General features: G+C 40.6%; 2 protein-coding genes across 4 annotated transcripts in view; both read right to left on the bottom strand.

Annotated features, from left to right (window-relative positions):
• Window positions 1–23,795: 23,795 nt before the first annotated feature.
• Window positions 23,796–30,004, bottom strand: tent5c (terminal nucleotidyltransferase 5C). Of its 2 annotated transcripts, none has more exons than XM_079254377.1 (2): window positions 29,894–30,004; window positions 23,796–28,647 (listed from the first exon to the last, which is right to left on the bottom strand). In XM_079254377.1, the coding sequence occupies exon 2, from the start codon at window positions 28,623–28,625 to the stop codon at window positions 27,480–27,482; it is 1,146 nt and encodes a 381-aa protein (XP_079110503.1). In that variant the 5' UTR covers window positions 28,626–28,647; window positions 29,894–30,004; the 3' UTR covers window positions 23,796–27,479. The 2 variants fall into 2 exon arrangements, with proteins under 2 accessions (XP_079110503.1, XP_079110504.1); XM_079254378.1 differs by having other exon boundaries at window positions 29,899–30,003.
• Window positions 30,005–51,822: 21,818 nt separating this feature from the next.
• The window catches only part of man1a2 (mannosidase, alpha, class 1A, member 2), a 155,418-nt gene continuing 135,151 nt past the window's right edge, over window positions 51,823–72,089 (bottom strand). The window contains exons 10-14 of one of the 2 annotated variants that reach the window (XM_079254609.1): window positions 71,266–71,381; window positions 69,955–70,174; window positions 66,047–66,219; window positions 60,088–60,203; window positions 51,823–52,071 (exon numbers count right to left, since the gene is read on the bottom strand). In XM_079254609.1, coding sequence (XP_079110735.1) covers window positions 52,002–52,071; window positions 60,088–60,203; window positions 66,047–66,219; window positions 69,955–70,174; window positions 71,266–71,381 — 695 coding nt within the window. In that variant the 3' untranslated portion in view covers window positions 51,823–52,001. Of the gene's footprint in view, window positions 52,072–53,784; window positions 55,062–60,087; window positions 60,204–66,046; window positions 66,220–69,954; window positions 70,175–71,265; window positions 71,382–72,089 lie in introns of those variants that run through there. The other variant, XM_079254608.1, reaches the window with a different exon arrangement.

The following is a 72,089-nucleotide window of genomic DNA, read 5'->3' as shown; positions in this document are numbered from 1 at the left end:
ATAAATTGTTTATCCGTTCATGAAATAAAGTTCTTGAGGTCAGTGGAGCATCAGCTGAAGCACGAATTCATTGTTAGAAATGTGATTTTTTTTTCTGAATGTATATAAATGAGCCAAACTACGATTTCATTATTTTTTACACTGATTAAAATGCTTTTCCTCTGAAAATGTTGGTTTTCCTACTTCATGATCAAAAAGCACAACTGTTCTCTTTTTTTTTTTTTTTTTTTAAAGTGTTTGTGGTCAGTATATATAATGAATAGATCTGTTTTAAAATGTTTTTCTTCCAGTGAAGGAAAGCTGGTGCTACTTTCACCATCTTGTTCAACCATACATGCACAGACTGGTCCAAACTGGGTCCAAAAGTAAAAATCTAATCAAACTTTGGGCATTGTATGAGAAACATCACAGAGAATGATCTGTCCCTTTTAAAATGGAAAACAATTTAGGTTGTGTTGTTAATTAAACTGTTTTCATTGGACAACAGGACTCAGGCAGAATACAATAAACATTGAGATAAGCATAAAACAGAGCATGGGATGAGACAAGGAACCACCAGTGTGGAGAATAGAAACACAAACTGAAGTATCAATGATAATGATTGATTATAAATACCAGCATTGGTTTCAATACCATCGATATTTGGATCAATCTGCTCGCTAAGTAGGAATCCTGGGCTCAAGTTACTTTGACACGTCTCCGCTTTGTATCATAGACCACAGGTTGGAAACACTGTTTTTTGTTTTGTTAGCGTATATAGTTTTATGGTTTTATAATATACCTCTAGTGTTTCCTCAGAGGGGCCACCTGTCCTGGGGGCTGGGATTGGTTCTGACCGGGATGTCTCTGTCCTGTGGTGGGCTTCTGCTAGGCTTGTTGGGGGGTTTGTGGCAGTGGTTTGCTGCTGTGGGCACTAGCCTGTAGCAAGGCGGGCGCCCAGGGTGAGGTCAGGAGCAGCACCAGGTAGCGGCGACCTGACGTGGTTTCCTTACGTGGTTTCTATGTATTTTAGCCAATAGTTGGTTTATGTAGATATATATATATATATATATATATATATATATATATATATATATATACATACATATATATATATATATATATATATATATATATACACACACACTAGTTTTGTTCACATTATGTCTGAGTGTGTACATGGATCTGTATGTGTGGATGTGGTGGTGGCGGCGGTGTTTTTGGGGGTATGCTGCAACCATAACAAAACCTTTACCTGTTATTACCACCTAACTTGTGTGTCGTACTTTCGATTCATTAGTATATGAAGTGACCACACATTTATCAGGGCAGGTTTAAACTGAAGGACCAAATCTGTCTTCATAGGAAGAAGTTTTTCCAGATTCTAAAAAGCTTTAAAGGCAAATTTTGGTGCAGCAAACCTTCAGACGACCACCTGAAACCTTTTAGAGACTGATACTGCGTAGTGTAAGTCAAACTTGTACCTGGATTATTGTACCTTACAGACATTCAAGCTTGTTCCGACCAAGTTATTTTGTTAAAACTGCTGTTTATGCACAATTATTTCTGTACTTATTGATGTATCGCTGGTTTGTGTCCTACAGAGAGAAGATGGAGGTGAGTCCAAAGCTCTCTGGTGTGTTTTCCTTTAAGAACACAGAGGCAGAGACACGTAAAGTGGCTGAATGAGTGGGATAAACAGCAGGTGTTGCATTCAAAGTGTTTTTTTTCCACCTGTCTCACCTTCCTTTTACAGAAAAACAGACTCGTGTTCCAGGAAGTACAGAAGTGGCATTGTGCTGATTAAAAACCTCCAGCCTGTACGTCAGCCCCTTCCACCGCCAGTCTCTTCATCCTCCTGACCGCTGTGACCCTCCATCACATCTCATCTTCAGCTCTTTTAATCTCTCCATTAGTTGTGGTTGGATTAAGGTGCAGAGCAGAGGATAAAAATAGAAGGATGCTGCTGTAAATGAAGAGATGTGAAGAGTGCAGGACCAAATCCATCTTTTATGGACCGCCCCCCCATGACAGGCAGGGATTAGCTGGTTCAAAACACACCTAATCATCAAATTACACAGCTGAATAAGGAGTGTTATTGTTAAACACGCTGAAACATTAGTAACGGATGCAACACGTTGTGTTTTAATTAGATAGTGGAAAAATATTCCTGCTGCTGCAGACAACTAACTCCTGATTATATATGAACACCTGCAAAAAAAAAACAAAAAAAACCTGTAAAATATACAAATCCTTTGTGTACAATGACATTTTAAAAAGTTGCTAAAGTCTCTATAAATTATAAAATGAATGAATTAAATTATTAAAGTTTTTATGAAGAAGAGAATGACATTTACTTCTAACAGTACAATACGGTGTAAAATTAAATGAAATGAACAATACTTTATTAATCCCCAAAGGGAAAATCAATATTGTTGTAAATAATAATTAACTTGACTGATGACTGCTAAAGTTTTACTGAATAAGCACTGTGGAACTTGTTTCAGCTAACCCAGCATGCAGCTTGCATCCTACCTCTACTCTGAGCTCTCGCCATCAAGTAAAAGTCAGGCCTGTGTTGATTCTGGGGCAGTTATTCGTTTTAAGTCCGTCACCATGGTGACACAAGCTGTCTAGCTGAACTAAATGGTCCAAAAGCAGCAAGATTTTCCACTTCCTGACAAAATACCACGTTATATTTATTTTTTTGTTTTTTGTTTTTTTTTATGGAAAAGAAGAATTAAATACTAAAAATGACCATAAATTGTTTATCCGTTCATGAAATAAAGTTCTTGAGGTCAGTGGAGCATCAGCTGAAGCACGAATTCATTCTGGTTTTCTTCTGTTGCTCAGTCTCTTACTTTAGTGCCTTTATCTCCAGTTGCTAACATGTGACGCGGTACATGAAGTGAAACGAAGCTGTAACCCAGAGACTGAGGTTATGAACTGCAGTTTCTCCAGACGCTGCAGGACAATAATAAACTGTGGCATCAAAATCAGTTGCATATTTTTACATGTCAGAAAGTGCAGCTTTACTGCGACATGGTATTTAACCTTAAAGTTCTCGGCTTCTGACTCATTTTAATGTCACTCGGACACTCATTATGTCCATTCTCCAGTTGCCCTGCAGCATCACGACGCTGAGAATCCGTACTTCACAACTTTGTGTTCATCGTGTCACAGCTGTGTTTTGCTTCACGGTGTCGCATCACAAACAGGATGCGCACCGCTGACTAAGTCCACGACCGGATGCAAAGCAGCTGAAGTAGCCGTCATTAGGAGGCGCCAAAGAGCGAAATTTCACCAAAATTCTGTCGCGCAACTTTTACGAGTTTTATTCGCAAATTAACCTTCAACACACTGCCGGCATAGTTCACTGTTGGAGAACTTGCAGGGCCACATTTAGAAGATAATGATGAAGGGGGAACTGTTCGAGCTATCCTTTAACGAAGAGATCATCGCTCTGTTCGTCCGCGTGACTAATCAGTATGTCGACCGAGTAAAAGATGCAAAGTAGGACAGAGCAGGACGATCGAGTCGTGTTGCTCACTTTGAATTTCAAGGTAGAATTCACCCCTGATCTTCATCAGTAAAACGTTTCAAAGAAAATCTGTAAATAAATTTTTATTTGTTTTTTTTTTTTTTAAAGAAATATATGCAAAAGACACTATGAACATCTTTTTTTCTTCTTTACTACAACAATAAACGTGCTTTAGAAACAGGTAGGCATGATTTATTTTCTGTTTGTGAAAAAGAATACAGTTTTATAAGGGGAAATCATTTTTTATGCAGTCTGATGAAGGTTAAACTCAAAATAAATTTGTGGGGCAGAACAGAGCAGCCAGACCACCGTTCCGCTAGCTATGATGCTGGACAAAAAAAAAAAAAAAAAAATCCCTAACTGCATCAGATTCTTCAAGGCTTTTTTATTTATCGATTTATTTTCAACTAAGAGTTTCCAAACAGTTCATCCAACTTGTGGCTGATCATAAATAAAAATCACAGTTACGTTTTACTAGAAGACATCTCATTTCCTCTCACTGCTCTTCTACCTAACAGGAAGACCACATGAAGGACCAGGAAGTTGTTGTTTCCTCCCATAAAACGGTAAAATAAAGTGACTGAAGACGTTTTACTGACCCAGGCTGCCAGGAGCTTTGCATTAGGCATCAAACAGAAACCTTGTTCCCCAAACATTTGCTGCCTTTGTGTGTCATTTTTACATTCTGTTATTAACATTATATTTCCTTGTGAACATTTTCTGTGGTTTAATTCAGCTGTTTTTAGTTAAACTCTCAGTGGCACCGAAGCTGGATCAAGAATCCTGATGCCTTGATCACACGGGCCGGTCTGAGCTCCAGATGCTGACAAAAGAAATGAAAAACTTCTTAATAATTAGTAGCAGCACACAGAGAAGAAGAAGTTTATTGGAGCACACGAGGAAACTGGCGATGTGACCTTTGTGTCAAGCATGAGTTCAGTCAGTCTCGGTCAAATCCATAAAAATGTGTGTGTGTGTGTGTGTGTGTGTGTGTGTGTGTGTGTGTGTGTGTGTGTGTGTGTGTGTGCACACTAATGAGGTCTTTGCAGGGAATGCTGAGTAGTTTCCAACATCGTTACCTCTGATTGGTTCTCCTGCTTAAAAACCACGATCGGATCTGATGTCCTGTTTGAAGCTTGAAAAGATTAGATGCTCACTGCAGAACAAGCGCAGGAAGTTTCAGGAGAGGTGGGATCCTTTTTAAATACTTTCCATAAGACATGCGAGCAGGACTTTAGGTTTACAACACAAAGTATTATTTTACACGTTTCATGTTCATTTACTGGCTCATGCCTCCAAACTGACTCTGACCGAGTAGGGAAACAGAGTGTTCATTTTCTTCTTTTTCTTTTCTTTTTTTAAGAAGAATTTTAATTTATTTATTTTATTTATTTATCTATTTTTTTTTAGTGTGCTGTTGTTTTGTTAGGTCTCATTCACTTCTTACCCTCCACTGTACTGTATGGTTCCTGCATCTGCCTACCTCCCATAGGCCGGTCTAAATATTTTGGAGTTTTTCTCTTTACTTTTTTTTTTATTTTTGTGTGAATGCTTGTTGCGAAAGAAAATCTCAATAAAAACAAAAAGATCTGAATATACTGAATATAAAAACTACGATTTGGACGCTGATACTGCTGGACTTATTTTTTTCCCTTCAGTCGTTTTGTTTTATTTACCATTGCTCCATTTCCAGGGTGCAGCTTTGTTGTTCTGAACCACTGCTAGTCACACATCTAATCATTTTGTTTATTTATTTATTTATTCATGACAGAAGAAGAAGCAAAGAGGAAAAGCTACTGCTGATATGATCCATAAAGGAAAAATGCAATAAAGAAAACCTACAGTGTCGCCTCTGTGAGGCTGCAGCGTGTAAGATGCTTCTCTGACTGCTGCTGCAATACTAGAATATAGAATAAAAGTCCAGTTTTCTAATGCATGTGTGTGCATGTTTACTAGTGAAGCTGACAACAACTCACGATTCAATTCCATGATTTTTGGGATGACGATTCGATTCAGAATTGATTCTGGATTCAAACAGATTTATGATTCATAATAATTACACTTAAGTAACAAAAGGTGCTAATTTCCCAACTAACTTCCTTCTTCTACATGCTAGAAAGAACTGATAAATTATTAGAGTCGATTCAATTCAAATTGCGACATTTACAAAACTTTTTTCGCTCATCATTTTTCTTCTTTTCAATTAGGAAAAAACAGCTCAGGAAGCCAGACCATCATTCTGCTGCTATAATACCCAAGAAGACTAGTAAAAATATTAATAAAAACACAAAAAAATGACCAAAAAATATTTATAATGGATAATTTTTTATTATTGGAAAAATAAAATTATTTCTTAACAAAAATATTGATTTTAAAATTGTATTGCAACAAATCCAGATTTTATTTTTTTATTCGATTCTCCACCTCTAATGTTTACAAGTGCAACAAAAGCACGGGAATTTTATCATTACCTGGCTAACTAACACTATGAGCTTTCACTAAGCTATGCAGCTTCCACATGGTGTTTACAGGCAACAGACATATATCTATGTCATGTAAAATATCACAGCTGACAATAAGTTCTGACATACTTTTTACCTGGGTAAACCTTAGATGGCCAGTTATTTAGTGCACTTCTCGGTACTTGATCAACTCTACCATGTTCCCCGATCATAAAGCAGCATCTCTACAGCTTCAGCTCTCTGAGTGCCATATATCCAAACTGTTGGTTTATGAAGAACATGTAAAAGCCATAAATCCCCCAGATGCGACTGTGCAAGGTTAAAAACAGACAGTAATGCAGAAGAAAAGATAAAACTTGCTCAAAGCTGGTTCTTATCAATGAAATGCATGTGTTTGTGCAACTTTAATATTAACCATAAAATGCATCATTTGCTTTTAACACTGTTTAGACAAATGGTCGCGAGGAAGCTGGAGGCCATCCTAACAACCAGCAGGTGAGAAGCAGGACATCACCAGTCCATCACAAACTTTCACTCACCTAACATACATGTGTTCAGACGGGGAAGGAAGCAGGACTACTGATGGAAAACTCTTCTAATTCTGATATTATGAGCCTCTATGGAGGACAGATCATCAGTAATTTGGTTGTGGAAGTTCTTATCTCCTACTTTAAAGGTTCCTACACCAAGAAATGGGAGAAATGTTCCCAGATGGGGTTGGAGGAGAGAAAGCACATCAGGTTGTCACTCTTGGCTGAACGTTGGTTCACCTTGTCCACAGGCTGGAGCCACCTGCTCTGCTGGCTTGTAGCAAAGTGTAACTTTTGTGCCTTCTTGCTGATCTGAGTTTCTGTTGTTCATTTTCATCTCCAACAAGTACCTGAGGAGAACCCACGTATACAGGAGAGAGAACATGCAAACGCCTCACACACCACTGTTCGGATCGAGCTGCAGTGCAAGCCATCGCATTGCCACTTGGATACATAAAAGAACATAATTTGTGTCAATCTGCCAAAACAAAATGAGCTTTTAGAGGTTTTTTTCTGCTTAGGTCACCGTTTACAAAGAGACACATCAGCAAAATGTCAGCTTGCCGAAAAGGACTAAAGCATGACTCATCAAAATGTCCGCGCGCCACAAATATTGCTGATAAGACTTATTTTAAAATGTCAAAAGCAGTTGACTAAAACAATGGAAATTGGAGTCAATGATGCCGTTGGAGTGAGATGAATTATTTCTGCTGGGATTTAATCATGATGCGCTCGAACAAAATATAACTCAAACTGGCGATGCATTTAGTGTTTTAAGCTAAATGAAAGCATCATGTTGGGATCAGCAGGACGGATGCTCTGACATCTACAAAGTCCTCCGTCCATGATCTATGTGATAAATGTTGAGATATTTACAAACCACATGAAGACTCAGGCCTGTTGACGATGCTGGTCCAAATAATCTGGGTTTTAAATAGTCATAGGATTTCATGCATGAGACCTGGAACATATATGTTCCACCAATTTATCAAATTATCATCCTGATATTTCATCTCAAACTGCAGATGTTAACCTCATGGTAGCTCCAGATGAGGAAGGTATCGTCAGAAAGATAACAGGCCTCAATCTCTGGAAAACGTACTCAGTAATGTTTCAAATTCTTGCATAATTGAACAGGAAATAAGTCGTGTCGGACCCCAAAGACACCTCAGATCAACCAACACAGCTCAACTCTAAACCCTAAAACTGACTGTCTAAAAGGCAGATAATGTCTACGTTGCATCTGGAGGCAGAAAAACAAGCTCTGAGGTGTCTGATCAGTCTTATTTCACATTCCAGATATGTGACCGTGTTTCAGACAGAGCATGTGCTCGCCTGATTAAAACTGAACCTCCACTCCGACTCTGCCGGAGTGAAGGTAGTGTAATGAGGAGGGGGCAGCGCATGGTCAGAGCGCAGTGAGGGGACATGACCACCAGGGGGACTGACCTACACAATCTGCACATTCCTCTTTGACCCTTGATACAAAACAGGTTGATCTATTGTTGAACGGCGGCACATTTAGAGGCTGCAGGGGGAGCAAACAGGCGCTCACCCGGGACACTTGGGCATGTTGTATCTGACTGCTGCAAACATACAGTAACAGTATCAACAGTGCAGATAAGCTGCAGTACTGATAAAAGGGCTGTACAACAACTGTGCTATGTTGATACTAGTAGAGAGGCAAGTAAACACATTATTCCTGGTAACCAGCTCTTGTTTTTAGGAAATGTATTACTTCCTTTATACTTGGAACATAAAAATTTGTTCACTGTAGGTACATTTTATAGGAATCGACAGCAGCTGGTCCCAGAAACATAGAAGGTATAGACTCAGAAGTTCTGACTGGTAACAATCTGTGATCTCCTTATTCAGTTTTCAGAGGTTCCTACAGGACTTTATGTTCAGCATAAACTCTCCCCACAAAACACCAGTTGTTCATCCATTGTACATATATGTATATATATATATATATATATATATATATATATATATATATATATATATATATATATATATATATATATATATATATATATATATATATATATATATAAAATATATATATATATATATATATATACATATATATATATATATATATATATATATATATATATAAATGTATAAGTATGTATATATGCATATAAGTATGTGTGTGTAGGTTTGCATGTATGTACACATACATATATACATACACATATGAACAAAAACAAAGAACTTGTATTAAATCAAGTTTTTGTTGGAAAAATGGAAGGAAAAAGTGCATATTTGCTTATGAAAATGTAGGTAAAATATTGTTTCAAACTGAGAACTGAAGTCATTTTATTTAACTGTTCTAGGAACTAATAGGGCACGGGTGAGGGTGGTTGTGGGTGGGTGTAAGGGGACTGTGGATGTATGTGTGTCTGTGTGTGTGTTTTATCTATTTGATGTAAATAGTTTTGTTTTTTTATCTGAAGCACTTTGTATTGTTTTTTAAGCATGAAAATTGCTATAGAAATAAAGATTGATTTGATTTGATTTGATTTCTTGTCAAAAAAAGAAAGTTAAAATAAGTGCTCATCTTTGGAACCAAGATGACGTTTCTTCATACTTTTCCTCATAAGCCAAGTCTGCTTTTACTACACTATCCTGAAGTACATATAATAAATATAGTGTATTGACGTAAACTTCAAGTATACTGTGTCAGTTTTAGTATTAAATAACTATACTTATAACATACTTGTATAAACTACTTTTTGCTAAGGGTATTGTTCTTCTCTCTAATAAATCCCTGACGTAGAGTCACATCGCTTCATAGTCCCCCAGCAGGCCAGGAAGACGGCCTTCCTCCCTGAGTCTGGGTCTTAAAGGATTTTCCTTCCTCTTCCTCTCAACCGCCACCTTGAGCTCATTCATCATGGAGGATAAAGCTGAAGAGAAGATCTGATGCTTGGAAGTGACAATGTCCTGATTTGGTGCTGTGAGAATGAAACCAAACTGAATTTATCTTAAACTTCTTGTGTTTTCTCTGTTGACTGAATCAATATTTTCCCTCAGAACCTGGTTTCATTTCATTCTTTTCATTCTAATTCCTCTGTTTCTACTCCACTGTCCTTCAGAGACGAACACAACCTCTACATAAGATCCCTTTTTCTGTCACAAGTTGCTGAACTGGAAACGTCTGGTGGTACAAACTGTCTCCGGGTGAGGTTTTGGTTTTCGGTATGTAAATTCCTGATGGGTTTCAGCACTCGGGGGACAACTGGCTGTTATTGTGCAGGGCTTTTTCAGCAGCATCTGAGAGTGAATGGATAGAAATGATGCGGAGCCATTTACCACATCTGATCCAGCAGATTTTAGCTGCAACAGCTGTAACGCAGGAAGTCTAAACAGTTCAGTAACTCCAATGTAAATGTTGAGATACCACAAATGAATCGATTCAGCACATTCTCACTCCAGAAAAAACAACTTCAGATGCCATCTGCTGCAAAGTTGCCACATTTTCTCCTCTGATGTGTTGTCGGAAAGACCTGGCTTGTGACAAACTGTGTCGACAAGAAACCTCTTTCTCCTTCTCACCAGGTTAGAGCAAGATCTGAGCAGGACCTTCATCACATCTGAACAGAAGTTAAGTAACTATGTAACACTGACAGCTTCAGCAAGTTCCGTTGTTCTAATTTAGTCTGTTTCTAACATGGAGAAGTTGCTGAAAAACTCTCCTTTAGGAAGCTGCAGCGTGATGAATCAGCGCTATTTCCACGCTCCTGTACGCCAGTAGCACCTGGAGCAGATGAAGTCTGAACGCCGTTAAATAGCAGGTTAACAGGCACTGATGCTCAGATCAGCGATGGAGGGAGGAATTACATCCTCCTCTACATGATGGCTGATACAAACACAACAGTTTCGTTTGCTTTTTACTTTAAAAAGCAAAAAAAAAAAAGCTCTGAATAGAATTATATGTTGTACTTGGGGTGTAACTTGACTAGTTTTATTAGTGATGTATATATATATATATATATATATATATATATATATATATATATATATATATATATATATATATATATATATATATATATATATATATATATATATATACATTCATATATATATATATATATATATATATATATATATATATATATATACATTCATATATATATATATATATATATATATATATATATATATATATATATATATATATATATGAATGTATCTGTGTTTATATATGTGTATGAGTATGTATATATGCATATAAGTATGTGTATGTAAGTAGGTATGTAGGTTAGCATGTACACATACATATATACATTCATATATGTATGCATATATACATACACGTATATGTAAAAACAAAGAAATTGTATTAAATCAAGTTTTTTGCTGGAAAAAATAAAGGTAAAAGTGCGCATTTGCCTACAAAAATGCAGTTGATATGTATATATATATATATATATATATATATATATATATATATATATATATATATATATATATTCATGTAAAAAAAAAAGGCTGAAAGTGAAAGATAGACCTCCTGTAGGACTCTCCTCACACTCATCTTTCTGTCCTCATATTCATTTAAATGAAACTCCATTTCAGGAGTTTTTTCCTCCCGTGTTCAACGCTGCTTTACCAGTTTCAGGAGAAACGTAGTAAAAAAAACCAAACAAAACTGCATTTCTCTTATGAAATACTCAAAGCTCTTCAGAAGAAAGCATTAAAGTAGAATCACTCCCACATCCTAGAAAAACAAGACTTTCTTAGTTGTTACAACATATAAATCATCGTATTTCCTAAGCTAAGTGGCTACATGGGCTGGTTCCTCCTCTTTAAATGATTCCTGCAGAGGTGTGTCAGGTGGACCAGTACCTGGTACCAGAACCCCTCCAGTGTTCGGCAGCGCTGCATTTAGACAGGCTGTGTTTGTGAAAGAAAGTCCATTATGTTTAATTCATCTGCTGTTTTATGAAAATTTCCTACATGTTTGTCTTTTATGGATCATATCTAATAAAAAAAATGGTTAAAAGAAAATAAAATCAGTAATCATTTGTTGTACGTTTATTTGTATGTTCTTATTTTATCTCATTTATGTTATTCTATTTTTCTTACCTGCCTCGGATAGAAATTCGAAGTCTTTCATCTGCCTTGTTTACCTGTCCCAACTAAATATACAAATAAAATAAATAAAACAAACTTTGCTTTAATGTTGCAACTAAACAGAGCAGAAGGATGGAAAGTTCACCCCTGCAGCAAATCTACAGCTAAGACATCTTAGATGTGTTACAGGGAAACTTTTCCAGCTGTTCTCTGCAAACCAGATCAATGTAGAAGTTAAAAAAATGTCCCCAAACATCTGGAAATGCTGGTGGATCATCTCTGTAAATAGATCATAAACACTGTTATGTAATCAACCTTTCAGACTTGCTCGGCTGATGCATTCTTCATCTTCTGCTCCACACATGATCTGTTCATCTGCAAGCATCCAAGGCCGCTCAGCTGGGACGCTGATCAACAACAAACTAACCACGAACAGGAATCAGAACACTTTCAGAGCCAAAATCTTCTTATCTACACACACACACACACACACACACACACACACACACACACACTGGATATTAATATGCAGTTTCCCTTTGAAACCTTCCATTCCGCTCTGAATTCATGATTTACGGTAATAAAAGTTCCTCCTGTGAAGCTCAGGTTTTACCCTCGGAGGTGAAACATAATGTTAAACACCATGTGACCAGACAGCTGCTTACAGGTTACAACTACCTCATCTTACCTTTCTTATTTCCTTTCTAACCTCAACACAGAAGTTTCTGTCAAACAGAAGTTAGACAGAAAGCAGCTGGAGGAGGGTCAGACGTCAGAACGTAGCTGGAAGGACATCACACATCTTTTTTAAAAAAAAGGAGGAAAATAAAAGATGGATATAAGGGGAACAGCCTGTTAGAGTGCAGAAAACTCCAGAGGAAAAGTCTCGGCTAATATCGTGTGCAGACGTTTGAGGAGATGAACACAAGTGACGTGTGATGGATGCTGATTTCCTTCAGCTTTCATGGCGACAAACTCAAGCTGCACGGGCGTCGTCCTGCTGGAGACGTGCAGAATAAAACCTGCACATGATGTTTGTTGCATCACAGGCATGCAAGGAAGCTGGAGACTCTCCATCACATGTGTCCAGCTGTCTCCCTGCTCCAACACACCTGAAAGAACTGAATGAAAAGGTTGACAAGAAGCTGCTGGATCCGTTTGATTTGAGTCAGGTGTGTTGGTGCAGGGAAACAACAAATACCTGCACCTCCAGGACTGGAGTTTGACACCCCTGCTATACATGCAAGCACACCGTCATGCTGGCCGTCGGGTCTGCGAGGATGTGGGTGTGTGTTTTTCGAGACAAGCAGGTGTTTCAGTGTGTATGGGTGCGTGCGTTGAAGGGGTTTGTTGCAAGTCTTTCTGGGAAACTGACCACTGATGCATGGAAAAGTACATGAGAACGCAGTGAATTCTCTGTTATGTTTCTCTCTCTCTCTCTGTTTCAGCCACAGGTTGCTCCCCCTCCACACACACACACACACACACACACACACACACACACACACACACACACCATCACCTGTTTCTCAGGACCTCGATGTCCTCGTCTATATTTATCAATTTAAAACACTCAACTGGGGCAGAGTGGCGCAGAGGCGCTGGCTGTTTGCACAGCTTGTTTAATTCCCGACAAGGGTGGACAGTTTGCACAAGCCGCTCAACTTTCCACACTTCTTTTTCATGTTGATCTGTTTCCTTCGGAGGTCAGAGTCCACGCAGCGGCCTCGTGAAGAGGAAGTTTAATGGCCTTAATGGACCTCCAGGCTGTGATGGATAGATCTTGCATGTGGTTACAGCCTCCAATGTTTCGGGTGTGTGTGTGTGTGGGGGGGGGGGGGGGGATAAATCCACAAAAAGTGGACTGATTTTTTAAAAAAGCTATTAACAAACAGCTTTAAATCAAAAATATTTCCACTTTTATTTAACAGAAAAGGGCCTCTGCACAGTTGCAGGTAGATGATTCCGGCTGCGGAGTCATCGTGTGTCTGCAGGTGCAACAAGGAGGCCCATTTTTATTCCTCGGCCTTTAACCCAACATAAGACAGTTTCCGATCAGTGTGCTTTCGTTTTTTTTTTTAAAATTTATTATTGGTTTTATTTAATATTTTTCCTGTTTGTTTTATTGTTTTAATTCCGTATTTCTTGTATGACCTGTTGTTTTATTGTGTTATTTATTTGCATTTGAACTGTTTTTATTTTGGCCGATTGTGTACAGCACTTTGTTTCAACTCTGGTTGTTTTAAAGGGCTTTATAAATAAACTTGAGTTGAGTTGTTAGAAACTGAGTCACCTACATCAGCTGTCAGTCTTGTGAGAATATTTAGTGAAACAGTGGAAGCGCTGAGAGACAACTTGTGGTCTGTAATATATGGACGAGTTTTTATACACTTTTACAGAGTTAAATTACTATAAATGTGAGGCTTTTTAACCCTTTATGGGGCAAATAATGCTTCGTTTTCTTTCATATTCAGCATGAAACTATGTTTCTTTGTTAATGTAACAACAGAATGGAGGTCTTGGTTCATACCAGAAGGACAATTTTAGGTTAAAATGTCTAATTTCAAGGTATTTCATTGAGTGATCCTATAAAGGGTTAAATAAAAAGCGGGAGGCTGTGTGGAGGGAAGGGAACGACATAACAGAGTTAAGTGCAGCTTGTAATTAATGAGCTACAGAAACTAGTGGAGTCCTTTAAAGGATCTCTGCTCTGGAGAGTCAGCGAACATGACGTGATGTGAAGGTGATGAAGTGTGCTGGAGTCGACTGCTTCATGCAGATGGCCTGGCCAGATGTGGAAGAGCCAGAACGTGACAGCATTGTTTGTTTGAGACGCTGCTCCGGCGGTTTGTCACGCTGACAGCCGCTGTGTTAATTCTGGGTGAAAACAGCCACTTCAGATCGCAGCAGCTCGGCTTCATGTGGTCTGGTTAGCTACTAAAGGGAGCAGAGGAAAAGTCTCAAACCAGGAAGCAGCATGGTGACATTCGTCCAAAGCAAAACGTAAAGAAAAAAGCTCTGCAACTAGCTTACATTTAACATTATAGAACACTTGCTTACAGATGATAGTAACTTATTTCATGCAACAAAAAAAAAACCAAAAAGCCTTTTATGATCGATGCAGAATACAGACAATGGATGGATAGTTATGTCTGTCTCCTGCATCGGTCAGGCACGTAATTTAGTCCATTTTTTTAAGGGGCTTAGCTTTCTGTTACTTGACGCAGACCACAGGACTCAGTCTTGGTCCTCAACTGGCCTGCATGTTTTAGACGTGTTCCTACTCCAACCCACCTGATTCAGATAAACCAGATCAACCAACCGTTATCTGAAAATAAAACCCAGTTAGTTGCTTTATTTTCTGACTCTTTGTTTTCAGTTTGTGGCCTGAAAAATACCAGTTTAGCATCCTGATGTCCTGGAGATGTCTAGCTTTTATGGACTGTGTCCAGTGTTTCCCCCACAGACCGCAGGATGACAGAACCAATCGGAATCTGTGTCCACATTTTCCGTTGTGATTCACCGATTCCGAATCTGCTGCTGGTCTCCTGAGGGGTAAATCCAGACTGGGAAAACCACGTGACAGACACAGGAAACTCTCCTCCAATCGGCTGTGGTTCTCTCTGGTTAAGATTAGGGTCAAGGTCAGTGTGAGTGCTGAGAGCAACATGTGGCTCCGGCCAGCCACGCCTAACACGTCAGGAATGTCCACATTGCAAAGACTTCTTCCTCTAATAGATCAAAGCTCCAAAAAGTTCCAGTAGATGTCTTGGATGTTTGGCTTTCACTATCAAAATGGGTCTGAACGTCTGCGGTTACACAGGCGGGAGGACGAAGTGTCCAGATTACATAACAAATACACTGCTCAAAAAAATAAAGGAAACACTTAAACAACACGATGGAACTCCAAGTCAACCACGAAATGGAACTGTCCACTTAGGAAGCAACACTGACTGACGATCAATCTCACATGCTGTTGAGCAGATGGAATAGAAAAGCCTCATGGTGGCGTTTTCATCTGACGTGAGGTGTCAGGTTTGTTTTACAGCATTAACTTCCGTCTGCACAACAAATTACCAGCTCCCTCCTATCAAACACAACACCCGATCAGCTAAAACAACCATCGCCCAGAAAACAGACGCTGTCAGCGCTGCAGCTCATTACTCCTGTTTGGTTTGCATGGATGCTGATGAGGTCTCTGATGAGGAATCCACATCAGGCGTAATCAAGCCGAGTCCTAATTAATCCGTGCTGACCCCGAGGACCCCACGTGGAAACCAGGAAGGAGCAGAGCAGACGTTAAAGCATGTTCAGCTTTCACTTCCAAGCCGATGAGATCCATTCGGACCGACTCTTCCCGTGTGAGACGTGATGAGCAGCTGTTAAACATTTACAGCTGTTTCTGTCAGCGCCGCTCTGGCCTGCGCTTGCATCACAGTTTGACAAATATTGGCAAACTTTCTCCTCACCCACACATTCAAACAGCAGTGGGTGTCGTAGAGCAGAAAGAAACATCCCCTGCTAATACACGAGCAAATACGCTTCATTACTGGGCGTGATTGCAAACATGTTAGTTAGACTTTGCAGGGTGAAGCTGCCACAAAGGGCCTGTTGAAATGAATACAGGTGTCTGTAGGAAGATGCTGTTTTACTGCAGGTCCAGTTACTCCTGTGCTAGCTTGGAGGTTAGAGAATGCATCTTTTACTGTCCTGCTGGACTGTCTGGGAAGGGATTGTTTTGTCTTCGGCCTTGTGGACAAATATCTAATGGAGACTCAGATATCCTGCTAAACAACATAAATGTGTAAACATGATTTACTTCTTCCTGCTGTTTCCAAGCAGCCAGTTAGTCTGCCCATCCTTTAAAGACACTACGTTACTTTCCAAGTTAAAAACTCTTTATTCCCGATGCGCTTGATGGCACAGTTATATTTACTAAGTACATTTCAGGACGCTGAGAGACGTTGCGACTGAGTTTACGCACCGTGTCACATGCTAGCAGGTGGATTTTTGTTGTTGAGCGTGCACTGTGGCTCATTCAGCAGAGAAATGCTAAAGGATATGATCGGAGGATGGAAGGAAAGAGAAAAAGGGACAGATTAAGAGATTAAGGAAGAGTCGAGGTAAAACTTTTACCATTTGGGGAGAGCTCAGAGTACAGGTAGGATGCAAGATGGATGGTTTTTCACAAGTGCTGGTGATGCACGTAACATGGGCTGTAACTTGACTAGTTTTATCAGTGATATATTTATAAAAGGCTGAAAGTGAAAGACGGCAGACCTCCTGTTGGGCTCTTCTCACACTCATCTTTCTGTCCTCATTCATCTAAATGAATCTAAATGAATCTCCGTTTTAGGATTTTTTTTTCTCTCGTGTTCAATGCTGCTTCACCAGTTTCAGGAGAAACGGAGTAAAATAAAAGCATCTCTCTTATAAAATACTCTAAAAGTTCTTCAGAAGAAAGCATTAAAGTAGAATCGCTCCCACATCCTAGAAAAACACGACTTTCTTAGGCTACGTTCAGACTGCGGGGCTTGCTGCTCATATCGGATGTTTTTGTGAAATCCGAATTTTTTGAAAGTCCGTTCACATTTCCAATCAAATATGACTTGTATGTGTATGTAAAGTTTTTTTTTTTTTTTTTTAGCTATTTGCTACTTTTTCTGTCATTTTCAGGGTAGAAAAATACATTTTTGTTGTTGTTGTTTGTTTAGGCCTCTTGACGCTGACCTATAAGTGCTTTAAGCATAAAAAGGGCAGCTAACTCAAGGGATGAGTCAGTGCCTTTAATCTTTTGTTACTAGAAGCAATTTCTTTAGTTGTATCTGTAAAATAAAATACAAACCAAAGCACATTTTGACAGATGTAACAGTGCGTCTGCACCAACAAGGGAGCTGTTTGTAGAAAACTTGGCTTATTTCTTACAGCGTTCAAAGCGAACGACTGCCGGAAGAAAAGCAGTGTCCAGATTACAGAACAATCTGCAGCAGATAAACTGGATCTGTGAAGCATTTTCATTAGAAATGAGACACATGACCTGAGAGAAGCAACCGGACCTTCAGATGATCCATCCATGTTGGCAAAAGCCTCAGAAGAACTGATCTACATAGAAGAATGGCTGTTGAGAAGACTGGTAAGAACTGGACTGAAAACCAGTGGCAACAGGTCTGATGGAGGGATGAACCCACTCCTGAACCCAGACTTTAGGAAGCCTGGACGTTTGTTCCTGAAGACTACTCAAAGAAACTACAAACAGGGTTCAGGCTGGGCTGAAGAAAGAGGTTGGTCAGAACAAATACTGTATCTCGGCTTTTAAGCTCTTTAGAACTATGTAAACATTGTGTTTCCCTTGTTTACAGTACATCCATTGATGTTTACACATTCCAGACTTTTTCATTGGGATCTTCCCAAGTTAAAGACAAAGTAACATCAACAGAAAAAAGAAATGTTAAAATACACAGAAGTGAGATTTTTCATGCTGCTTGTTTGTTTTTGGCAAAAAATCATTTGATAAAAACACAAAACTGATTATTTTTCCGTTTAAATGAAATAGTTTATTCCTCTTCCAGTTTAATATTTACAGCTATAATGTGCTGATCATTTTGTAGTTAAAAAAATTGTAAAAATCAATAACAAGTTCCACTTGGAGGCTTGGATCCATCCTTTACTTTGTCATTTTATTGTCCAACATGGACAAACTAAAACAGCTCCCCACATATGTTCAAGCTTTGCAGCACAACTTTCAGGTAAATTCACTTTGCATATCTGTCTGGAGATGCAGAAACGCCCCTTCTGAGATAAACCAGAGGAGAAGTTCAAGGTGACGACCTCTGCAGTCAGAGGCCATGACTGCAGTTCTGCAAACTTCCCATGGCAGCGAGCTGCACAAGCTGATTTTACTAAGCAGAATATGAAGCCCAGCAGCTTCCTGACTGAAAAAGTCTTTTCTGTCTCCAAGTAAAATGAAAACGATGAGTAAAATCTCACAAACACAGACTGTCATTCCAGCTCCGTGTTTTCTCGTTGTAACGCAGAGGAAAAGCTCAGGGAAAACTCTGTTAAAGCCACTGAGGGGAAAAGAACAAACTCAGTTTCTATTAGAAAGCTGTAGCAGGTATGTGACACCCTCCTGGCCCCCTCCCCACCTCATCGTACCCTCCCTGCGCCATGGCAACGCTCCATTGTCTCTCCCTGCTGCTTACTTGTATCAGTAATTTTCCAGAAATCATGCATTGTTCAACCCGGCTGAACACTGCTGCAGGTTTTGTGTGTGTGTGTGTGTGTGTGTGTGTGTGTGTGTGTGTGTGTGTGTGTGTGTGCGCGCAGCACGTGGGGATGTGTTTGCAAACATGGTGGATTGCAAGTGGGAGGTTTGTGTGGTTTTGTTATGGCCTGAAACCCCATCAAAGAGAGCAGTTGTCACCTAATCCTGCGTTGCACCCACTAAATCCAGGAAACGGTTGCCGTGACGAGCAAAGATGACGAAGCAAGCGAGGGCTTGGTGTCGATGTGTGGACACCTCTGTTCTTTTGCTTTTTCTATTCAAAGGTTTTCTATTCTATCTCATAAAACTCCCCTCTGAAACTGACCTGTAACAATAAAAGCGTGGGAGATTTTTTGTTTCTGAAATTAACCTTCACACTAAATTTACCTCAAGTGTAAAATAAACATCGCTCATCATCAGCTATGGAAACAAGTTGTCAAAATATAAACACGTGAATATGGCCATAAAGATCACAAATATTAGAATATAGCTACGGCATACAAAACATTTCCTGTGATGACACATTGACATTTATTACGTACACCGTGAGAGTCACCAGTTCATCGCCCTGCAGCGTCCCGTCCCTCTGTTTCCAGCGACTGGATGTCAGCACATCGGCCGTTCTGAACAGCCACAGGGCTGACTGGTCAAAGAAATGCAAAGTGACATTATTAGTGGATGGAGAGGAAAAGAGAGAGAAAGTGACAGTTTTAAGGGATAAAACTCAACATCAGAGCGACTTTTACTGGCTGGAGAGAGTTCAGAGAAGAGACAGGATGCAAGACTGAATAAGCTGTTGTGAGGATGCGACAAAGTGGTCAAATCTGATGCCAAAGAATTTTATCTGATCGGCTCGTCTTCGACAAACCCAGCTGATAGATCAGGTTCAGGAAGACGACATCCTCCCTGCAGTCAGGATTAGGCTCAAAGCTTTCCTTTTTTATACAGAAGCATTCAGTTTAACAGCAGCTTGGATGACACTTTGTCCCTTTAATTACACCTCTCAGGGAGAATTCCCATGATACACTACTTCCCTCCACTTTTCTTTTCTTTTTTTTGCTCTTTATTTCCCAATAATATAATATGTATATGTATATATATATACATATGTATATAAGATTATTGTTGTCATTATTTGGCGTTTCTCTTTCATTCTAAAAGATGTACCAGGCTATTAATCAAAGAAAATATTCTGTTGTACTGCGAACAAAATAAGGTCAAATGTGTGAAAATAGCACCACGATGATGAATCACCAACACACATTTCAGCACCACCACCAGAAAAGACAAGAAAATATGTCATATCTCTCCCGAGGCGCCATCAGAACAGAGTCGAATAGAATAAAACTTATTGTCATTGTACTATAAGAGAATGAGCAGCACCTCACTTATGCTAAACAGCAGAGCATTAACACAACTTAAGTAGAATAAAAAAAAAACCCACAATATATAAAAAAAAAGCAATATAATATATAAACTAAATATATAATAAAGAATTTAAAAGTGAAACAGAGGTAGGTGATAATATCGCACACGGATGGTATATTACACAGATGAAAAGCAAAGTGTCTGGTGGTAGAAGGTGCAGAGTGAAATCCGTTGTTTGTCCAGGTTTATTTCTCATTTACCGCTTCGACGGTTCTTAGGTAGAAACCGTCTCATAGTCCGTCTGTCCTCGCTTTCTGTAGCGCCTGCAGAAGAACGATGGCTGATGATGAAGAGACACCACAGTCTGCCTCAAGATATTCACACCTCAGAGAATGAAGCTGAATTTTTGCTCCTGAGCACAAAGAAAAACTTGGAAATAAAGTACTCAGCTGTGGTAAATAGAGCATCCGTATCGTTACCCCATGTAAAGTAGCGCAGAGTTTCCTGGTCTAGCAGAGGACTTGATACTTCCTGCTGCCACTAATATGGTTTTTACTAGAACTAACCAAGCTGATAAACTAAAGACTAATTACGGCTAATCTAGTTGACTTGGTAGTGATGGTGGTGGGATGGTGTTTGACGTTACAGTTGCCGAGGAAACGTTTTGGGAACCACTAGAATAAACCATAAACTAATCATCCAGAACATAAAACACAAGTTCAACTGCATCAGAGGACTTTTAATGGGAAAAAAAACTTTACTGGAAATCAGGGTTTGTACTGAAGACTGGGAGGCTTCTGGAAAAGACTGGGTGGTTGATGGTCTGGTCTCAGACCAACAGATAAAACCCTAAACCTGGACGAATTCCTGTTGCTTTAAAGACGCATTATGTAAGTTTCCTCCTTGTTCCAGACCTGTTCGATGACACAGAGACATCTATCAGGGATGGATGCTGAATTAGTCCACAGAGGACACTAGACAGGACAAATGGTGAAAGTTCTGCAGTGTTAGGTTAATATCCACTTGACCTGTGACGTCTTCATCTCTTCTGATCTGAAGCTACTGGAGGACATTACTTCAGTTTATGAGGATAAAAATGACCAATAAAAATGGAGATTTTATTTAAAAGTCTCATTTAGATGAGGTGGGACTGGATGAAGTTGATCAGGACCACTGAGGAAGAGGAGGAGGGGTAGAAAGTGCTGCTTTATAAGTGTTTCCAGATGTCTGGAACAGCTGCAGTTTACAGTGTAGCATTTCAAAGATGACAAATAATCTTTTTTTTTTTTTTTAATATTCATTACTAAAACGTTTGAGAGACAGACGACAACTTTTCAAAGAATTTCTGACCTTTTAAACTTGTTTTATGTGAAACCATACGTGGTGAGGGCAGATAACGGCATCACATCAGTCCACAGTGAGTCAGCCTGCAGATAAGCTGCTGCGTTTTATGGCGAGGCTGCACGGAAACTCGCAGCGGGCGCGAGCTGTGTGTGCACACTAAACTGATTTATACTCAACAACTTCAGGCTGCTCAGAGGAAAGAGAGACATTAAACACACTCAGGGAGCCTATTTGTAACCGAAACATCTTCGTGTTGCGTTAACTGTGTGTGCTCCTTCAGCACCATCTACACACAGCCGATGTCCAAGCTGTTATTACCCAATAAAAACTCTGGCAGAGGAGCCAGCGTTTTTCCACCGTGCTCGGATCAGTAAGAACGGGGTTTAAAGTTCTGATTGCTGAGCCGACGGATCTCCACCCTAACCGCTTCTCTGGTGATTTAGATGGAAAACATCTCTGGAAAACAAAATGCACGTGCTGTGTAGGTACGGCACTGCATGAGGTCCACCTGCTGAAGCAGTGTCTCTCTGAACACACAACCTTGAAGCAGATGTGCAACAGCAGCAGAACATCACACCAGGTTGCCACTCCTGCCTTCAGCTCAGGCTGCTGGAGGAATGGTGAGATGTTTTCTTGACACTTTGTGTGTTCCTTAATACCAACATGGCATTGGTTTAAACCATAGACTGTATATAAAGAGATGGACGGAGTCTCCGTGACGTCACCAGTAGGTTTCTGAAGAGCTGAGTTGAAGCTCGGTGGGCGGTTCCTACCGTCGCCATGTTAGCAGAGTCATGCACGTCGTCAAGCCCGGAAAATACAAATATGGGCAAAGAGGTGGAGCTGAGAGGGCAGCTGTGAGCGTCATGGTGGATGATTGACATCGAGCGAACTCCGGGCTTTCTGTAGCTAAAAGCTAACCGAGCTAACCCCGAGATAACGGGAGCTACCCAGCTAACGGAGGTAAGCGGGCTAAAGCTAAGTCACGTTGTTAACCGGCTAAAAACCGCGGTTGTTCTACGTTCTTCTTACTTGAAGCCAGAGATTGGTACCTGTCAATCAAAAGGACATGCCCCTAAATATGCCAAATTTCAAGATTAAGTAAACGGGCGAGTTAGAAAAAAATTCACTCCCCCCACAGTTGTCATGAAGGTAAACCTGACCTATAAACCGAAAATGGATTTTTGAACCAGGCTGTAAACATGTTTATTTCTGCTGTGAAGTTGGTCTTTTTAACATGGGAGTTTATGGGGATTTGCTCTGTTTTGCAGCCCCTAGTGGATGAAGGAGGAACTGCAGTTTTATGCACTTCCACATAGGCTTCACTTTTAACCACTGGAGGTTGCCACTTGGTTTAAACACCACATCCTACCAGGGTATTGTTACAGACCATGTCCAACCCCTCTATGACGGCAGTGTAGCATCTTCCAATGGAAACTTCCAGCAGAATGATGCCAACGACGAGTTCACCAGATCTACATCCAGCTCAGCAGCTTTGGGAGATTCTGCAACCACGTGATGCCATCATGTTTATAAGAAGCTAAATCTGAGGAACATTTCCGACATCTCGCTGAATCCATCACACAGTGGGAGTTTTTTCCTTCCCACTGTCGCCAGTGTGCTTGCTCAGGATGGGAGATTCAGTTGGAGCCTCCAACTCAATCTGTTGGTTTCCTTATATAAACTATTATGAATTGGCTTCATGTTTTTTTTTCCTGTCTGTAAAGCGTCTTGAGGTGGCATTGCCCTGATTTGACGCTATATAAATAAAGTTGAATTGAACCCAACATGAAAGCACCTCTGAAGGAAAAACGGAGTCCGACTGGCAAGGTGGAGAGAATGCAGGTTGCATGTTTTGGTCTCAGATGGTGCCTTTGACTTTTTACATCAAATAAAAGCAGATATTCTGGCCTACAAAGTCTGAAACGCTACATCGACCTGAAATCACGAGACTAGAGACCAAATCCACCGAGGAACTGTGGCACCTTCTGGACTTTAGTTTTAGCTTCAGTCGACTTTTTACTGAATAAATCACATATATATTGTCATTTTACATCCTGAAAGAAGAACCAGACAACACGGCTGCAGGTTTTAAGGCTTCACAGTACCAATAAAGGAACATTTTCCTCCACTTTAACAAAAACCCCATACGCAGTAGATTGTTGCACACAACCCACCAGCTGAGGTGTCACTAAAAGCAAAAGTCAGAGGCAGATAAATGCTTTGAATAATCTTTATTTCTTCTTCACACACACTTTCCTGATTTACATGTATATTTCCATTAAAAAGGAAAAACTCAAGTGAGGTAAAAGTGCTGAAAAATTAAATGGTACAACGTTCGTAACCATCAAAGTCATCATCACAATCACAAAGCTGACAAAAAAGCTCCTTTGCATCTACCATTTCCAAAAGGGAAAAAAACAAAACAAAAAGTGCGACAAAGTTAATATTTTCCCCACTTTTTAAACTTTATTACCACAGGCATCCCTTCATACACACATGCAAATATGCACACACACCTCCACGCAAACGTAAACATATCTGCTGCAAAAACAAAAAGGAAAAAATTCACAAAACTTTATTTTAGAAACTGTCGGAGCTTCTAGATGACCTTTGTAGCGTTCCTCGTGGTGTAAGACTCATACTAAAGACAAGCATAACCACTGGAATCATTACTCGGCAGGTTTCCCTGCACCCCCGCCCCACTAACCCTGCCCAAACAAAGAACACTTCTACAGGTGTCGAAGAAAAGGACACTGTACCAACAAAGAGCGAGCGTGAGACTAAACACCAGTTGAACAGCAGAAAGAAAGGCGGGGCCAGAAAAGTGGGAAAACTAAAGAAAATTACACTTTTTCTCAATTTTTCCTCAGAAATTCACCAAGTTGGTACGTCCACACACACACACACACACCAACCCTGTAGGAGAGACAGGACATCGGCTCTCCTCTGGGAAAGTAAAGCTTCCAGTGACACCGAGCCGGCAGGCAGAAAAGCCACAATAACCGTATAGGCATGAGTAGGGTGGGGGGGCACCGGCAGAAAGGCACAGGGTTTCTGTTCATTAGCTGAAAATACACATTTGTGTTTTATTCTCTGGCCTCGCTCGCAACGTCAAGAAGCCGGCAAAGCAGAGGCTGATCCTCCACCATGCAGCTCTTTAGCTGACAGCGCAAGCGGCGCTGCTTCTGAACAGAGACCCGAAGAGAAAACTCATCACTCGGGGAAAAACAAAAAAACTGAACCCATCCACTGAGAAATGATGTTTCTCAGCAAATTGACACACACACCCACACAAAACCCTGCTGCCATCACTGCTAAGTTATGCGTTTAGAAACTGTAGCGAGGGCGAGTTAAGAGAGAGAGAAAAGGCACATCTCAGTTTCAGATTAAACCAAAACACAAAAACACAAAAAGGGGAGAACCGACTCCGCTCCATCACTGACCAAAGTCGCTGACTGAAATTCTGCTCAGGTTTGGAGCAAATCTAGACGTTTAAAGTGCATCCGATGCAGCTCGCCTGCACGCTTCACTGCTTCGGTTGGCATGGAGACCATCATGTTTGGGAGGAGGTGAAACTTGTGGGTGATTTTAAATAAGAGCAAATCAATCTGATCAAAAAGTTGCAAAGCACTTGGGTGAGACTGCAAAACTAAATGTCTCTGAACACACAAAGACTAAACAGGAATGACTAAACAGGTGGATTTCTAAGGAAAAATAAGGACTAGGACTGAAAAGATCAACTTTGAGGAATCTGGGAAAATGATTTAAAAAGATGTCAAAAATCAAAGTCTATATTTTTGCTCTCCAGCAAGATAAAGGCATTTACGCATCAAAGGAAAAAAATGTGTCACAGGGTTTTAAGAGGCTGAAAAGAAAGAAAAGAGCTGAACCTTCCCCTCCTGACCACCTTTAAAAACACCTTAAAAGAGAAAAATTCACAAAAAAAAAAATTAGAAAGTGACAGGCACTTCAACGTTTCATATGCTGGTTGTAAAGCTGCCTTTGGTCCAGAGCCGACATTCTGCAGCACCTCACTTGGTAAAGAAGACAGTTTGCATACGAGGAGTTCAGCATCGGAGCCCTGAAAACCCACGTGACCCGCACACACTCCAAGCTAACCTTCCTCCACGGCTCTCTAACCAGTGACACGCTGTGAGTCGGCCAGATAACGCATACCCCGGGTTATCTGGTCCTACCAGGAGCCGCAGTGAGACGAGAAGCAGCAGGAATTGCACTTCTAAGAAATGGAGGGATAACAGAAGAGGCTGCCTGCACATAAAATTAAAGAGCAAGCCTCTCTGAGGGATATGCCATGAGGTCAGGAAAGGGACGAGGAGACACGAGCCGAAGTGGTCACAGCTTGGACCATCTGCTGGCAACGCCCAACGTTAACAGCTAATAATAGGCTTCGCTAGAAATAGAAGTTCATGGGTTTGTATCTGGTTAGGTGGGGGCGACGAGTAGCTTCCGCATTCCATCAATAATCAAGTCTGAAAGGAGAGACGAGTCGTCAGTCCTCCCATGACCACAAAAGGGGTTCAAACTAGTCGCAACGAGCACCTGAGAGGACAGGAAGTGGCTCGGCCTGTCCACATGTACGGTGGCGAGGTCACACACCCAGTCCCAGTTCCCTGCATCCTAAAAGGTTCCTCTCGCAGGGAAGAGGAGGATAATAATAGACAGCTGGTCGCCGGTTGCTGGGCTACGTCAGAGGATCCCGTTTCAGGGCTGTAAGTCGAGCCTGCGGCGGCTGTGAGGGATAACCCTCCATGTGCTGCTCCTTTTAAGGGAAACAGCAGCCAGTCGGCCTGTCAGTCCAGGACTCCCTGCCAGGCGCGCTCCCTCCTCTCCGTCCTGTCAGTCAGCCTCCCACAATAACCACAATGTTGTGACATCTGGAGGTCACTGGTGACCTCTTTTGGAAGCAAATTAAAAAAGAAGGGAAGGAAACTCTACCCACGTCCAAACCCGAAACTGTCCCAACAACATTCCCACTCAAAGCCAGTCTCAGCTGGAAAAATGAGGAAACTGGATCAGGAGTGGGGAGGGAGTTCTTTACACACAAATTCACAGTGAGACCAAAAGAAAAAAAAAAAGTTTACAAATATCAGGCACTGCTGGCACGCTGGGGGTGGCACCGCCAGCGGAGATGTTTACGAGTCAAAAACCAATAAAAAAACTGTTGCTGCTTCCCACTGATTTCTGATGTGATCAAAACTTTAGTGTACCACCTTTACCCCCCCCCCCCAAACACTAGTGACCACTTTTTATTTCTTTTTCTTTTATATTAGTTTTTTTTAATATATATTATTTTGGCTGTCATCTATTATAAATTAGCCCTATATCATTTTGAGTATTTTTTTTCTGCTTTTTCACATTTTTTTTTTTTAAACTACAAAACCAAACGAAAGGCTACAGGATTTAATTTCCCCCTTTTCTCTAAATAACAGTCCATACCTAAAGTATTGGAGGGGTAAACATAGAGGTTAAGGCACACATGCATCCCCTTTAGAGAAAAAAAAAAAAAGAAAAAAAAAAAAAAAAAGAAGAGGTTGAAAAACAAGTAAACAACCAAACATGGGGAAACAAATACCTAAATAACACTTAAAAATATCACTTTCTATTCAGTGGCAGACATGTCTGCAGGTAGGGAGTGAGAAAGGACTGAAAGGGGGAAAATACAAAAAAAAAAAAAAAAAAAAAAAAAAAAAAAAAAAAAAAAAAAAAAAAAAAAGCTTGACTTGTGCCTTGACAGAAATGTTTATTGCCAATGTGTTCATTTTTTTTCAGTGATTTTCTTTGCGTAACCCCCCGTTTTGTTTTTTCATATAATTTTTCATTTATTCCTCTTTTCGAAGCAGCAGCCGCCGTATCCTCTCGCCGTCCATCTACTCGTCATGTCAGTTACATGGCAGCCACGTAGGAATGTTCTGGTTTGCCACGTAATAGTTGCTGAAGTTGTGATCTCTGACGTACGGCGCCGGCTGATAGTAGCAGGTGACACAGGACGCATCTGGGATGGCGCTCTGCTCCGCCAGGACCCTCAAAGCCATCAGCGAGAGCAGATGGAGCGTCTGCCGCCGTTCGTGGCCCATGAGACACACTGTGCTCTCGTTGACCACTTTCCGCAGGATTTGGAGGTAGTCGTACTTGCTCTTCTCCTCGCCGATGAAGTGGCTCTGCAGGTAGGCTTCCACTTTGCGCTGCTGCTCGCCGATGTCGGGAAAGTCAATGAAGAAGCGAGAACACATGTACCTCTCGAGGGCCTTGAACTCCTCCTGACTGGCGGGGCGGAAGTCCCGCACCAGCAGGTTGCAGTACTTCAGCAGGCCGCCACCGCGGATCTCCTCGGGTCGCTTGGTGGCGATTTGCTTGTTGCGCAGATGGCTCAAAGCGGTGTTGAAATCCCCGTACATGCTCTCCCCGACTACGGTGGGGTAGGAGTCCTGAGACATGGGCGCCTGCGTCTGCCCGTAGTGGGAAAGCATGGAGTCCAGCACAATCTGAAAGGAGTCCACGCTGAACTCGAACTGTCGCCGTATCGAGTCCACAAACTTCAGCTCCACGTTGCGGCCGCTGTTGTTGGAGAGTGAGATTAGACTCCAACGGTCCTGCTCCGTGTTTACCTTGACCAGCTTTTGGACATAAGCCTCTTTGAGAGTCATGGGCGTGAGTTTCTCTTTGTTCACACGCTCAGGCAGAAAGTCCAGCAGTATACCCAGCACCACGTCCTTTACGAGCTTGAACTCCGACTCGTGCGGCAGGTCCACCCTGAAGATGACATCCAGATCCTTGTAGCTCCAGCCGATGTCTTGCACCAGCACGTGGCTGGCTGTGGAACCATTGAGCCGCACGTCCTTCACTTTTATGCCACTCAGCTCCAGGCGGGAGTGCACCCGTGCCACGATGTCACTAAGCTGCACCTCTAAGGTTGGGAAGTTTCCTCGTCCGTGAACGGGCACGACATCAGTCAGAACCTCATTCAGTCTTCTCACCTGCTCCCAGGTAAGGACAGAACTACTGCTAGATTCCTCCTTGATATCCATCTTTCCACACAGTTCAGATAAACTAAGATGGAAGGAAACAGATATATAAATCAGAAATGCAACAAAAACAGGCAACATTTTAAACAAGTAGTATTTTATAGGGCTGTGACAATATGCTCGTCACAATTCGATTTCAATTGCGATTCTCACAATTCTTCGATATTGCTGATTTTTGTAGATTAAAAAACAAACAAAAAAAAAAGTACAAAACTTATTTTGCTCGTCATTTTTCTTGATTTCAATTAGGAAAAAACAAAAGCATGTATCTGTTGTATCTACCATTTTATTTATTTTTTCCATTTTATTTTATTTTTTTCCTATTTCTATGGACTTGGATTCTGTGTCCTTAATAAAGCTTGAATTGAATTGAAAACAGTAGCCAGACAATCATTCTGCTGCTATAATGTCCAGTGAGACTAGTAAAAAGATCAATAAACACTATAAAAATGATCTAAATTCACAATGGATTATTTTTATATATTTGGGGGGAAAAAAAAAAAAAATCAAAATTGTGAAGCAAAAAATCCCGAATCTGATTTTTTATTAGATTTTCCCACCCCTACTATTTTACCAGGTTAGTTGCCTTAAAGTTGTTAAGGTGCAAACAAATAAAGATTATTAAACTATTTGCTGAGAAGCTTTAAAATGTCTTGTGAAACAGTGTCCACATCATTTAGCACGAGTCAACCTGCACACAAACGCGCGCACACACACACGCGCGCGCGCAGCAAAGAGCAGGGCTCGTGACGTTTCTAGAAAGGCTCACCGCGCGAGCCCGGCTTTCATTCCAGAACCACGGAGACAAAACACCGAATTCGCTTCAAATCCGCTAAACTTGCCGTTTTCCCCCCCAAATAAAAACAACAACTGCAGCAACAACAGTCTCTCCGCACCGTTAAACTAAACATTAGCAGCAATTATTTGTTCCAGCTGACCCCTGATTAGTTTTTACTCCATTAAACCGCTGACGGGACCGTGAACAGCCCTTCAAACTGGGCCGAGAAAAGTGGCTTTTTCTGGTCGTTAAGTTGCACACAAAGCCTTAGTTCACGCAGTTATTCAAGGTAAAATAATACGGTACCGTGGAGAAAACTTAGTGTTCGTGTGACGTTGAAATATCCCACCGGTGTGGCATTTCTTTTTTTTTTCCTTTTTTTGCGTCCGAGTAAAACTACATTTAACCACTGAAAACTTTACTCAAGTACTTTCCTATAACAGTGTCGAAACAAAACTTTGAGTAACGAACTGAATTAAAATGCAGAACATACATTACCAAGAGGGTGTTCTGGAAGCATTCAAAGTCCGATAAAGTTGTCGACTTGGCGTACACACCTCCACATAATCCACTGCCAGAGATCTGCAGGCCAACGGTATAAAAGTCAGCGTTTGAACCACAGCCCCCGCTGGAGACACGCCCATTTTATAGAGCCGAAGTACTACCCACTGGAATAAATGCGCCGTGGTACGACGCAGCCGCTCTGGCTATGCATCGACGCCATTCTGACTCAAACCTCCAGCGTGAAAAACACTATGTTCTTATATGTAAAACTTAAACACTTACTCTGAATATTTATCCCAAAGTCTTATCAGAATATCAACTATAGTCATAACGTCGAGTTTGATCGTATCAATGCGCTGAACGAGACTTCTGATTGGACAATAAGGTTTTTGTGTTGCCAGGTAACCAGGAGCGCCTGTGCAGCCGGTGCTCACTGAGGTCATAGACACAGTCGTAGACATCATATATATATTATATATATCGTATATATGATGTCTATGACTGAGGTCATGTTGTTGGTCAGCAGTGTGAGCGTTGAATGTTGTATGATTATTATTTTACCTATATATAAAGTCCGAAAATTAAATTTTAAAAAACTATTTTTAAATTATTAAAAAGCTCAAAATGCAATTTGGTGAAGAAAAAAAAAATTCAATACTATCTGAACCAACTTCCACAAACTGGTAATTCCTTGAGCATTCCCATACTGAAATGGAAATACTTTTGCAATTACAAGCTTTGTTTGCAGTGGGATAACTTTGTTGAGATTAAACTCTGTATATGTGCTACTGGTGAGGAATATACTTAGATAGCACAGAGCACAAATAAAAAAAAAAAAGTTTCAGGTTCAAGTTAAAAAAGATAGACCTTTCATGATAACTACTAGTAATCAATTCAATTCAACTTTATTTGTATAGCACCACTTCACAACAATGTTGTCACAGGACACTTTCCATACACGAATCAACATACACACCAATTCATACATATCCCAAAATAGAAACCAACTGATTACATCGAGTCATGACTTCGATCCCATCCCCTATCCTGAGCATGCACAGTGGGAAGGAAAAAACTCCCCTTTAACAGGAAGAAAACCTCCGGCAGAACCCGGCTCAGGGAGGGCAGCCATCTGCCTCGACTGGTTGGGGTGAAGACAACAGGAAAGACGACAACAAATATCAATTTGCAATGGCAGGCATAGTCATAATTCTAAACCTCTATGAAACCATAATACAAAATGTGAAAGACCAGCTCTGATTAAGGCCATTCGTCTTCTTTTAACTGTTATAGAGGCTAATAGGGCACGGGTGAGGGTGGTTGTGGGTGGGTGTAAGGGGACTGTGGATGTATATGTGTGTGTGTTTTATCTATTTGATGTAAATTGTTTTATTATGTGAAGCACTTAGAACTGTTTTTTTAAGCACGAAAAGTGCTATAAAAATAAAGTTTGATTTGATTCGATTAAAGTGACGAAGAATAAACAGACAGTTCAGATGAGGTCTCCAAAATGGCCTTTTTGGCACAGTTTGCTCTCAACATTTCTTTAACTGGAAGAACACATGAAGTCTTTATGAATTGTTCTCCAGACTCCTTGAAGGACTTTCCTAACCTCCTCTTTGAATGTTGGCTCGATGTTGCTCCTTTCTCTGTCAAAATGATCCCACAGTGCTTCAATAATATTGAGTTCTGGGCTCAGAGGAGGATTCATCACTCCATAAAACCTGTTGTCACTCATTTTGTGGTCCAGTTCTTGTATCATTTGTCATATTTCGGCCTTTTTTCTTCTTTCCCTGTAATAAAAATGGATTATTGGAAGTAATCCATCCACAGAGACTATTTCTGATGAGGCTTCAGCGAACATTAGATGGACCTGTTGAAGTTCAGATGCATCTTTCAGGTCTTATGTCAGCTCTCTGGTCGATACATTCGTGTTTCTCAAGACAGTTTGCAAAATTGTGCAACATTACGAGATATGCCAAGTTTTCAGCAAACAGTTTATTGAAAAAAAAAAACTACTTTGCAGTGTCATTTAATGTCTGCTAAACTTTGAAACTATTCATAAATACAAAAAGAAAAAGAAAACTTTTTGTGATAGTCTGCTCATCATGGAAGTAAAATATGAACAAATGAGGAGTGCAACGAGACTTTATTTGAAAGTACTATGGTGTCCAAAACAAAAAAAATGACATGTTTGACATTCCTGCTGTAGGTTGTAATTTAACTTATTTTTTTTCCAGTTTTTAAAGTAAATGTGCCTTATTGTTCATTTTAAACACATGGAATTTATATGAGATTAAAGAAAAATAAGAAGCGTTGTCATTGACAAAAACATTATTTGGACAGATTTTTGTTAATTTATTCATCTTAATTTGTAATTTTTTGAGAAAAATGTACCATTCTGTTAATTTGTATTGAAACTTTGTGATAGAAAACATCACAGCTCAAAAATAAGGTTTTGAGCTGAAAAACATGCTTTCGTATTTGAATACGACAGCCTATAAAACGGCCTTCAATTTGGGTAACTTTTAGATAAAATGGCAGCTCATGTTAATACCAATATAAATAGGATTTAACTATTTGAAAAAATCAAAACCACTATGTTCAAATGGGTTGTTGTTTCTTTCAATTCCTCCCTGAACAGACTTCAAATTATTTTATAGACAGATATGGTGCAGAGATACACCCCAGCTTTTCTTTCAGCTTGTTTAAAACAGAGGCGGGTCTCCAGATATTATCTTATACCAGAATGCAGTCATGATTCTAACTTATTAGAATTTGTTAACCACCTCCTGCTGAAGCTGCGTCTATGCAGCTGTTGGGTTAGCTGCCTACACTAGTTTCTGACATACAGAAACCAGTGTAGGCAGATAGTCTCTGCCGCTAAAATGCATTTCAGTCATTTCATTAGAATGACAAAGAAATTTCTTTTTGTCACATCTATTTTTCTCTCTGACGGATGTTTAAGAACTCCCTTATAGAAAGAACAGCAAGTTTCTCCCCCTGACGTAATCGTTGCATTCTTGTGAATGACGCAACGCATGTGAACACGACAATGCTCTGGAAAATAAAAACTGCTCACAGATCACAGAAACTCCCTTCCACAAGAAAAAGATGTATGTTGACACAAAAATAGCACAAAATACACCTTTCAGATTTAAGAAAATACAATTAAAAAGGTAAAATACAAGACACACAATATAATATAATACAATACAATACAATAAAGTAAAAACTGAATGTCAGAGGAAGTGGTCTCTCTCAGGATGCAGTTTCCTCTTCTCTGCGGTTTTAGTGATGGAGAAACCAGAAGGTGGGCTGAAACCACTGGCTGACACTGCAGAGCTTGGGCCATGTTGCGTGGTTGTGTGCTGTGGGGAGCCCCCAGGGGAATGGTTTATACATCCCTGTCAGTGAGTCAGTAGCAGCATCGGTAGGAAATTTGTAGGTCAAAAAGGGGAGTCCCTCTCTCTGCACCATGAATGCCTCTCACCAACATCTGGTCTAATGCTTAAACGCACAGAAAAGTCATTCTGCCGTTATCACAATCTGTTTCACAGGAACTTCTAAAAGTTTTTTATCTTTTAAGAGCAAACAGGGAAGATTCAGAATGAAGGTTTATGAGAGAGATTAGAATTTAGTTGATATTTTAGACTAGACCTTGTGAGATAACTGGAACTGAAACGATAAACAGAACCCTGCACTGGAATGAGAAAGTATAGAAAACGGATGGCTAAATGGATGGATGGATGGATGCATGGATGGATGATGGAATAATGGATGGGTGGATGGATGGAAGGATAGATGGATGGATGGATGGGTGGGTGGATGGATGGAAGGATAGATGGATGGAGGGATAGATGGACAGATGGATGGATGGAAAGATGGATGGAAGGATAGACGGATGGATGAATGGTTGGATGGATGGAAGGATAGATGTATGGATGGAAGGATGGATGAATGGAAGGATAGATGGACAGATGGATGGATGGATGGAAGGAAGGAAGGATTGATGGATGGATGGAAGGATAGATAGATGGATGGATGAATGGAAGGATAGATGGATGGATGAATGGAAGGATAGATGGACAGATGGATGGATGGATGGATGGAAGGAAGGAAGGATTGATGGATGGATGGAAGGATAGATAGCTGGATGGATTAATGGAAGGACAGATGGATGGATGAATGGAAGGATAGATGGATGGATGAATGGAAGGATAGATGGATGGATGGATGGATGGATGGATGAATGGATGGTAGATGGATGGATGGATGGCTGGATGGATGAATGGATGATAGATGGATGGCTGGATGGAAGGATGGATGAATGGATGATAGATGGATGGATGAATGGATGATGGATGGATGGATGGATGGATGGCTGGCTGGAAGGATGGATGAATGGATGATAGATGGATGGATGGATGGCTGGATGGAAGGATGGATGAATGGATGATAGATGGATGGAAGGAAGGAAGGATTGATGGATGGATGGAAGGATAGATAGCTGGATGGATTAATGGAAGGATAGATGGATGGATGAATGGAAGGATAGATGGATGGATGGATGAATGGATGATAGATGGATGGCTGGATGGAAGGATGGATGAATGGATGATAGATGGATGGATGGATGGATGGCTGGCTGGAAGGATGGATGAATGGATGATAGATGGATGGCTGGATGGAAGGATGGATGAATGGATGATAGATGGATGGCTGGATGGAAGGATGGATGAATGGATGATAGATGGATGGCTGGATGGAAGGATGGATGAATGGATGATAGATGGATGGATGGATGGCTGGCTGGAAGGATGGATGAATGGATGATAGATGGATGGCTGGATGGAAGGATGGATGAATGGATGATAGATGGATGGATGGATGGCTGGATGGAAGGATGGGTGGGTGAAATGATAAATGGAAAGCTGAAAGAAAAAGGGGTCCCGGCTTGACATACTGTCCCACATTCAAGGCTTTACATGGACTTGTTCTTATGGACAAAACACAAACTCTGAACGTAGTTTCAGGTCACATGATCCATGGGGTTGTTTTTGGGTGAAAGAAAGTTATAAAATATTTCATTTTAGCTTCTCAGTGGATCCCAGTCTTGTCAGACTGCTCAGTTATTTGGTCAAAGATGGCAGTTTGCCACATAATTGCTCATTCCAAACGCTGAAATAAGGTTGATGACCTATGTAGTATTGGTTTAAATTGTATGGACCTCTACACGGCATATGTTAAATCAGTGTTTGTTATTCTTGGTCTTCGGGGACCCCTTCCCTGCATGTTTTTGAGGAAGGGTGCCCAAAGTCGGTTCTTGAGGGCTACTATCCTGCAGTTTTTCGATGTATCCCTGTTCCAACACATCTGGCTTCTATTAAATGGATCCAGCAGCCAATGGAGTTCTGCACAAAGACTGATTAGTTTGAGTCAGCTAAGTTGGAGCAGGGACACATGAAAAACCTGCCGGATCGGAACTGGACACCCCTGTTTTAGAGGTAACCCTACTTTAACACACCTGATTGAAGTTAATGGCTCACTAGCAAACTTGTAAACGGACTTGAGGAGCATCTTAATTAATCTGAATCAGGAGAGCTGGAGTTGGAAAGAACTAAACCATGTAGGGTAGGGGTTCCCTGAGGACCAGGACTGACAAACTCTGAGTTACACAGCATCTCATTATTTCAGCACCAGTAAATGTTAAACACAGCTGTCATATTTTCCCATTTCGCCACTGGTTACTTTACCATCCTTCCTGCTACGCCATGCGGCTTACATTCAAAGTCCACCACAAAGGTTTGCTTATTCTAACAAGCTTTAGGTAAATTCATGAAAAAGATATGAAGCCAAGTTTAAGGTTTTATTTGTTTTATTGATTGGAAATTACTCAGATTTTCTCTAAATTAGCAGAATTTCAGTTGGCTTGTAAACAAACGCACAATAAGTGCAAATCAAGGTATTGTACAATGCCTGCAAGCATACTCACATTTTTCCCCTCTTTTCGTGTAGAAGGTACAGCCAGTCATTTCAAACGGCTGTTTTTTTTCCCATTTATTTGCTTATTTAGATTTTTCTCATAATCATTATGTAATCCTTTTTTTTAATTTATCCTATTTATTTAATTTTTGTACATTAATTTCCCACCAAATTTCCATTTATATAACAGTTTGCAAATAAAAAAAGGGAGCAAAATAAAGAAGTGAATTGTTTTGCAAACCAATGTAAGTGAACAATCTTTGCAGGTACAAAAAGCTATAAAAAAAAGAAAAAAAAAACAGATAAAAGGAGAAAAATACAACTAAACAACATAAAATATCCTTTTCAAATCCAAGCAAAGCAGCAAAAACTCACTTATGAGAAAGCTGGAACATGTAAATGATGCTTTTTTGGTGCTTATTAGCTATTCGCTTTATATTATTAGATCACTAAATTCTTTCTGATTGACTTCACCAGTTTCAGCTCACATCATGTGATCATATTTGCTTGTAATAACTCATTTTCTTACTGATAAAAGATTGATTTAGATTTATTACAGCCATATGTTCCTGCAGAGCAGACACCTCTAGTAGCTGAAGTGTGAGAGGGAGGTGAAACTCCTGCATAGGTTGTGCACAATTATAGAGACTAGATCGTATAAATAAAAGACTTTTTTAGATATGACTCTGATTCATTATTTGCAGCCTTGAAATAATTCCACATTATTCTTCTTTAACTGGAAATAGAAACAAGGTCTGTTTGCTGAATGTCTCATTTTAAAAACTGAGGAGTTTAATAACAGTTTCCAGATACAAGCCTTCCCGTAAGGTCTGCTTGCAGGGTTTTCATGCCTGTCACAAGAACAAGTCTGATGCTGGTCAATAAGGCCGAGCCAGTATTCGATACACACTGGCATTGTACACAGGAGAACTGGAAACAGAGAGGAAAAAACTTCCCCCAAACTGTGACCACAAAGCCTGACACACAAAACTGTCCAAAATAATATTATGTGTGGAAACATAAGATGGAGCTTGGAAAGAGTGTTATGCAATGTCCTCGGTGTGCATGTCCACCAAAACAAAAACATAACACACAGCGAATCCGTTCTGAGGCTGCAGCATCCAAACAGTCCATAGAGGAAGAAAAAAAAAGAGTGTTGCTTTCAGATCTATTATTGCTTTAGTGTGGAGTTTTGCACAAAACATGAATGCCTGCTGAGGGTGACATCACACACATTGCTGCTTTAGGTATCTAATCTTATTCTGTTTTAAATAATATGCAGCAGAAATGAAAAATAAACGAATGAGCAAAAGAGGTTTTGATTGCTTTTGTGACAATTAAAAAGCCTTAATGCAGGATTTTTATCTGAATATCTTCCTCTGTTTGTAGTGCTGGAGGACAACCAGCATCAGTAATACGTTGTTTAAGAACGACGGGATTCCTTGTAGTGAACGAGAAGAACCATTGTCCTGATGGTTTTTCACACAAACACACATATAATGCTGATTAAATGCATGACAGCATACTAACACTGCACTCACTAACGTTTCCTGCTTCAGTTACTTTGCAGCAAAATGAAACATTGACAGCAAAATGAGACCAGACAGTTTGTGTATTTATAGATGAAAGTGTTCCTGGTTACACTGGGAAGACACCATGTGAGAGAGCACATAACAAACTAATATGGGAAACATGATGCAAAAACAGAAAAGTTATGCAAAAACAGAAATGTTGTGCAAACACAGAAGAGTGCTGCATAAATAAAAACTGCAAGAAGAAATGTTGCATATCAGAGGTGGTAATTCCTGGTCCAGACAGTAAAAGTCCTGCCATGTTTTTGGATCTACCTGTATATTTAAACAGGTGTTTTCACTAACAGGCTCGTTTACCTGGCAAATAAACTCTGCTCATTAAATTCAGTTAGTTTGGTGACTGGTCGGAACAGCTGCCGGACAGGACTTTTACTTTCTGGACCAGGAATTGCCACCTCTGATACATATTTACTCACACAACAAAGCGCTCCAGGTCTCTAGGGGCAGCAGTGAGGTTTTTACCTGAGAGACAGACAACACAGAGAACAACAGAGGTACTGGTACAAAGTTAGCGCAACGTGAGCGCATTGGGGAGAAATTATGTCAAGCAACTGTTTTTTTTTTCTTTTGGCCAAAGTCTTGGACAAAAGATGAGGATATTTAAATGATTGAAGTAACCGTAGTAAAAACTTATACATCAGAGCACTTTCGTCTTGTTATTCTTGTTTCTTTGTTGTTTTAATTTATTGAATAAAATTAAATTTAATTTAATTTAATTTGCCTTTCACCCAAAGAAAAGCTGGGATAGGCTCCAGCTTCCCCACGACCCTGAATTGGATTAGGTTAGGACAATGAATGAATGAATGAAAGAATTGAATCAAATATAATCTTTATTCATAAATCACTTTTTCTACAATAAAATGTAACACAAAGTGTTTATCACATTATAAAAGCACTACAAAGAATAATTCATTAGCCTTGCCCCGCCCCCACTCGAATGTACACTCACACACCCCAACACGCATACATCTAGTTGTGCAGCACTCTATATTTGCATCGCATCTGATGTTTTGCAGCTCGTTTCTGTATTTGCAGCATTTCTCTGGACTTGCAGCGTTTCCTGCTAGCATGTCTGTTTGTACATGCAGCATCTTTTTGTATATGAAGCATGTTTACACCTGTCGATCACTATTAAAATATACCTATAGACATAAACAACAATTTACCCCCAGCATGTAATATTTATGGTCATTTTTAGTGACTTGTAGTATTTTTATTTCCCGTATGACTTGAACACCTGCACAGTAACACCAACACAACACTACATTCTTGATTATAACGCAGCATTCAAACAGCATCGTGCCAATTTGTTGTATCTGTCATAATGTGTAATGTGACTATATGATAAATGACGGGTGATTTGTTCGTGTTGACAGAGAAGTGCCTACACAGAAATTACAGAGTGGGAAGTTACAAACACCTTATTGTGCCTCTGAAGAGTCACTCCCCTAAACTGTAGGAAAGCTATGGAGCAACGTTTTGAGTTATTACCTACTTACTGTACTCACTGAAGACAGAATAAAGGCTGGATTTTCCAGAGAAATCTTCACAATTCATCCTTCTATGGAGTAAAAATCAATGCATTTAAAACAACAAACCAATTTTTCTATCTTGTGATAAGATGTGGACACATCTTTATCATCTTAAAAAAGAACAAATAAATCCAGAAAATCAAGGGGATCATTATATCTATAAAAGCTCCCCTTAGCAAAGTAAATTTGCCTGCAGAACGCAGCATCCAGAACATCATTCTGCTTGCTTAAATGCTGGAAAAGACAAAAAAAAAAAAAAAAAAAAAAAAAAAAAGAACAAATGACAGCGTATTGGACATGGAACGTCACATCCATCCACACTTTTGCCCCCGTCTTTCTTACTGTCACAGCATTTCCTCCACCTTATTGATCAAGCGAGCTGAACCTTCAGGGAAACTAAATCTTTACGTTCTCATCTGCTTTCACGTTTATTTGTTTTAAAGTTAATTTGTATTAAGAATAAAACGCAACCGTTGCTTTTTATGTAGTTTAGTCGCGACTAACTGGGGTCAGTATTACACCCGCTTCCTCATAAACTACCATTCAAAATACTCAAACTTGCTTCCATCAGGCTTTTTATTTTTCTTACTGTAAATGATCAACTGTGACAACAAATCAACATAAGACATGAAAAGATTGATGTTTTTTTGAGTTAAGGTTGAAACTAAACACATAAATGAACTGGTTCAGCCTGACTGTTTTTCTGAATGAGGCATGTTGGCGTTGTGTGCTTGTTGTTGCTGCAGGAAAGACTCCGAGCATTCCCACAAGCAGTCAGTGTTATCTGGATGCTCCTGTCCTTGGATGAACGGCGGCGGGCTCGTGCATTTGTCCTGATTGAATCTGTGTATGTGCGTGCATGCTCATCCTGTTGTGCAGCTGCAGCTTTACTACCTGCTTCTCATGCCATTTGAGAAGTGACTCAGAGTGCCCAGGATACGGCTGGATAAGCAGCAGGAGCCATTAACACATTAAACACACTGACACACACAAACACGATTGATTTGCATGTACCTCGATGCACATATTGTACCCATGCAAGTAAACAGGTTGGAGTGCCATTAAAGGTTCCACTACGTCTACTGACCAAAACACGGCTTAATCTCTGCAGAATGACTCACAGGCTCCTTTGACATCATCTAGTCTGTTTTCGAAGGCCATCCGCCTTTCCGGCACATGCTCCATCATTACAACACAATCTGAAACAGAAGAACAACTCAATGCAAAGATTTGCATTGATATTAACATTATGTGTTCCTGCAAAACATGATAAAACAACATGAACACGAGTGTAGTCCGAGAGCTCTGGAGGGAACAGGACAGGTCTTCACTTTATTTATAGGTTGCTTTATTTTTATCTGCGAACACGACGACAGAACGAACCGTTTTCTAAACACCTCATTTCACAACGTGTAACATCTGCAGTGCTGCAATTTGATACATCATTTAGTTTTACAATAAAGGGGTAAAAAAAAGATAAAGTAAACCTAATCCAACCAGTTTGCAGAGTCCCAGTTTGCAGAGGAATGTAAATCTATACTTCTGTCTACTCCTTTGCATATGAGGAGGAGGAAATGTAAAGCTGTTAACACACAAAATGTTGTAAATGTGAAGACACATCTGCAATAAAATAAAATAAAGGTAATGGTTATGGATTAAAAATGTTTAAATGGGCTTGAAAATTAATATATATGTTTACATCTCCGTCTTATGTTATTGTAACATTGCAGTGGACAAAACGACAGTATTTTTGTGTCATGTCTTCTGCATACGTGTTACACATTACTGTACATCTGCTGTTTTTCCCTGTTTTCCTAAACAAATCAGTGCAAATGACGGTGAACGTGTGTCATGTTTTTTTATGAAAAACTTGTGCTGCAGAAGGTTTGAATAATCCAAAAGGTTATGGTTTTGTTTTTTTTTAGCCAAGCAAGGTGAAGGAGGGAAAACAGGAACAGAGTTAAGCAAAGTTAAACCGAAATCATCCCAATTAGATCCAGACGTCAGGGCGGCGGTCTCCAGTCATCACCACATCCGGGTCACTGACGCCCGCATTCACCCTGAGGCTCTTTGCTGCGCGATGCTGCAAGGCCAAGCAAGATGGAGACATATTACACGTGTCTAAAAAACCAGCCTTTCTGTAGCAGCCGTGTTGAAATGACACGAGGAACAAAGAGGATAAAAGAAGAAGAGTGATGCTAACTGCTGCTTCTGCCCTCCATCTTCTCTGTGTCCGACTTCTTTCTGATGAAACAATTAAATGAAAGGCAGAAGAAATAACTTGTTTTGAGTGGGTGGGGGTTGCTGATATGTAACAGATGCTGGTGCTAACAGAGATTTCCTGTGACAGATGGAAATGTGCTGGTTTTGTGTGACATTTCTTAGGAGGACTGATTGTTGTTGTTGTGACGACAGTGCTAAATGCCACACAGTGACGCTACAGTACATGTGTTGCTGATGCAAGACAAAGGCTTTGGGTCAAAGTATCGCAGCTCTGTTAGGACGCCATGCTCATGGAAAATCAATGTGCTCATGCAGGAATCAATAAAACTGACCAAGCTGAGAAAAAAAAATCAGAAATTTATTTAAAATGAGATGAAGTGTAACTATCTACAGTTGTGCTCATATGTATTCATCCCCTTTCATTAAAGAAAAGGCTGAATTTACATCTGTCACTCAAATAACTGGAGACTTGAAAAAGGAACAATAACTAAAAATTTGCAAAAATATAATTTAGTAATATAAGACACTGTTTTTTCATTTAATTAAGTTGAAGAAAGGAAAACAAACAAACAAACAAACAAACAAATCAGTCCTGGACAAATTAGAGCACTTTTCTGTTGAACAGTGGGACAAAATACCTGTCAACAGGTGCAGAAGTCTGACTGAGAGGAACAGAAAACACCTGACTGGAGCGGAAACATTAAAGGATTGTTCAACTAAATATTAGTTTATGAGTGATGTAATACGGAATAAATTATCTTATTTGTTTGCTTTTTTTAAAAAACTATTTCTATTGAACCAGAATTAGAAAATAATGTAATGATTTTCATAAATTTTATTTATTATTACTTTAGTAAATATCAGCTTATTTTACAAGCAGCTGGTTTTTTTCCCTTCTTTAATGAAATGGGATGAATAAATATGAGCACAACTGTAGCAGCAACAGTAGCATCACTCTTGAAATGTAACTTTAATTTATTCTGGTAAATCATGGAATTCTTAACTATTTTATTTAATTTATATCAGTTAAATTACATTTAAACGTACCTTTATAATGTTTCCATCTAACATTATAGAGTCAAACCACAACAAAAGTTAATGCTGCGAAAGAATCTATGCAGGATGCAGTGCTGTTTAACTTTAACCCTTTAATGCTCAACGTATAATAACTGATACACCGTCTAACAGTGTAACAGGTGACAGCAGCCTGCCACGTAGGCGCATATTTTTCCTTCCAATAACACCTGTAGAAACATGTAAAACAAATAAAATAAAATAGTTGGTAAATGTCCAGATTTGCAGGCAGCTGATACATTTTATCTGGTTTGTTGAGGCTGTGTTTGTCTTACATAACTGCACAGTCTCCACCTTCTTCACTAGTTTGAACATGTCTGTTATGCACCGTTAGTCCCTGAAGTTCAGTGTTTCACAAGCAAAAAATTAATAAACCGTTTGTGCTTGTCACTGTTTTCTACAGAACACTTGTGGATGGATTTTAGATCAGCAACTCTGGCCCTCGACGGCCGCTGTCCTGCAGCTTTGACATGTTTCCCTGTGTCAACACAACTGCAGAACGTTTGGTCCATGAGGACAGAAGTTTCTCATCTTTCTCATAAACTAAACAGAATAAATATTTTAGCAAATATTTCAACAGCATTTTCATATCAAACTTTGGTGATAAGAAATATCTTACAACAAACATTTCTGGATAAAGATTTTTTAGAAAAGGGTTTGCAGAAAAGTATTGCATAAGTCCTTGATTGATAAAAATATGGCTACAAATGAACCTGGAATTGTGTTTGGAAGCATTTTCTTTTACTTAATAAACTCCTCTGTTTAGTTACTTGTAATGGTAAAATGTTCAGTGTAATATAGGTGATCATTAATAAGCTTTGCTTCTGCCTCTGCCTTTTCAGCCACAGGTGTGTTTTTCATTTTCAACACAGCTGATTCAAATCAAATGGACCCAGCAGCTTCTTGTCAACCTAATTACGAACTTGTGAGGTGTGTTGGAGCATGGAGACAACAAAAACCTGCAGGATACCGGCCCTCGAGGACTGGAGTTTGACACCTGTGCCTTAGTTCAAGCAGGCATCTATCCCACCCTGGTCTGGGAATCAAGCTCAAGCTGGCAAAGTCAAACAGCTTTTTCAGCTTCAATTTCCAACTTTTTGATTTCAAGTTGAAACTGTCTTACCTGTGCTTTTTCTTGGGCCTCCAACTGCGACCGAGCCAGTCGAAGTCTCAACCGGGCATAGATTCTTGACCTACCAGATCCACCATCCAAGAGAGGATCAAATAGAGGAAGCGTGAAAGGAGTCCTACTCCCACCAGCGACCTCATCATCCACCTCAGGTGCCACCAATTCAGGCTGATCCTTAACCTCAAAGTGCCTATCCACCTGCACAGCAGTGGGGCTAGCAACAGGCAGCACATCAGACAAACCAGCAGCATCAACCTTAGACAGGGAAGGCAACACAAGCAGTTCCAGCTCAACCAACTTTCCAACAACCAGAGCCTCAAGATCCTTTTTCAGGATCTGCTTTGGACAGGAGATAGATAAGTGGGCAGCTATTTGAACTCCTCCTTGCGGCACAGATCTAGCTGCTCCAGCGAGGGCTGTGCCATAAAGTGAGCCACATCAAACAATTCAGCCCTTTCCACAATGTAACTGTTAAAACCAGGATCCAACAAAAACACAATCATTACCTTACCTTATATGTCATGGGATTGGATTACAGTATCCCGGACAAGCCCCCACTTAATGTTACAAACCCCCAGCTCGCCAGTGAAAAGGGGGAGAAGTTTGTAAGTATTAAACCCACAAAATAGTTCTTTTAAATAAAAAGGTGTTTATTTGCAGGCATGAATGTTGTTGCCCGTGACAACCAGGCAGGAATAAAGAACCAAAACAAAATTTGTAACAGGCTTCACCTGCTACACATCACACCCAGAACAACAAAAAGGGGGTGACAAACTATTCACAACAAAACCACTGTTATTTATGACAGGTTACAAAACACCCCAACTGGGCTCAAAAACACAAAGATACAATGTACAACACTACACCATTAAACCACTTTATCCTATGAGAAGGGAGGGGATGATGCGACCAGTTGGACCAATCCAAGCCAGGATCCAGCAAACAGAGAGTTAAAGGAGCAATTCACAGGTGAAGGCTATCAAAGAATCAGAAAATCCGCAGGCAGCCGTAACAAACCACAATTTTATGAGAGCAAAGTGACAGTCCAGAAACATCTGCGACTGCAAGTTGGAACAAAGTATAAATAATCTGCTTTTCAGGCAGTTTCTGCAGCATTTAGCTGTAGCTAAAGAAGAAAGGGAACAATATAAATGCAGCTTTAATCAGAATTCAGAAGTATTTTTTTCATAGAATTCAGTAGTATTTTTAGCTTGCTGGAATTAAATTATGTCTTCTTCCAAACAAAGGTATGAAAATACTTTTTGGACAAACCTGCTGAGCAGAACAGAAGATTTTCCCTTTTGGTGTTGTACAACCTTTAAATATTTGCTGGAAGAGGATCACATATTTCCAGATTGTGAAATACATTGAATTAGAAGTTTAACTTCCTCGTCTTCATGTAAATTATTGGACTGCTACCAAGGAAAAATAAAAGCTCTAACTTCCTGCTATTATATCTTTTGTTCTACTCAACAGGTTTGTCCAAAAAGTATTTTTATACCTTTGTTCAGAAGAAGACATTTTAATTTTAGCTTTTAGTGAGATTAGAGCTCTGGTGACTGATTTTACATGTCTGTTCTTCTGTTTTATGCCTGTTCTGCTGTTTATCTGATCTGGCCGTGGACTTTACCGACTTACTCTCTGCGTGAAACACACTGGGATGACTGTGAAAGATGCAATACACATAAAATTTACTTAAATATTGCTGCAAAGCACAGAATTAAACAAACGGCACAAACTGATCATGTTTCATCAGAAACTGCTGTAATGATCAACACGCCGCCTGCATGTTCACCATGTGTCAGAATATCACACTTATCAGGGAGGTGTTTACGTACGAGATCACAGCTTTCCTATTCACAGCAGCTCCTGCAGCAGGAAGCATCTGTTCCCTTTCACGCCATCTCAGATTAGCACCAACATGGAGGAAAGCTTTCCAACACGTCTGACGGTGAGCTGGACTGTGAGTTGGTAACTCTCTAAAATGTTTCTGTAAGAACACATCTTAACCAGATACGCTCTCACGGCTGCTAAAACATGTATAGAGATCAGTTTTGAAAGGACTTGAGTGATGACTCAGAGTTGCCAGTTGACACAGCCAAAACAGGAATCAACCCACACAGTCAAATTATAGTTTATGAGCTCCAATGCTGACGACTTTGTGCTTAAATTATTCTCGACTTGTCTCACACATGATGCAGGTTAGTTGCATTTATTTACTGGTTGATAACTTAAATAAAGCTCCGTGCATGTAAACTTCCTCTTGCTAGCTGAGTATTTTCTTTGTTTCTGTAACTGCTGAGAAAGGGAAAGAGTGACGGAAGAAAAAGGAAATGAGGATAAGAAACAACTGTACAAACAGAACAGAAAAACCAGCTGCGACGCCTGAAAAGAATCTTTTCCAGCCTGGTGAGAAAACAAAGCAGACTATCATCGAGAGCACCTATGAACAAAAAGTGTATGGCAACATAACTGTAAATAGTACAACTGCAGGATAACAACATTCATGTGAAGCTGTGAATTTACGTAATTTATCAAACAAGACCCCCCCTCCCAAACAGACAGTAGTAAGACTCCCAAAAACTTTCTTACGTGTTTAATGCAGATGCAGGCAGAAATGTGTTTGAAGAAGATTCATCGTCAGGGTCAAGTGGTTGTCGGAGTAACTGCAGCTAAGTAGCAAAAATGCTTGTTCTGAAAAAAAGAAATAAAAAGAAAAGACAAGACAAAATTCACCCCTCAGTGGGGAAATTTAGTGTTAATATTGTTGACTATTGTGTTTAGTATACATAAGATACACAGAACCAAAACACTTTATCTACATGTGTACAGCGAACGATAATGGTGCAAAGGAGGAGAGCAGTTGTAAATACTGTATAAGAAACAAATGCAGACGTGACAGTTTGACTAAATAAATAGGTGTAAATGTGAATGTTTGCGGTTATTAGGTCCAGATATTCCACAGGCATGAGCTCTGATGTGGATGATCACCTCTGACAACAGCTGCATCATAAATGGACATAATTTAGCCTCAACTACGATCCTCTTCTGATTTTTATTAATTAGTTATGGAGTAAACCCAACCAGACAGAAGCCATGTTTACATCCTCAGCATCAGGTTCCAGTTCCAGTCAGACCAGTACTGTCTACATGAGCCTGAAAAATCTATTTAAATCACGACGCAGGTTTACATGCATCACATGTTGGAACGGGATCAGTTGGACAGGATTATATCGCCGTTTTAGTTTCCAGAAGCTGCTAAGAAGAAGAAAAATGCGAGTTTTATCCCTCGAGTCCAAATCTGAAGTATCTGCATCCGTTCTGCTTCGGTCTTCCACAAGCTGTAACTTTAAAAAAAACAAAACATACAGTGCAGAATTATGTCACGCTGCCGTACAGCGTGTATAGTGAGGATCACCTCTACCTAAAATGGGATTTATGCGTTTAATCTATGCTGACATGAACGATGAAGATCTCAGCGCTGACTGGAATTCTGACCTGAACAACCGGGATCGGATCAGAATCTTCCGATTGGAGTCTGATGTTTCATCATGCCATGTTGTGTCTCTATGTAACCAAGGCAACCAGCAATGTGGCATCTGTAAGGGTGATGGATGTGTCAGACAAGGAATAGTGCCGACCATGATGGTTGTAGTTTGGATTTGCAAGCAGGAAGTGATCAAAATATTTAAGTAAATTATTTTATGAAATAAACCTAAAAAATTATGAAAAATTTACTTATGATAGTTGTGACTTCAGAAAACGATGACATGAGTGACTCAGAGCTGAACAAGTAGCCAAAAGGAACTCAGATTCTGCAGAAACGCATGCAGACCAGCATCGTGAAGCTTCCCCTGCAGGTTCGTGGAATCAGAAGAGGCGCCAATCTTCTGCAGCATCTCTCCTCAAACCCAGCCTGCTCATCTAAACGGAGACCTTCAGACACAATCAGCTCACGCTTGCAGATATTTGGGCTTCTTGTCCCTGGAGAAGGTCCTGGAGAATCCTTCACAAACTGCTGACATTTTATGTTCTAACTTAGATTTTCATATATTTCATAATCCTTAGCATATATTAATTGTTGTGTAGGTCTGAAGAGGTCATGCTGAACTTAAGCTAAGTCACACAGTATCTGCTGATTCTCCTTACAGAAATAGCTGGTGTGTGGAGGCCCTGACATGTCTGCAATCAGACATCTGGGATCTGATTAACTAGAACACTCTCTTCCTTTGAAGAGAGTTACAGCTAATAACACACCATGCTTGTTTAGAATAACATAGATTCAGGGAAGACAATTGACGCCCTTATGCGAAGGTGAAAGGATGGTTCAGTGTGGAACTCAGATTATCTTCAGACCTTCGCCCCGTTGGACCTCTGAACTGTCTCTACAAATTGCAATTTGTATTTCTCTGTTCTTTCTTATTTTCTGTTCAATAAACTTTGTAATCTTTTTCACAGGACCAGAATCCTCGTCATTGACAGACTTTTTTTCCACAACACGTGCCAACTGTCAACTGGTTTTAATGCCTTTTACACCTTGTTTTGCTTCCTTTTAAGGAAGCAAAACAAAACCAAGTTTTCCTTCTTTTTTTTTTTTTTTTTTTCTTTGGATACTAATATGAAATCCCTTTGTAAAAAATGGTTTATAGAACAGTTGATGACATAGTAATAGTGAAATGGTTAAAACATAAGTCAGTAAGGACATACAGACGCTTGGAAAATGAGAAGACTCAGATCATACTGGACTTTCAGATTCAGACGACAAAATGTTGGCGGTCAAACCAACCAAAACTGATCATTAACTAGACGTAGTGATCAGAGGAAAGTCACAGTGATCGATATAGCCGTTGCCAACAAGGGCGATGTCAGGAAAAAGGAAGACAAGAAACTGGAGAAGTGCCAGACTCAAGGAAGACCTGGAAAAAGCCTGGACACCTGGAGAAACGTGTGTTTGTGTTTCGTAAACGCTGCAGCTCCGTCGGTTTGTTTCACGTCTCAGTGGGAATAATAAAAGACTTCCTGTTTTCTCCAGATGATCCTCAGATTTTCCTCCAAAGTAATGTAAACATGTCTGGTTCTTCATGTTCTCAGTGACGACTTTGTCACAACCTTCACCCTCCCAGAGAGAGAGTGTCGCTTCATCTTCACAGCAAGCATGACGTTCATGTTTCTGTGGATGCTTAGTGGGAAATTTTCATTTTATAAAATGTAAACGCAACATCTGTTGCCATCTGACACCAAACCGCATTTCCTCTCCTCCCTTCCAGCGTCTGATTAACACAAGTTGATGCTTTGATTTCACCAGATTTCCTAAAATCACACATAAATCAACCTTTCCATTTCTGTAGAAAAACAAAACTTTCCTGAACATGAGATGAAGCAGAGGGGTGAAAATCTGCGTTACTTTGTGATCCGTTTTCTGGTATCGAGACTGTAATGAAAAGAAAAGCCAGAGGCATCATCTGTCAGTAAATTGGACGTTTTCTTTTACAACCATCGGGCCGAGTCGCTGGGCTGTTTTAAAGAGGATGACACAGTCTTGTGCAAACAACTGTTTTCTTTTTGTTTTTGTGTTTTAAATTCCCAGAAGAGAGGTGTCTCACAGCCCTCGTGGATAATAAACAGATACAGTTAATATACATTATTATTATTATATCAGAAAAGCATTCATACCTTCATTGATACCATATTTAAATACTACTGACTGACTGGGAGGCGGAGGATGGACCGGCAGCTCCGTCATGCCCAGTGATGTTGAAATATGAAATGTTTTACAGATTGTATAAGATTTTATATAAAAAAAACTAAAAGTTCTGATTTAATTTTGCACCAAGCACACTTTCTTTTTATAAGTACTTTAAAATAAAAATAATAATAATAATAATAATAATAATGTGTTTATTTTGCTGTTTGAGATTTTCACTGATGATGCAAATGTTCATTTCTTTAAAGCTCAGTTGATGTCGGACATAGCAGCTTTGAGTGTTTACTATGATGTGACAGTTTTCTTCCCATTAAATTCTGGTAAAACAAAACAAAAACAAAACTGCAATGTATCGTCTTGCTTATATTATAGTTATTTTTAAGTATATTGTATTATTGCTCCTTTATTATGAAAAATCACCAGATTCTTGCAAATAAAAACCCCTAATAAGATGAACTTTTTGCACAACAAACCCAAACCAAGTGGCTGAATTGGGATTATAGTTAGATTATAAATTATAGTTACTATAAATGATGTTTTATCCAACAGAGGAACGAGACATGAAATATTAAAGGATTCAACCAGAGAGCAGAGCAGCTGAATCATTTCTAAAGCTCAAACTTTAACACTATTTGAAATAAAAGATGCTTTACACAGTTGTTTTTACTTGTATGTGTATACAAACTTTATATATATATATATATATATATATATATATATATATATATATATATATATATATGAACACACATTTGTGTTTGTATATGTCTGTATTATATTTCTGACTGTCTGATGCTGCTATTAGTGGCAAAACTTTTCCTTCAGGTTTTATGAGCACCGGACGGTTAACCGTAACTTCTGTGCACGTTAGTCTGACTTTGCAGGTTTACATGCACCTTAAAAAGACGGTTTTAACCAAACAATCAATCATTTGAGGTTTTTTCTAACGTCCCCCACAGGTTTTACTCCGAGTACATAAACTGTGAGTGAAAGATGGACCTCACCCGTAAGATTCTGGAGAGCTGAATAGAAGCGTATTGGGTGGTTTCCGCCGTCGCCATCTAAGCAGCGTCGTGCACCATCATCTCTTCCAAAAATGAGCAAAACAGTAGAGCTGAGAGCGTAAGCTTGGCGGTGGATGATTGACGTCTATCGAACTCTGACCTGCCTGTAGCTAAGAGCTATCCAAGCTAACCCAGAGCTAACAGGAGCTAACCAGCAGGCTAAAGCTAAATCACTGTTAACCATGGTTGGGCTACATTCTGCCTTCTTGCAGCGGGTGATTGTCTACCTGTCAATCAAAAGGACACACCCCCTGATTCTGCTGGATTTCGAGATGAAATGACTTCTAAACGGAGGAGTTAGAAAACATTTAATTTCCCCACAGTTGTCATGAAGGTAAACCCGACCTATTGGACCTAAAATGTTTTATTGAACCAGGCTGTAACCATGTTTATTTCTGCTGTGAAGTTGGTCTTTTTAACATGGGAGTCTATGTGGATTTGCTCTGGTTTGGAGCCCCTAGTGGATGAAGGAGGAACTGCAGTTTTTGGCTCTTCCACATAGGATTTCCTCTGAACTGATGGAAGTTTCTGCTTGGCTGAGAAGCATTTAAGTACCTGCGGGTGGCGATCCAGTACAAATAATCACATATTTAATCCTTTGGAGCAGGGATCCCCACTCCAGGTCCTCTAGGACCGGTGTCCTGCAGGTTTTCCAAGTGTCCGAGCTGCAACACACCCGATTCAAATCGATGTGTATTTAGCAGTCATGTGCAGAGCTTGGCCTAGTCCGAGTCTGGTGTGTTCCAACCTGGAGAATGCCGGTCCTCAAGGACCAGGGTTGAACACCATGAGCCTTCAGCTTTCCTGTCTTTCCTGTGAAAAGCAGCTTTTCTGTCAGAAAAGAGACGTTTTGTGGAAAGATTCTTGTTTTTTTTTAGACGTTCTCAGTAAAACAGGAGTGATATGGTTTTAAGTGATCTGAATGAGGCTAAAACACCAAACAAAAGTAACAAGACTAGATGTTGAGGATATAAATAACCCCTGTTGGAGGTTGGGATTTGTCCCAATCAGCGTGCTCTCCTCTGATCAGCACAGACTGCTTCTTCCCAACATGTCATTACTAAACCCACTACAACTCAGACTGAGCTGCAGACAGTCCTTACATACAGATGAGCTGTTTAAGATCCATACATCAGCCAGCCTCATCTTCATCTGGGCGACTGGACTCGTTTTTGGCTTCAGTCTCTACAGAGTCCTTGAAATGCATCCAGTCTGGCTCGTTTACAGCTGACCCGAAGAAGCTTCACTCAGCAAATTTATCTTGTTAGATTGAAATGAGAGGCGGCTGACGGCTAATCAGGCAATCAATGTTCTGATTTCTCAGCTCCGTGAGGCTCTACTTATGCACAGCGGTGCCTTCAGTAAACACTCATGCTTGCTTTCCAACACGCTGACAAGAGAGGCATGTTCCGACCATCAAGGACAGCTGGAAATAATCAGATTTCAGGTGTTTATTCATCAGTTTGTGATGCAATAAAGGAGAAAATATAACAGTGTTGAGGTGCATCAGTTGGAGAACAGACTGTCATGGAGAGAAACTACGAAATAAAAACTGCATGTTGTCGAAGCTGGCTGCAAAAAAAACCCCCGAAAAGTATGTTTCCGTTCACTTTTCATAACATCTTTATTGAATTTGTGTCTCGGTTTTAAACATATTTACAGATACTTTAATTTTACTTTTGAGTCCAGTAAAAATACAAATACAGAACACTCAAGTTTTCAAAATCGACACGGCTCCCAGCAACGTCGTGGGCGCCCAAGTTTCCTCCTCATTATATATAGATGGTGATGATGTCAGAGACGGGGTGGTGGTGGGCGAGGCGGGTCTGTACTGCAACAACGGGCTGTTAGCTGCTGATGGTTGCTGATGAAGACATAAATAGAGGAAATAAAACGATGAAGTGATTTGAAACCTTTCCATTCAGGCTGGAGCTGCACTGGTGCATCCAGCTGCTGTCTGTACTGGTCAGGATGGTTTTTATGGAAAAGATTGTAGCTTTTTTTCTATTTCAATTGAAGATAAATAACATATTTAAAGTTGAAAACTGGGAAAGGATCATTGAACATGAGGCTGAACTCTTGAAAACTGTATGAAGTGCAGTTATGAGCTCAAAGAGAAGAAATCAGCGGAGGTGGAAGGAAAGGAAATAAAACTTCATTTTACTGTAATAAGCTAAAGTTTCACCTGAATTATTCCCTAATGTAGCAGCTGTGGAAGCTGCTGCATGACAAAGTTTGGATTTATCAAAAAAAAAAAAAAAGGATCAGAATGAATCAGATTCTATCAGATTATTGGTACATGTAGGTGAAAAGCAGGCGGGAGGAAATAAAACAAGTCAGCATGTTTTTTTCCTGCTTGTGAGCAGCCGTACGGTGGACAAACGCGGACTTCGCACCAGGCTGCAGGCGAAAAAGTGAATATCATCAAGCCAGGAACGGCTGCACGAGGACAAAAAGAAACAGGCACAATGGAGGCGACGAACACCACACCATGCAGGGACTCTGGAAGGAAGTCAGCTACACGTAATGTTTGTGTTTTTATAAACTAAGAGCACATTTTGTGATGCTGTAAACAATAATCCTTTAACTCTGTAGTGACTTACACACATGGAGGTTTTAGTGTTTAGCCGGAGGCGCGTTTGTTTCGTGAAAATCTGAAAAACCTTCTGCTTTGTTTGCAGTTTTCCATTAAAAAGAAAAAAACGAAATAAAAAATAAAGACTGTGGCTCCATGTAATCAGGGACAGATGTTTAAAGCATAATCAGACTTATTCTATACTTGTATCGAAGTGTGTTTTATCGTTTTTCATACGAGTAGAAGCGAAGGCAGCAAACTTCTGATTCCCTTCATTATTAGATGACTGGCGTTCAGATCCTTCCCTCTGCGGTCGCTTCCTCTCCGACACGCTTTTTCTCTTCACTTCATCCCCACTTTCCCATCACTTCTCCAGCTGTTGCTCCTTGTTGCTCCATCTGATGCGGGTTTCGTTCTGCCTGCTGCTCCGTTTCCAAGAATCAGAGGTTCAAGTTTGGGTCATACTGAACGTTTAACCCGTCAGGATGAACTGGTTATCTAACCGCACAGATCTGGAGGTGGAGCTGGTTCCCAGTAGAACTGCGCCGTGCGAGCTGGAAAACGATGATTGTTCGGGATGACAGGAGGCTAAACAGCAGCGCTAAACGGAGCAGACTTACTGCTGCGTGCTGGGACGGACCCCGGGTCCACTTTAATTTCTTGACTGGAGAATTTTCTGCATTTTTTTTTAGTCTCTTCTGAGCCTGATTTACGGCAACATTTAGAAATCAGAATGGATGAGAAAACGCTGCTGTGATTGGTGCTTTATGGTTACATGAGGCGGGAATTTGCAGCTAAATGCAGGTTTTCAACTAAACGAAGCTGAAACAGTCCCAACACAAGCGTTTCTAAGGGGTGCATTATAAAATGTTAAGATTAATCCAATGAAAAACCAGTCTAAGTAACCAAAACACCAAAAATCCTGCTGGTTTTTCCACAATTTGGAGAGTTTAAGCCTAAAATAGTATATTTTTTAGGTTGATGATTGAAAAAAGAGAATTTCAACACTGTGCCGAGTTAATGGAAGAACAGATGATGTTTGATGGATAAAGGGAGAAAATGCGACATGAAAGATCAGCGAGGAGGCAGAGTTTCTTCATTTATTCGGCTCTTTCAGAGCTACACCTCTAGTGTCCGTTTCTTCTCGTCTTCCCGTACAAAGTGCACAAACAAAATGATTTACAGCAGAGGTTCGACTCAACCTCACAAACACCGACGTTTACAGAAGCAGGGCTGAGAACGAGCCTCGTCTCGCCATGCCAACCTTAAATAAAACAATGCCGACGACGTGATGGGGGAAGTGTGGAGATGGAAAAGCAGCAGCATCCAGCCGAGTAGCAGTAGAGTGGTGGGAGTGGTCTTAAACTGGAGGAGGAACTGGGAGGAGGTGGGGAGACCCGCTGCTGTGGTTACTGCTGCACAGTGGACAGTGGTCCACTTGTGTGAAAAAGGAGGATTAAAAGGAGGTGCTGTCACCGCCGGCTCTCCCATGATGTTCCAACAGCTCCAGGTCAGAGTTCATCTGGTGAGGGTGAGACTGGAAGTGGACTGGGACTGGGTTATGGAGGAGTGGAGGGCTTCGATTCAACCCTGTCTCCATTCATTTCCAAAACAGAAAAAGGACACGATTGATCAGCAGACTTTGTGAAGTCTGTGTGTCTGGCAACCTGGAGGGACAAAAACAAACCAAAACAGTCCGTCAGCGCAGCGTCTGACCGTCTGGATGCACCATGGTGCTGCAACTCAAGTCTGATTGGGAGCAAAGTTTGGTCAAAAACATCCCAAAAAAACAAAAGAAAATCCTCAAAAAACCCTAAATCAAGCCTCTGGTTAAGAGTCAGTTGGAGCCAAATGGAGGCTGAGCAGCAGAACCGCCGTCCTGCCAACGTAAGCGGTGAAGACACACATCCACAGAGATGTCAAAGCGAACGACGTAGAAGAAGAAACGGAGAGTCGGTCCTCTGCAGCTCTCCGTCTCTCCTGGCTCATGTCTGCAAATCCGTTTTCAGACCATCAGAATGAGGAGTTTGTTTGGTGTGGGTGGGTGTGGTTTTTTTTTCTTTTGTTCTTTTCAGGGCGAGCATAAAGGTGGCGGCCCCTGGTGCTGCGGCGGTGGAGGAGGAGGAGGAGGAGGAAGGCCTGTCTACCGATGAGCAGGCTCGCTGCCGGGGAGGGTGATGTTTCCCAGGTGGAGGACAGGAAGAGGGTGAGCCTCCGTGTTGAAAACCCAGCTCTCCAACGGCATCAGGTCATCGCTGGAGAACAGCAGGTACAGATACCTGAGGGAGGGGTGGGGGCGGGGCGAAGGGAAGGGGGCGGGGCAGAGGTAGAGGATGAGGATTGGATAAGGGAGGGTGAGGAAGAAGACAGAAGTGAATGACAGAGAACCAAACTGCAGCTGAAAGAAAGAAATGTGAAAACTTGTTTCAGTCTGATGAGACGATCCGATGCTGCAGAATAAAACTAAACAATCTGTTACCACATGTTTGTCATCCGTAATTCTACCTAACCAGACCGGTAGACGGTAAAATGCATCCATGTTCACTGCTTTTCACCCTGGTGACAAGAAGCTTCTGCGTCCTGGAGACACGACCCAGACTGGCTGCAAACAGCCTCAAGTCGATGGTCCATCAGCAGACTGGTGGAGAGCTCTGCACCAGTCTGCTGGTTCAGTCTGATGTGTGTCAGGTGTGTTGCAGCAGGGAAACTGTTAACATGCAGGAGGTCCACATCTGCTCTGAGGTCTGCAAATCGGCTGCTTTCATCTATTCCAAAACCCCACAGCAGCTTGGAGGACACTGAGCATGCTCAGTTCTCGCTCCTGACCGCTGCGTCAGACAGTTTGCTGAGTTTTTTATTCCCTTTTTGTTTCTGTAAAGTTGTTTTGTTTCTAACTTGTGCCTCCACGTCTTCACTGCTTGTGTTTACGGCGCTTTGGACGTTTTAAGTTCAGTAAAAACAAAGCTGTCTGCTGATCACGTCTTCCAGTTACTTCCAGGATCGTTTTCATCAGAGAGTATTTTTTCCTGAACGGAGAACTCCAAAGGCCTCGATAGACCAGCACCTCCCCCGCCATTCTTTGTAGTATTTAATAATAGTACTTTTATTACAATAATAATTACGATGTTATGATGTGAAATGCTATTTTACATAATGATACTTCTACTACGACTACTAATGATAATAATAATAATGATAATAAAGATACTACTACTACTACTACTACTCGTAATAATAGTGACAATACTACAACTACTAGTACTATTAATAATAATTATGACAATACTACTACTGATAATTATAATAAGACTTTTACTACTACTACTACTACTACTAATAATGACAATACTATTCCTACTACTTCTACTACTAATAATAATAAAGATACTTCTACTACAACTACTAAAAATGATAATAATACCACTACTACGATGACTACTATTACAACAACTACTACTAATACTACTACTACTAATAACGATAATAGTAATAATAAAAAATGAAGACAGGTGGGATGTACCGGGGTGTGATGGACAGACATGAGCAGAAACAGCTGCGTCTCCTGGGAGTTACCAGACAACTGGAACACACTGTTGGATCGAGCCAAAACAACTTTATCTCTTAATTAATTCAGTCCTGTAAATGTCTCGTTCTGAAGTCTTCGGGAAAACAAATGCAGCCTCACCGAAGCAGCTTGATAAATCTGATTAAACCAAAGGGAAAAAGAGGCATAAACCCAAACTTCGATCCTATTACTTATCATAAGAGGGAGCAGCCTAACTACAGATGTTAAATGAGCTACGACAGTCGAGCCGTTCAGTTACAGGAGGGAAAAACCTTCATCCTCGACACGTTAGTGCCGTTTTCCCATCGGTGTCCTTCAGGTGAACGTTCGTTCCTTTTACGTCTTTATCTCACTGCAGCATAGATGAAGATGTACAGTCCTCCAAACACGCCACGTCTCATTGATTACTAGATAAGTCAGGTGGTTTTAATGTTGTGGCTGGTCGGTGTGATGTGCAGCAAACACGGCAGTCATGTGACTGGCTTCGCTTTCCCATCCGACTCAGACAGACATCTTTTACCACAGTTCTAACTGAAGCTATTACATCAATAAAACTATAAATAAATCCTCAATATTTATGTTTTCTCCAGTGTTGCTGTCTGTATGGACGATGGGAGACTCACCGTCCCACCAGGGGACAGAACTGGTCTTACACCAGTACCACTACAAGCTCTCCTAACTTTTCCAGATGGTTTCATTCTGACATAAAGACATTAAATTTTTTTTATAAAACTTAATTTTTGACTGTAGAACTAAATCTATTCAGAAAAGGATATAAAATCGGTTACTATTATAAACTTAATCACAAAACAAATGAGAAATTTTGCAGGTCGCAAAATAAAAGCTCCTGATTGGTTCTCCCCGTCAGCCAATCAGCGGGGCTGCATTGCTTTGATATTGATTGGCCGGAAGCCAGTGGGAACAAACACTAAGACCGGAAAAGGCTCCACAACAGGGACTAAAATATCATGGAGTTAGGAGCCAGTGTGGCGGCTGACTTTTCACCTTTGTACACCAAACACAGAATTTGTTGGGATTTGGTGCTTTTTTTGGTGCTGATTTGAGTTCAAGTTTGAAATGTGGGGGAGGGATCGGAAGGTGTTGCAAGAACTGGGCGTCAGGTTTACTCTGATTTATGATCATCTTCGACCTTTCAGGCTGACGGCAACAACACTGATGCATGGTGGGGGGGGGAAATGTCGCCAAACGGCCAGCAGAGGGAGTCATCGCGCTACGTTAGCAGTGCATTGAGAGTCTGCATTCACAGCCTCTTCTCCCCTCGTTCGACAACAATGATGATCCTCCACAGAGCTGCTCTTTGCTTTAACCAGACTTTAAAACATTACGCAACGCCACAGCATGCTTGATGCTCCCCCTGTGCTTACAGCCTCCAAGTAACAGCAGATGGCGTTGCGTTAGCTGTTATTACCCTTCAAAGAAAAATCCATTTTCCAGACTCCTGAGAGGCCGGCAGCATCTAAATGTCAACAAGGTTTTTTCACACGATGCTCAGGCAAATAAACAATCAAATGAAATGATTCTAAACCCCCCCAAAATGTTAAATGACACTTTATCAGGACCACCATGCTGGTAACAGGTTGGACCCCCTTGTGCTTGTAGAACTGCTTTCATGGACTCAACAAGGTGGAAAGATTCCTAAGAGATTTTCCTCCACGCTGACGTTAAGCATCACACAGCTGCTGCACCACGTCCCAAAGCTGCTCTGCTGGATGGAGATCTGGTGACGGTGGAGGCCGTTGGAGGACAGTGAACTCATCGTCATGGAGATGATGTGAGCTTTGTGACATGGTGCATCATCCTGCTGGAAGTTTCCATCAGAAGATGCGACACTGTCCTCAGAAAGGGATGGACATGGTCAGTAGCATTACTCAAGTAGGCTGTGCTGGTTGATAAAACCACGTCGGTACTAAGACCCCCCCCACACACACCCTTACACCTCCCTCATGCTGCGTTTTGACTGGAAGGTCAGAAGACGGATCTAGGAATGACGTCATGACCGAGTGGAAAACTTGGAAAAAGCAACATGAGCAGCAGTTCCTGAGCGGAGAGATGACATCCACAGCTTCCATTTAGTGTTTGGACGAGCGGGAATTTGGAAACTTTATCTTTTAACTAACAGGTACGTTTAGACGCATTTACTTTGCAGCATCTTCACGAAGGATGTCGGGGTGGGTGGAGATGCTCCGACTTTCCAGGTGACATTTCCGACTTCATGGTGCGTTCACGCTGAATTTCCGACGAGGAAAACCCGACTTCTGAGTAGAAATCAAACGCGGTTTTATGCCAGCAGCCTGGATTGTTAACACAAGGCAGGATGGATCCATGTTTCCTGTCCAATGGCTAATTTTAATGTATTCCTTCATGATTTCATTGGAAGAAAAAAGAAAAAAAAAAGAAAAAAAAAAAAAAATCACATTTTGGCTTCTATTCTTATCCCATTTCAGAGGTTTTTTTTTTTTTTTTTTAATTAAAAAGTCATGTTTTTCAGGATGTAAATGGAGATTTCATTGTCTGATGTGAAGTTTTCTTTCGAAGATGGACAAATAAATACACGACTTCACAGTTTCACATTGGTTCCATCTAATTCTGACCCAACCATCTGAATGTTGCAGCCAGTTCTGCTGAGTGTGTGTGAATTCTAGTCTCAGTTTCCTGTTCATAGCTGACCGGACTGCACAAAGAGGTGTTCTTCTGCTGCTGTAGACCATCTGCTTCAAGGCTGAACCTGTTGTATGCTCAGATATGATGTTCTGCAATCAATGCGGTGCAAAATCAATGGATTTTCATCCATACAACTGCTGATCACTGGATATTTTCTCTTTTTCAGACCTTTATACCTGCTGACCACCTAAATGTTCTTTCTTCCTCCTTCTGATGCTGTTTGAACGTCAGCAAGTCATCTTGACCTCCTTTAGATGTTTAAAGGCAACATTCACATCAGTCTTTTTGATTGAATCTGAGTCCGTTTGCTCGGAAACTCCGCTTTGATCGGGGAAATGTGAACGCACAAAAGGCATGCTGATTCGGACCAAAGAAGGAGACTCGGTCCACCTACAAACGCCCGTCTCGGCACGTTTCAAATGGACCAAATACAGGAAGCGGACTACAAAAAAAGTAACTTCCTGCATTTGGCGTAGCGTTGCACTGTGGGTAAATACATAGCAAGTCCTCTGCCTCGCCTTGTGTTCATACTGCGTCCATTGTTGCAGTGTATTTCTGCAGAATATCTGCATAAGACACAATAAAAACCCAAAAAGCCATAGTTTAGTCTCCATGTTTAACTCGCAAAAAAGTTTTCTTCTTCGTCTTTTCCTCTTTTTTTTACTAAATACTAGCACAGCGCCACCTTTGGTGGGAATAGGGACATAGGGAATATTGACCGAAGTGCAGCGTGAACACAATCTCCCAAGCGTCCCAAGTCACTGCCATGTGATTGGCTGACAAGATATTTGTATTAACAGGTAATCAAACCCTATGGACACTGATTAAACCACTGGGAATTCAGTTAAAAACCTGGAAGAAGTTTTGCAGCAGTTTTATCCTCTTATTTCAGTTCCATACTAACGGTATGCAGATGCATTCCTGATGCTTACGAGGACAAAACCCACTGTTGTTGGGTACAAAACAACACCAGACTGTTCTGTGTTAAAGTCTGTGTTTTACAGATGAAATCCTGCGCAGCACAGTAACTATTTCCAGGCGATTCTGAAGCCACTTACTTGAGCGTTTCGGCCAGAAAGAAGCTCTGCTGCACGTCGTCGTAGGTTGGATTGGAAGAGTAAACGTCCTTCACACCAGAGAAACCTCCACTCACCCGACAGTACTTATCAATGGCCTGGAGGAGGGGGAGGACAGAGGGGGGAGAAAGGGACACAGAAAGTAAACAGAAAAGTGATGAGAAACGACGCAGGGAAAACAGAAGGTAGGATGTAAGGTGTCAAGAAGCCAGAAAAAACAGAGAGAAGAGAGCAAGAAGAAGAGAGAAATGAAGAAAAGTCAAAGGAGCAGGGCGAAGAGGAAAAGGAGGGGAGGAGAGGACATTTTAATAAGCTTATAAAAGCACGCTATAATTAATTTCTTTGCCTCTGACAGATTAGAGCAGGTCCTGGGGAAACATTCAGGAGGCAGCAGCTCAGCAAAACATGAGAGAAAAAACCTTCCCAGCATTTATTTCCCTCTTCCTCTACACAAAGCAGCCTCATAATGACCGTACATCTTTTCCCCCCATTTGGCTTCATTTTAAGGAGCCTGTGTGTACTGACAGAGTCTTAGTTTTTCTTTGCCGGTGGCAAGCCAGCAGTCCCCCTAGCTCGCTCGCTCTCTCGCAGTGGTCATTCGTCTTCGCCACGTTTTCTTTGCACCCTTCTCTGCCAATTCCCACTGAACCAGAAAACCACTGCTGATTAGCAAGACGAGAAGTTTCTCTCCTCACAACTTCAGGCTGTTCTCATTTCTGCTTCAGCCACACGAGCCGTGCAGGAAAAGGCGGCTGGATCGGGACGAAGCTTTTCCAACCACGAGATGTGATCCCAGTGTGTCAGAGAAACTACCAGGGTGGAAGGGAGGGCGGCCAGTCTGGGAACAGCTTCTCTATTTCGGTATTTTATTCTGGTTTTTAATCCAATGCTGCTTGTAAAATAGGCTGGAATGAAACGACGAAACATCCCATCTATCTATTCTATTCTATTCTACAGTCATGTAGCAGACGCTTTTATCCAAAGAGACCATAACTGAAGGAACTTCCACTCAGACAAGAGTCTATTTTCATTTAGTTTGCAAACAGACTCAAAAATTGGAAGCAGGTTGTAAAATTCATGTGCTTATGTGTGAATCACTCGTTCTGATATAGATCTCATAGTTCCATATATTCCAAAAAGAGCTCTTTGCTCTCAGACTGCAGGTTTACTTGTGAATCTAGAGTCTCTAAGAGTACGATGGGAGGAAGAGCCTTCGGCTATCAGGCTGCTCTCTGATGGAACCAGATCCCTCTGTGGGTCTGGGAGGCAGACATCCTCTCTACCTTTAGGATCAAGATGAAAACCTTCCTTTTTTAAAAAAAAAAGAAATCTTACAGCTAGGGGTCATCTATCCACGTCCCAGGAAGCACTGAACACGTCCTTTTCATATCTCTGCTCCTCTTCCTCCATGTAGAAACATATGATGTGTCTCTGACATATTTCTCCTGTTTCTGCAGTTCTTCCTGGATAAAAGCTGCTTGCCCATGTTGATCCGTCTTTCCTGTCCTGTCTCATATATTAATCAGTTCATCTGGATGAAGATAAATGGACAATAACGGCACTATAGTGCACAATTTCTTACTGCTTAATGTCAGATTGATATACGGGTCCACTTTGTGACTGTTCTGTTCATGCTGGGAATCAGAGTTTATGTTAAATATTTAAATACTGAATTAACTGCGTAACCAATAACCAATAAGCTCTGACTGGGCCTGGACCCCGTGGTATTTTCTTTTTCTTAAAATACTGAAATTATCGACAGGAGCGGAAATGATATCAGTTATCGTTGTAAATCTCAGCCGATGTAAATTTTAAACATATCACCCACACCTAACCCTAACCAAATTAAATTCACTTTATTTATCCGTTTGGAGCTTATTTGCAGAGGAGACGGTACTACAGACACAATAAAAAGTATTTAAACCATAGACTGTATAGAAAGAGATGTGACGTCACCAGTAGGTTTCTGAAGAGCTGAATTGAAGCTCGGTGGGCGGTTCCTACCGTCGCCATGTTGGCAGCGTCATGCACGACGTCTCACCCGGAAAATACAAATATGGGCAAAGAGGTGGAGCTGAGAGGGGGCTGTGAGCGTCATGGTGGATGATTGGCATCGAGAGAACTCCGAGCTTTCTGTAGCTAAAAGCTAACCGAGCTAACCCCGAGATAACGGGAGCTACCCAGCTAACGGAGGTAAGCAGGCTAAAGCTAAGTCACGTTGTTAACCGGCTAAAAACCGCGGTTGTTCTACGTTCTTTTTACTTGATGCCAGCGATTGGTACCTGTCAATCAAAAGGACACGCCCCTAAATATGCCAAACTTCAAGATTAAATTACTTTAAAACGGGCGAGTTAGAAAAAAAATCACTCCCCCCACAGTTGTCATGAAGGTAAACCTGACCTATAAACTGAAAATGGATTTTTGAACCAGGCTGTAAACATGTTTATTTCTGCCGTTAAGTTGGCCTTTTTAACATGGGAGTCTATGGGGATTTGCTCTGTTTTGCAGCCTCTAGTGGATGAAGGGGGAACTGCAGTTTTATGCACTTCCGCATAGGCTTCACTTTTAACCGGCGGAGGTTGCCGCTTGGTTTAAACATATGTACACGTATCACATCCATTCATACCGTTCTTTACAGTAAAAACCTGAAGTATATGGAGAAAAACTGAGAACCACAGTTTCCAGATCAGCTGTTTAGCAAGCGAACAAAGGCTAAGAGGAATCTAGAGGATGATGTCCTTGCCTTCAGTGAAAGGGACCTGTACCTGCGCCATGAAGGAAGCAGGATGTAGTGAGGGTTCGGTGGGTGTAAGGAGTCAGAGGAGATCTGTGCGCCAGTCCACCGCAGGAGCTTTTACCTTCCTGTTGAAAGGGAGTTTTTTCCTTCCCACTGTCACCTCATGCAGCTCAGGATGGAGGATTGGATCCAGTCAAGATTCAATACAATCAGTAGGTTTTCCTAAACCAAGCGATTCATTATGAATCGACTTAAACTGATACGTCTGTCCTGAGAGAACTTTGTTGTAAAGCGGTGATGCACCAAAAAAACTGAACTGAACTGATAACCAGTCGTATTAGTGGTGATTCTTTGTCATTCCCCAATATTCACCTGGAAGATTTAACTCTGTTGCATTTACTGCTGTAAAACAAGCCGCAGCACATCTCAGTACATGCAGGTGGATTTTCCTCATAAACACCACTGTGACTACTGGAAATGCAGCGGCCATGCAGCTGCTGAAAGTCTACCGTTTCCTCTGAGCTCCACTGATTTACAATGACAACTTGTTACAGTAAAATCTGCATCAGCATTGAAATCCGTGCTGCATTACACACCTCTGCTCATGCCTTGTTGCTTTGCACTTTTAACACATGTAACAAAGCAGTGCTCTGTTCTTTCCATCTCTCCCCTCACACACAAATAAGTGCGTCTCATCCCTTCATCCTGTCCTCGAGTGACCGCTTTTGCTGTCAGCAGATTTCCACCGCCAAGAGTTTGGACCATAATTCCTGTTATTCATGGACTGCTGCGCCCGACGCGAGTTTGCCCTTCTCGATCCATACTGCAGTGCCCCCGCGGCTGCTTGCGAAACATGCACACGCACGCACACTCGCCATTATATCAAGCTGAAAGAAGCCTCGATTGTGTCTGGAAACCTAAAATGCACATTAGAGCTCAGGTCACGTGAAGATTAAAGCGGTGTCTAAGCAGGTAAAGTTTGAACATGTCAGACACACACCTCACATCTCGGTGCTAAATAAATGATCTGATTAAAAGTGGCCACCTGTACGAGGAAGAGGAGGAGTGAGAATGCATTTCACATTGTAGCAGCTAGGTTTCACCTTCACACACAGACACTCATAACGCTACACACACAAATGCGTGGTTTGTGTGTGCACGTGTGCTCACAAGCGAAAGCCAGGCTGCTATTGTTATTGGCTGCTGTGGACAGAGCGAGACAAACAGGCGGGTTTGGAGCTCCAGATGGATGCAGTTGGGTCTACAAGGGAAGAGAGGGAGTTCAGTTGGTTTTTATTATGAGGTCTACAATAACTCCATGATACCCGGGGAGTCTGATGTACTTTTTTGGCAATCTAAGTTCTAGATATTATCAGTGAAAAGCGTTTCTTGGGGGTTAAGAAGAGGTGAGAGAGGCCGGGGAATGTGTCAATAGTGAGTCACTCTTATTGAGCTGAGCTTCAAAGGTCGAAATGGAGACGAACGGAGGAAAAGAGTTGAGACGGAGCCTCACAAAATGTGAGAAACTGAACAAGAGTGATGCACAAAATGAAGTGTTTCAAGAGAAAAAAAAAAAAAAAAAAGAAAAAGTTGGGTAAAAAAGATGAAAGGAATCCAAAATGAACTGAAGCGTGATTTGTTTTGATTAATGATGGTGAGAAAAAAAAATTTTAGCTGCTACAAAATAAAAGGATAAAAAAAAAAAAAAGATTTTTTTCAGTTACTCAAGTTCAATTATTTAAATGAATAAATTAAATTTAAATAGAAATTAAAGTAAAATATTTAAATTAAAAAAAGAACAAACACTAATATATAAATTAAAAAACAATAAAATAGAATACCATATAATTAAATTAAATTAAATAGAAGTTGAGTGAACGTAAAATAAAGATTTGTTTCAATTACTTAATTTCACTTGTTTAAAATAATTAAATTAGAGCAAAAAGAAATAAAATAGAAATAAAAAAATAAAATAAAAAGAATAAAATTGTAATAAAATGGCTAAATAAAATAGAACAAATATGAACAAAAAACCCAAACAAAATAATTACATAAATAAAAAATAATTCAGATGGAATAAAAGAAAGTAAAAAAAAACTAAATTAAATAAAAATGAAAAAATAAAATAAAATTTTAAATTCTAGGAAACACCAGAACAACCCCATAAGCAGTACATAAAAAGGTGAAATATTGTACATATTGTATGAAGTACAGAACTGGGATCGATGGATGGAGTTCAGTGTCATGAATCTGATTGTTCCAATCGTATTTACGGCATTGATTCCCATCCAGTCCCACGACATCAATGTGAAAACCTGCATCCAGTGAATCAAGCTTTTACTGGGCTCATTACGATTCTTTTTGTCTTCTTCTCCAAATATAACCTCAACGACAGCTTTATTAGAACACACTTATCTTTAACAATGCTAATTATTTAATTCAAATCATCCCAAAACCTTATGATGAATAAGCTGAACTCAGCCAGAAAACTAAAAGTTAGATGAGCAGAACAAAGTACAAGATGAGCAGAAACAGTGTGTGTAAAGATACAATGCTAAATAATGTAAGCTCGGCAAAGATGGGGCCTTCGGCGCCGACTCTCTTTAGTGCCGCTCACACAATCGCAGCTCATAACACACCTGCCAATATATCTGCTTGGCACCAGTGTTTGATGCCTTTCCCCCCACTCAGAAAGGCAACGAGCTGCTAAAAATGGAGGAAAAACAAGTGACAGGAAGACTGGCAGGAAAGAGGAGAAAACTGCGAGCTTGAAAAGCGCTGGAGACGACGGCGAGCAGACCGGATGAGATTAATAAGGAGAGTGAACATCGTCTCCTGGGGAGAAGACAAACTCTTCAATGCTCTGTCAGAAGGAAGGGGGGAGGGGGGGGGGGGGCATCGTTTCTGTTTTATTTTCACACAAACAGAGGAACAACTACACCTGAACCCTTCTCGCAGCATGGAATCAGAGTAAGAGAAGTAAATCTGCAGTTTCGTCCACCTGAACAAATACGCCAGTCACATGTGAGACTGTCAGCTTCAACCTGAACAAACAGCAGAAAGAACCAACAGTTGATGCTTTAAGTCGCTCCGTTTTGCTGCAAGGCGATCAGAAAACTGCTGCTTCTCCGCTTTCACAACCCCCCAGCCTAAAGCATCTCCGAGCCACAGGTTGTTGATGCCGCTCCGCTGAAGGCTCCTTACCTGCGCCGCCTCCCAGCCCCACTGCCTGTATTTAGGGTCGTGGGTGAACCTCCACATGTACCAGTAGGTCTCGATGACCTCGGGCCGCAGGATGTAGTACTTCTCATTCTGCCGGACGGCCACCGCCTCCAGGCCGCTGTCAAACTTGAAGGCCTCCGGGCCGAGCTTCAGCACTGGAAGAGGAAAAGAAAAGAAAAGATATGGAAGAGGGAGGGGGGCAGATTCAAGAGTAAAAAGAGAGATTTAGATGGGATGGGGCAAGAGGGAGAGAAACGGGGGAGTAGGAGCAGGGGGGAGGGATGGGGTGCGGGGTGGATGATAAAAGGAGAGAAAAGAAAATAATTAAATGTTGAACACAAACAGAAGAGAAACATTTTGCTTTAATGGTTTAGTTGCTGGTGGTTACAAGTCAGTGCTGGCGTGTGTGTGTGTGTGTGTGTGTGTGTGTGCATGTACGTAATAACCACTTGAACACACTGATTTTACTCCCTTTGCATTTTTTCTAAGCAGTGTTTTAGGTCTCGTATTAAGAGTTCAAATGTAGAAATCCTGAGAAGCAGTGTGTGTGTGTGTGTGTCTATCTCTCTCTCACACACTCACACACACACACACACACACACACACACACACACACACACACACGTCTACAGGTGGACACACACGTGAATGATTGCTCATTAACTAGCAGGCCAACCACAGTTACTCAGACTGTATCTAGAAAATTCCCTCTTCCCTCCTTCCTGTCTCACCTCCTATCTCCATCTTCATTTGTTGCCACGGCAACCTCCCCTCTTTGTCAGAGCAACCTTGCAATTTCCAGCAAGACACACACACACACACACGGATACAACCATCTTTCTCTGGCGTTACTCTTGCTTGAACCTACTGAGCCCAGCCGGCTTCTGTCCAACATGCGACCGTATCGGCGCTTCAGGATAAATGTGAGCGACCGAGCGACCCGTCTGACATGAAACTACCGACGCTGGACGCGCTGCTGATTGGCTGGGCGCAAAGGCTTCACAGCTTATGACACAAACAAAGAACAAGCAAAACAAATGGAATAATGAACTAAACAACCACGGCTAAAACATAAACACTAAAAAGTGAATCATCAGACGGCGAAGCGGTGTTTTAAAACGCGCTCACTTCTCGCCGTCACATCTGACTTTTCAGGATTTCTCTGAACGGTTTGAACATTTCTGGAGCAGAATTACAGAGCAGCGTGAAGTTTCGACCGGTTGGAAGCAGATGTCCTGTGGGTGGGATGAGACAAAGATGTATTTCACTCATCCTCCCTTCAGAGGAAGCCATTCCAGGATCAGAACTGGTTTAGTAAACACCTATTTCAGACCAGTCCCAATCGCTGTTCATGTCTGAAGCCGTACTGTAGTTCAGCAGCACATGATGCTGATGGAAAATGGTTCTGCTACACCAGTAAGGGTCCAGTAAAACCACAACAAGTCTGATCAATAAAAACCTATTCTAGCCATAAGAACACAAAACAAACCAGGATTGTAAGAGGATAATCTGTTTTCAGCTTCATAAAGTCAAGACAGCATCCAAACACGAAGGATTTTGCCTGAATAAAAATCATTTTTGGCTGAACCGATCTCAATTTGCTGATTTCCGGAAGCAAAGTCTACAAATGAGAAATGACTGATGACGTTTTAGAGCTTCAGTCGTAGTTTTAACAAACCGCTGCAATGACTGCACCGCACTCAGATCTTTATTCTTCAGGTTGAAAGACTCATATTCACTTCCAAAAACATATTTCTGATCATCGTTTCCAAACAATGTCATGTCTGTTTAAACCGAAGACAAAATTTTTGTTCTTCATTTATTCTGTAAACTGGATGTAAGTTGACTGACACGTCAAATCCCGTCTCGCACTGAAAGATGAGTCAGCTTTATCTGAACACAATACAGATAGAGGTTATTTATACCCGCATCACAAAGTGACGTTTGTTACATTATAACCAAGTAAATAAATTCATGCTTTAATATTCACATTTTGGAAAAAATAATGAGAATCAATGTTTTAAAAAACATGAAATAAAAGGCGGTAGTAACATTGTAGTGGTAAAGTCGTCATAACTTCAAATAGTAAATTTTAGACGTTTTATATACACACACACACACACACACACACACACACACACACACACACACCACGGCAGATTCCAGATTTACTGTAGTCACTATAAAATACGTCCTTTTCCAAACAGCAGAGCAGGCAGTGAAAGGGTTAATGTGAGAACTGTACCTCTGTGTGTGAGTTCAGCTCCGTGTGCATCAGATCTGATGTCACATTTAACCCCTTCATGCGTGGATTAATAAAGAACACATTTTTTTTTTTTTTTTTTAAAAATACAGTATTTTACCTTTTTTGTTTATTAGTCATATTTAGAATTTATTCAATGTAATGTATTCTATAAAACATGTTTCAAATAATATTTAATCATAATTATATGATGTAAATCTTCGATAAAATATAGCTGCATCATTTTCTCTTCCCATTTATTACAAAGAAAAACTTGCATAATCACATTATGTTCAGTTTTACCATATGCGTATTTATTTTCCAGTGAGTGGAAACGTATTGGATGACTCACTAACATCCACTGAAGTGGTTTATTTACAGTAATACCTCATAAGGATCTACTAAATGTTTTATTTATTTTATTTCAGTTTTTTATTATTACTTCATTAGTAACGTTTTAATTTTTATTCTTTATACTTGTTTTATTACTTCTCTTATAATCGTATGACTTTGTACCGATCAGCACTTTTAAATTTCATTGTACATGAAAATGTTACAATCTATCTCTATCTATCTATATCTATATCTATCTACATCTATCTTTATCTATCTATATCCATCTATCTCTATCTCTATATCTATCTATCTCTATCTATATCTATATCTATCTACATCTATCTTTATCTATCTATATCTATCTTTATCTATCTATCTATGTCTATCTATCTCTATCTATATCCATCTATCTCTATCTATATCTATCTGTATGTTTATATATCTATATCTATCTCTATCTATATATCTATCTCTATATCTATCTATATGTCTATATATCTATATCTATCTATCTCTCTATCTATCTAATATACAAGAAAAAAGCTTGTAAATAGGTGTCCACTACAGGGTCACTATGCATGAAAGGGTTAAATTAAAAATGCACATGTGATAGCCAGCCTGATGTGTGGAGTAACATATTAGTCAGCAGATTTGCTGGATTTGTTGAAACATCCTTTCAGCCGTGGACAACAGTTCATAAAGCTCTTTCATAATATTTATTTGAAAACGTCTGACTTAACACCGATCATCTCAGATCAGCACCGGAGGCTTCGTGGACTTCGTCACCGTTACTGCATGTTGGTCAGCCAGTAATAAAGCTGCCAACAAGCGGCGTCCATGTCAGCACGGATAAAACATCACTCACAGTGGGTAATGATCACTGACAGGAAGTTAAGACGCCTTTGCAAGTCTCAGCTGAGCTGTCAGCAGCACTGAATGAACACATCTAATTGGGTTTAGATGTGAGCTGGAATGGCTTTGAAAGGAGAAAAAAAAAAAAAAAAAAAAAAGAGGTTGGGAGAAATCAGTGCAATGGGAAAGGACATACTGGGTATTAAATTAATTCACAGCGCGGCTAACACTGTGCTGTTGCTGCTGCTGGAAATATTAGTAGAAAAGTTGCAGAAAAAGCATCTTTTAAGACATAAATGTGTTTCTTTTAAAATAATCTGTTGGTTTTGTTGCTGCGAAGTTGGTCGGCGTAGTCTTCTGCTGCTAATAAATGTTTCATGCAGCCGTTTGGCCATAATGAGCCGTTTTTACTCCCAGATGATGGTGCATCTCAGTGTTTGTGTTTGCAGCTCCTCCTCACCGGTCCTGTCGTAGGACTCGTGGCAGGTGTGTGCGATCTCGGCTCCGAGCTGCAAGTAGTGTCCGGCCTTGTCGTCCGGCGAGCCGTCAGCGCCCAGTGCAAACATGCCGCCGGCGAAGCAGGCCAAGTGGCCCATCTTCCTCTCCAGGTGGCCGTTCTTCCACTCACCGATGAACGTCAGGCCGCTGTTGGATTTGCGTACGAGGTGCTGTTCTATAGCCTAAAGAGAGAGACAGCACACGCTGGTGGAAGCGAAGCACGTACAAAAAAAAAAAAAGACGCATGCTTTCAGTAGAAATGTGGGAAGTAGCTGCAAGAACGGCATCATATGAGGGGTGTAACATCCTGTGAGGAAGTTACTGACACCGAGTGCAGCTCTGTGAGGGTGAGGAGGGGCCAAACATTTAAAAAATACAGTTAGATCTCCCCCCTCTTTGCTCTGAGGCATCTGCTCAGCTCAGTCTGATTCTCTTAATATTCAACATTCTCCGTCATCTACAGGACAATAAAATTCGCCGTCTGCCAAACCAACGCTTTATTTATAAAATAAGTAGCAGCATCTCTTCCTTTGTTCCTAAAGCCTGGCAGCAGACACCTCACAGTGGTTAATAAAACATTTGCAGTTACAGCAGCGGTTTGTCTCTACGTCCTGCGTGTCTAGCGGGCGATAAGAAGAACATACAGCTGAAAAACCAGCAGATTTACAGTTGCGCTCGTATGTATTCATCCCCTTTCATTAAAGAAAAGGCTGAATTTACAACAGTCACTCAGATAACTGGAGACTTAAAAAAGGAACAATAACTAAAAATTTGCAAAAATATAATTTAGTAATATAAGACAATGTTTTTTCATTTAATTGAGTTGAAGAAAGGGAAAAAAAACAAACAAATAAATGTGTCCTGGACAAATTAGAGCACTTTTCTGTTGAACAGTGGGACAAAATACCTGTCAACAGGTGCAGAAGTCTGACTGAGAGAAACAGAAAACACCTGACTGGAGCGGAAACATTAAAGGATTGTTCTACTAAATATTACTTTATGAGTGATTTAATATGTATTAAATTATCTTATTTGTTTGCTTTTTAAAAAAATATTTATATTGAACCAGAATTAGAAAATAATGTAATGATTTTCATAAAATTTTTATTTATTACTTTAGTCAATTTCAGCTTATTTTATAGGCAGCTGTTTTTTTCCTTCTTTAATGAAAGGGGATGAATAAATATGAGCACAACTGTAACAATCGAGTGTGTGCAGATGAAGCTGATCCGCATTTCGCAACTGTTGCTGCGCGAACTGAACGGCGATTTACCTCGATGGCGTCGTCGTAGGTCTTGCGAGCTTCTGTGTCGGTCTTGTCAGACATGAGCCACGCCTTCAGCAGGTACTCATAAAAACTGTCCCCGAGTCCTCCCACTGAGGTGTGATCTGCAGGAATAAGAAAACAAAACAGAGAGCATGAAGAAAAGACACCAGAGAACCAAAGCGAATAATTCATCCTTCAACTTTGCCTCAGAGTTCAGGCTGGCATCTAAACCAGCAGCTCAAACTTTGAAGTGTTTTCATCTGCAGCACACTTCCCCTCCGTTCCCGTTTGGCTCATCCACTCCCTCATGCGCTCACATTTCACCGTCCCCAGTCATCCCCGTCAAAGTTCACGCAGCTTTCATGGCCGTCCTACTTTGCAGGACACCAAACAGCGAAGATGAGACGGCGGCGTCCGACCACGGCATGAAAATATCTCCCCCGGAGGGCTTTTCAGCGCACTTTAATGTCGCTTAGGTCTATTTCAGGGGTAATTTCACCGGCCTATAAAATAATTACAACGAACATTTGCCAAGAGAAAGTTCAACCACAATTTTAAATCAACCAGAAACAGGATGAATCTTTCAGTTTTTTTCCTCATATTCACGTTATTTTCCATTTGCAAACATGTAAAAAGATAAATCAGCCCCTCATTCTGAGCCCTCATCCAGCCAATGGATGAAATGATTCATCTCTGACCTCTGTGGAATCACCTCTGATATGTGAGCAGATGCTTTGTGTCTTGTCATTGTGGAGGTTGTGATTTGTATGTGAATAACATGCCTGTAGGAAACTGGAGCGAAAGGATGAATTATAGCAAAACAACTGATA

This window comes from Telmatherina bonti (genome assembly GCF_933228915.1).
Source record: "Telmatherina bonti genome assembly, chromosome: 15".
NCBI classification, from domain to species: Eukaryota; Metazoa; Chordata; class Actinopteri; order Atheriniformes; family Telmatherinidae; genus Telmatherina; species Telmatherina bonti.
This window is presented reverse-complemented; position numbering and strand designations above follow the sequence as displayed.

Coding starts and splice junctions, on each gene's coding strand:
- tent5c (XM_079254377.1), bottom strand. CDS start 28,625: ATGGATATCAAGGAGGAATCTAGCAGTAGTTCTGTCCTTACCTGGGAG.